The sequence below is a fragment of the Melozone crissalis genome, unplaced genomic scaffold (assembly GCF_028551555.1).
Source record: "Melozone crissalis strain CALT ecotype California unplaced genomic scaffold, PUWL_Pcris_2 ptg000019l_1, whole genome shotgun sequence".
NCBI lineage: Eukaryota > Metazoa > Chordata > Aves > Passeriformes > Passerellidae > Melozone > Melozone crissalis.
This window is the reverse complement of record NW_026535797.1, coordinates 17,108,318-17,180,406: the sequence shown is the minus strand read 5'-3', so window position 1 is coordinate 17,180,406 and position 72,089 is coordinate 17,108,318. Positions and strand designations below refer to the sequence as shown.

The following is a 72,089-nucleotide window of genomic DNA, read 5'->3' as shown; positions in this document are numbered from 1 at the left end:
ATTTTAAATTGTCCACTGCTGAAACTTTCAAAGCTGAGAGACAGAAACCTTAAACTGCTGAAGAGATGGTGGTGACATGTTTATTTAAGCTAATCAAAATACGGCAACCTGGAAAAGACATGCACTCTTTCACTCTGTGGGATCTTGTTAAATTGTTCAACTACCCTGCAGCAGAAAGCTGTAGTATAGCACAGCTGTAATATAGCTTTAATATAGCATATTCACATTATTTACCAGTATAATTGAATAGGGAAATCTGTATCAATAACACAATTAAAAACCTGCACATATTTTTTGCAAGGCAGCTTGTTCAGATGCAAACTTACATGTTCTGCAAGTAAGGGAAGTATAAACCAGGAGATCAGTTTCCTTTATGCAGTTCTGCTGTGCCTAGGACAGGCCATTTCAAAGGGTCTGTGGCCAAATGGTTCCAGACTATGAAATTTTTCTACCCCATTGCCAACTTTGTGCAAGCAAATTTGCTTTGAAGTTTTGCAGACAGAACATTTCATTTATTCCCCAGCCTCATTTTTTTCTGCACATATGCAAGTCATTTTCAACACAATATTAAAGCTGCAATCATTGGGAAAAACTTATCAGAAGTCATGCTTCAGGGCATAAATTGATTCTGTCAACCTAAAAGTGAGCTTTACCATAACCCTAATCTAATACATACAAGCTCCACAAAAGAATCTCATTTTCAACTATTTATTTAGTTCTTATTTGAGGATTTGATTCATCAGGCTTGCTGTAAGAGCCATGTCTCCCAAAGGCAATTTAGGTGCCTAGATTATTTAGCAGAGTGACTGCATTAGGTTTTTTTCCCCAAGAGCAAGCTATCTGAAGATTAGCTTACTTGAAATGATACTGCATGTTTTTATTTTTAATAGTATGTAAAGCAACTAAATGAAGCTTTCATTCTCTAAAACTACAAAATCATTTACTTCAGGTGTTGGAGAAATTCTGCTTTGACACTGTGAAATGAAGAATATTTAACACACCAATTCACACTCCTCCACCAAATTCTATGGATCACACCAGTTTTTTAGAGGCCTGCCCCCAGAACAAAGATGGTAGGAACTTTTCCCAGTGACTCAGAAGCATTAGTTTCATTAGCAGCCTGTCTCCTCCTGTGTGGCTCCCTGCTGTAACTCTCCATGCTTTGATAGCCCTGTACAATGCTGCTTGAACTCCATGCCACAAGGCAACACTGTAAAGAAGCTGAAAGCAAAGAGAACACTCAAAGAGAATCACCCTGACTGAAAGAGTCAAATTGTCAAGAAAGAAAAAGCAAGCCTGTAGCCACTATTCAGAATGAAGGAAGGTTACCAGTGGCATTTGATAGGGGCATACACTGCAACTTGTGCTGATCAGGACCTCCAGAGAGGAATATGAGCAAAAAACATAACAACGGCATACAAAATCAAAAGAAAATTAAAAATGAACAGCATAGCAGTGCTGAATAGACTTATATCCCATGATTGAGGGAAAAATAGCAGATGAAGTTTAAATTTAAAGAGTGAAATGACACAACTGAAAGGGGGAAAGATGCTTGATTATGCAGACACAATGATAGGGGCTCCTAATTAGCCACTTTTAAGATGACACCATGGAGGGATTGTTGATTTCTTAGAAATGAGTTCCATGCTCACAAAAATGAAGTATTATGAACTGTTAGCAAAAGAACTCTGAACACAAAATTTATCCATATGCCATCACATAAATTCATTGAGCAACGACACTCTGAATATCATATAAAGATCTGATAATTCAACCTTAAAATTACAACCATAAAAAGATTTAAAAGACAAAATGAAGCAATGCATAAAAGAGTGTCTTCTCTTTTATTAGGTAAGGAGACTAAGCATTAGGACCTTTTGTCTTGGAAAGACCAAGAGGGAGAAGAAACAAAGGTTGATTAAAAATCAAATCAAAACCCACACCCACAAAAAGCACTAGTGATTAATTATTTACTATTTCTGATAAAGCCATAAGCTAGATGGGACCCAATAAAGTGATTAGATGGCAGTTTGTTGAGTTCCTTGGGTTTGTTTTGATCAATTTTTCTGGCTCTGTGTGTTGTTGATTAAAAATATAAAAGTGGCAGCAAATTTTTCTAACAATAGAATGCTGTGCAGCTAAAACATCTACATATTTTTAAAAATTCTATAAATTCATTATCTACTCAGAGCAGATGAAAGGTATTAGTTACCACATAATGGTAAAGGATGAAATCTGCAAATAAAAGCAAGGGCCTGAATGTTTGGGTTTGTATTTGGTTTTTTTTATCTGCTGGAAGCTGTAGTGCGTGGATGGAACAATCCATCCCTATTTATCATGCCTGATGAAAAGAATGTAATAAGCATCTGATAGGAGTCTTGGAAGGAAAATGAACTGCATTTTTCCTTTTTCTGACACAATGCAATGGAACTTGCATCTATCCAAACATTTAACACAATACACAATTTCAACCCATCCTGCTATGGAAACAATCCAAGCAAAATAGTATTCAAAATAAATTCTATCTTGCTATAGTAAAACCTGTAAATAACTACAAAGTAACAGAGTAATAATTAGTATTAAAAACACGGTAATATCTAGGTATTACAGCTTGAGAACAAGTGAACACTCCAGGCTGAAACTCAATGCCTTGAAGAGGCATTTACAGACAATTTTTCTCCCCTCTTCTGTAGCTTTGAAGCTTGAACAGCCTTACACTTTACATCAAAGCATGCACATAACGAGCCGCAAGAGTTATAACATGACATTAAATACATGCATATTTACCAAGGCCAGTGACACACCTACTATGTCAGCAATTTGCATTTTTGCATGCTGATAATCTCACTATGTTGTCTCCAAAGATTTTAAGCTCATAGTAAACAACTTACCTCGTTCAGTGCACACATGCGAGCGATGGAACCGATGTTGTTGGTGATGGTGACCAAAGTAGCTCTGGCCAAGTCCTCTTTACTGATGGAATCTCTCTTTTCTTTACTCATCATATGACCAAAGCTGTGTGAGGAAGATTATGCCTTTTAACATGAGATATTCAGGAGTGATAAAAGCCCTTAAAATTTTATCATTTAGCAAGCTTTGCTTGGATTTGATAACCATTCATTTGTGACAGATTTGAAATGTGAAAAGGGATCTCATTAGAAAGGCAGAACAATGAGTAAGGACACTTCTAAAATAACTGTAATTTAAATGGAAGCAAACTGTATGAGGCATTACTTACAGCTGTTTAAAAAAAAAGAGCAAGAAGTAGGTGAGAGATCAAAGGACAAATCCCATGACCCGTGGAGTGACATTCCCACATGGACAGGTGCATAGTCCAGGGATGATGCACTCAGTGTAGCATGCACAGGAAGTTTCCAAGGGCCTGCTTACAAATAGCCCAGTTAACACACACCTGGAGGCTACAGCAGAGCCCTGAAGGCCAAAGCGCTCGTAGTCCCCTCCGTAGATGTCCTTCACCAGCTTGTCCACGTTGGTGCTGTCGCCTTTTGCAGCCATTTCCAGCGCTTCTTCAAACGTCTCGCAGCCAGTGAGCAAACAGCACAGCCCCAGGAACGTTCCTCCTCCAAGGCTGCAAAAGCACAGTCCCTTCAGCCCAGCTTTCACCACAACCCTTCAGAGTGCCACTGACAACATGCTGCACACAGGTGCCAGCTGCACCTCAGAACCCCTCCCTCGAGGAGGGAACACGGACACTCTGCAATGAGTTCCTATTTAACACAAGTGTGGTCTCAACTGAACTAGCCTTGAGTTTTTAATCCTTGAATAAGAGAATTGTACTAAAGGGTTAGCTAAGAATAAGGTCCAATCCAACACCTCAGATACCACTTTGCTATTTGTAGCACTCTAACAAGTTTTCTGCACAAGAATAATTAACCAGCAGAGCACTCAAATGACTGAGGAAAGAATGAACAGTGAACAAAGGTAAATCTATGAGGGCTGGCAGCCAAGACAGACCTTGTTCCCCTAGCCAATGGCAGAAAGCATTCTGGTTGGCTCCTTTTCAAAGCAAGCCCAGCATCAGCCCTGAATGTTCTTTCCCTGAAAGAACTCTGAGCAAGGAGCACTCACTTGAATATTTTGTAAAGGCTCAGTACAATATTTACTGACTACATAAAATTAGCAGGGATTATTTAACTGCATAACATGCTGCTAACCCATTAAAGCTCTACTTTGAACTTTTCAGTCTTACAGACATGAACTTCAACTTAGTAATCTCTACATCCTTCCTCATTCTTTCTTGGCCACTGACAAAGCTTATTTGCAGTGCCTGCAGTCACAGAGACTGGAGGGGACTGAAAACTGAAAACAAGGGGATCAGTGAGACACCACACTTGCACTTCATGAAAAAAGCACAGGAGGTCACAGAGGTCACTGTTTAGTCCGTGCTCTTGGATTATTGGGTTTTTCAGAACACAACTCACAGAGCTGTAGTATACTCAGTATTTGAACAGTAGAAAGCTCTTCACACCAGCCACAAGACAGCATTGATTTCATCACCTATAGCAAGTCAACAACACCCTGCAGTCATGTTTTTCCTTCCACAGCGGAAAGGATTAGAAGCATGTCTACCAAAGATACAAAATCTCTGTGCTTGAAAAAGACCCAGAACTGCAAGAAATCCAATGCCTCCCACTGAACTTGTATCCGTCCATACTGCAGATAGAGAATGGTTCATGGCTACCATTGTGGCAAGTAAGGCAACAGAAGATATGTAATTACATCATGTGCATTTTACAGGAAAAACTTTGTATCATGCACCAAAAAACAGAATGCAGGGGAGAGAAGACTCATTTGCTGGGACAGTTTTATTTTGGTAATTCACAGCAAGAGATAGGAAATGGGTAAGAACACCAACAAGAGGCTAAGGCAGGTGTTAAGCTGAACAGATCAATGATTTCCCTGACACAGATTCTCTCTCTGAAGGTATCCTAGGATATTTTCAGCCTTGCTACTGGTAGGCTTTTAAAAGAAATGGGAATACAGGCACAATTTGGAGCTGTAGCTCCCGATCACATTCTCTAATTCTACCTGTTCAGTTGTGAAGGAAAAAAAAAACAATTAAAAAAAACAAAAGTAAATTTACCTGGATCCTGTAACTCTTTTATAATTGTCCTTAGAATACACAGCTAGGATGCTGACCCCTGAGCCTATGTTAACCAGCAGCATAGGATATGGATTATCAAGGCAGTAAGGCTTTTTCTGGCACTGTTCAGGATCTGTAGGATTTTCAAAATAATAGCACTCTGGTTGGCCATTGAAACCAACAGAATCAACATAAAGGAGGCCCTGGATCAAACAGTCCAATTCATCCAGTTTATAGAGCTGTAGATCAGCCATCTGTAAAAGAATAACAAGAAAGTAAGAAACACACATTTCCTAGCATAACACAACACTGAGAAGGACAAAAGGTTCCACTGGAGCACTTTGATCACTTTAATAGTAACACATTATGCTATTTAAGCAGTACAAAGATCTAAGCATGAAGTCTGAAATAAAAATTCACTATCTGGCTGACAACAGGTACCTCCCAAAACCATGATGTGCTACACAGTAATGCCATCTACTTCCTTTGCCTTTGAGACATTCTGGGCTCTGCAAGCAGGAAATATTTCTCCTCCTTCATATTCTGATGCAATAAAAGTCTTCCCCCTCATTCCCAGCCCAAGAGGAGCTGTGCTCTGCAGCTTTTGAGCAGTATCTGACATATGCCTACACAGCAGCATTCCTCAGAATGCAAAGTGCTTTAGCTCATCATCCAATCACATTTCCCAGCAGTTTAATGAAATTTTCAATAGAATTAAGACACTCATATTATGTAAATATGCATTAAATATACAGTGGGGGGGGTTTTGTACATATCACAAGTTATTCTGATTAATTTTTAAATTACAATGAGCACTTTAAAATGCCACATGAAAAAGAGAGGCATAACCCCTATGTTTGATGAAAAAACATATTAAAAATCCAAACAAAAAGATTGTCAGGCCCATGCCCCCAGCAGACTATAACTTACAGAGAAGGCAGATAACCAGTAACAAAAGCTGACAAAAGACATTCCCTCTGAGATCTCACAGGTCACCATGACTGTACTTCAACAGACATGTCCACTTGCCACAGCACCATATTTACTAGAATTATAAATAACATCCCTTTCTCAAAATAGGATACACTGACCAACTGTAGAAACACTCCTTTTCGTTGTTAGGCAGAGGAGAGGGCAAAAAAAACCTGCAAAGATGCCCATCCAAATCCTGAGGTCATTTTCATCCTCATGCATGCAAAGCAGGTCATGACTAACTCTACTTTCTAGCAAAAAAAAAAAAAAAAGCAGCAGAGTATAATGGAGTTATACAGTACACAGCTGGTTCTACAGTATTTGCATACTGCAGGATGTTTTCATAACAGCTAATGGAGAAGATTTACATGGGTAACTATGTGCTATTTTTAATTCTGGAAGCTATATTAAGTCACTATAAAGAGGGAAGATATTTCTGTGGAACAGGCATGGTCAATAGGTTACATTCTTTCAAGCTATTTAAATCTCCCCTGTCAAGACTTTGCTCTTCTTGTACCCAGCTCTAGCTTGCCTTAAGTGAAAGCCATCCCACTCTTTGGGTCTGTCCTTTTGTTTTACTTGCCACTCCTCAGATCCTGTAACCAGGGAAAAGAAATAAGACCAAAAAGACCCCAAACCAGCAGTCTCAAAGACCTCAATATAGATCCAGTTATTCATAAGACAAGTGAGAGAGGTGGAAATAATTTCCTCTTGTTTCTGTCTTTCCCCCTGCAACTCCTGCAATCCCCCTTTTTTTTTTTGGTTACCACATTGCTACATGAATTAAAATTATAGACATGCAGCATAAAAGACTTGAACCATTTAGCTAGCAAATAGAATAAGCATAATTCATGAGAAAAAGTTTTTCAAGAAACGTTACAAAATTCTTAGGGGTACTTTGCAGATATTTTGGATTTAATCAATTTCTATTAGACCACAAGCTGCTTTTCTCTGATCCAGGCTACACTTTTACACACAGGTAAGCGCTACCCAGAGACCTTGCAAGACACAAACAAGTAATACAAATCAGAGGAGAACACTTCTGACACCAGTACAAAACCACAGGCAAACCCCTCGATTCTACAAACTCTCCAGCCACCTCACCAACTCTGTAAGAACAGAAAAAGAGAAACTAATCAGCTTCTTTCTCAAGCACTACACATAAAGCTTCTATTAGGTCCAGCCCTCCATGTATAAAAGACACACTAAAATGTGTTCTGCTTTTTATAGCTCTGTGCTATATTTAACAGTTGATATACTGTAAGCAGAGAAGTCCTATTACTGCTTTCTTTTATGTATGATATTCATAGCAGACTGAAAAACTATTTTCCTGTGTCATTGAACAGTCTGGTTTTGATTTTTGGAATAATCAACACAGGCATCAGTATTCTATGTCAATCCACCTTTCTTCAGAGAACCAAAAGCTCTGCAGCCACCAGACACCCAAGCCTCCAAACAGCTTACTGAGCCAACACTGTTCTTATTTCTAAACAGAAATTAGGGCAAAGTTTCAAGAAATGTAGTAACCCAGTCTTGTACCAGAAGCCACAACAGAGCCATGGTCACAATTTCCCTGCATTCACAACTGTGCATTTGCTCCCAATGTCTCAAAGCACCAAAAGTGCACTCAGAATAGAGGCACCTGTAACCATTGTAAATAATTTACAAGCAGGCAAATATTTCTTCCTGCTGCCATAACCTGACCTACCACACACTACTCATCCTCAACTTTCAGCTATTCAAACCTCTTCTTAGAGGAACCAAAGTTTATGTGCAAATATGCATAACTAAAATGGAAGATGTGTCTAGAAGCACATTTTAATTGGATGCTTTTCCTACAATGTTTACAAAATGCATTTGCAGGTATTTTCCAGCCCTTTACAATTCCTACCATGAAGGCAGACAGCAAAATGGTCAACTTACCCTACTCTGCACTCCTGTAACTATATTTAGCACAGTGCCTCTCTAGAGGCTATGTCAGAAAGTTGTGCTATGAGAAGAACAACTGCAGAACAAAGTAGTGTACAGAACCCTGGAGGGAAAATTTATGATGATTACAGAGGAACCACACGGACATTTTTTAAAATAATAATTTTTCTGCATTATAGCCAGACTGTAGATATCTCTCTTATTTTTAAGACTGCTTTTTAAATACTGGGCTAGGGAACAAAACACTTTAGACCTCAAGAAACTCTTCGGGACCATCAAAAGGAGTGACTTAGGACTTCAACCATGCTTGCAAGCAGGTGCCACACACCAAGAGAAAATAGCCAACATTTCCCCCATGACCTTAGCATCACACTCCTGAAACACAGTTGATTTAGGATACAAAAGGTCTGCTGCTACTGTGTACAGATGCTATTCCAAGAAAAATCAAAGACCATCTCTTGTACTCTTGCAAGAAGTGCTGGGAAATTGTGTTACCTGATGAAATTTAGACTTGGATTTCTTTGTTGTTTGCCTTGTTTGTTTTTTAAATAGTGTAAGCATAACAATAAAAAATACATCTCTATTCAAGTATCAAGCAGTATAAAAAGAAAAAACATGGTACCAGTTTGTCTGTGCTTTCAAATATGGAAGCACATGTGTCAAAGACTTGGGTCCCATTTGTTTCTTATTATGGGTGAGGAAATACATCCACTTCAGCAAGGTGAACATGAAACAGCCCAGTCCTCTAGAAGTGAGCTGAGGGCAGCCACGACATACTTGCTCTGGGGTTGAAGTCTAATGTATCACCATTGGTGTGCAGACATATTTTCAATGAAGCTCCAGCTCATGAAACATTTCACCCTCTTTTACTGTATTCTGGTGAACACAGCAAAATCTGAAACCAGACGCAGTTGCAAGTTCATTTTTTGCTTAGACTTTCAATGAGAAATATGATTTTTTTTCTGTAAAAAACCTGTTAGGAACATAGCATATTACAACAGCCTTGTTTACTATGTCACTGTGGCTTTTATGTCTGCTGGGCATTGCTCCAGTTTTTATTTCTTAGAATAGCTTACAATCTAGCTTTTCCTTCCATCTCTTCTACTTTCATAAAGACTTTGCTTTTTTATATTTGGATTATCTTCACTTCAAACCCCAACCATGCTACTTTATGGAGCTGAAAATACTCACATTCATACAAGACAAAGCCTAATGCAAACAAACTGCAATTCCAACATTCACTGAGGCAGAAGATTCACTTTATATCAGCTTTGGGCAAAAAAGGCACTCATCAGGAATCCTGTGCAGAGCTCTGCCCCCTGGCACAGGAGCCCTAAGGATCTCTCCTCTCTCTTGGCAGAAAGAGATGCACATTGTTTCTGCCATTCCCTCTGAAGAGGATACTTTACCCATTCTCTGGATGCCTCTTCAACTCCAGCCCAGCCCCTACAGCCTGAGCAGCTGCCTCCAGCCTCCTCAGCAAGAAGATTTTTGAGTCTCATACTAACTGTGAGAGAGTTACACAGCTTACTCATCCTACAACACAGGACAGTGAGTTTATGTACTTGTTTTGAGATTAACACAGTCTATAAGTCATCTTCAGACATTCAGCTCATAGCACAAAGTCAAGCCTTTGAATTAGCTAATAACACTGGCACAAGAAAATCACTATCCAACAGCCAAACTCACTTTTAAATCATTTTCCTTTATGGGAAGGTCAAGGCCTGAGTTTGAGTCTGTGTTGGCAAAGAGATTTCCTTCCCCTGTCCCAAATGTTCTTGATTAAGTGACTGGGTGTTTTTAGCACAGGTGCTGCTCCCACTGAAGACAGCAGTAAAATTTCTATTAAGACAAGTCAGGTTCTACAGGTGTCTGTTAAGGAACGGAATACAGAGATCCCACCTTTAGCTACTGCAATCAACAGAAATTTTATAACAGCAGGTTTTAATCAAAAGTCCGAGAAGTCCTTCCTCCCCTCATCCTGCCCATCCTTTACATTGAGTTGCTTTACAAAACTGAGTGGCAGCCTAGAAATTTATTCCTCATTACATTAACAGCAAACTCCTGTGCAAGTCATGTGTCTGTGCTATCATGGAGGAGTCACAGAGCAAAGAGAGATTCACCTCACACGAGTAAGTCTAAGTACTCCTTACTTTCACAGAAGCAGTTATTGAGCATTTACAGAATATGTGAAGTGACATAGCTGGGGAAAGGAGGAAGGATTATCAGAATCAGGCTGCAGATTCATCCATGCCTTAACACCACTGTTAGCTGAAAATAAAGACTGCCAGCTATAAAGACCATTCAGAGTCATTCAGAGAGGAGGTAAAAAAAGAACAAAAATGCAAGAAAAAACCCTCTAGGCTGGAAATAGTCCTTTTGGTGAATTACTTACTGATGCTCCCTTCAATGAACATTAAGTATAACCATATGGTTGGTAAAATTATTTCTGTGGTCTAGTTTAATGAATAGAGTCAATTTTCCTACTTCTAGGGTAAGCACTCAGATGTTTAGGATGAGTCTCATGATTTGCCAAGCTACTGACTGACAAGAGGTCCCACATACTTCCAGCAATCAGCAAGCAGACCATGGAGACTTCCTCAGATATCCACCTCTCCAACACTGCAGATCACATGAGGGAGGTGAGATAGCTGAACCTAGGTAACTTTGTAGATTTAGTTGCCTTTTTAAAGAAAAATAAACAGTCTTAAGGTGAACAGAATATGTCTCACCATTTTATGTTATTTTTTAATACACAAAAGCAACAGAGATGTCTAGATCAAACCTATTTAACTCATTTAGGGATTCAAAACCAGACAAATGAACAGAGACAAGTAACAACAGGGTATTTGCCTCTCTATTTTTAAGGAGAAAAAGCTTCTATGATCTTAGAAGGCTTCCTTCCTTGGGATTTGAACATTGTTTTGCAACGTATTGGATCTTTTGTCCTAAATCTATGCAATCTTACAGTCACATTGAGAAATACTGCGAAAAGACAAGTAACTTAAAAGCCTATAAAAAGGAAAATAAAGGGCCAGAACAAAACCATGTTAGCTAGATAAATGAATTTACTAACATTTAGCCAGATTTTTAAATTAAAATAACAACATTCACAAACATACCTTAGTTTTTCCACACTGCTTCTAAGTAGTAAATAGCGTATAAGGCATTTTACAATACTGAAATCTGCAGTAGCAAGATTTAGACTTGGCACATATTCTCTACTTCTAGAGGTGAATTAGTGGTCAAATACTTGAAACAGGTATTTCAGAACTTTGACAAGCAGTCCTGAAGCTGTTGTCCAGTGTCAATTTATACACAGCAGAACACACTGATAGCCAGCTGCTGTTACCATGGCTAATGAAGTGTGACAATTTAAGTGCCAGTACCCAGAACATGCTGCCCTTTGAGAGAGATTAAGCAAGCAAACGTCCATGTAATGGATAATATTCTGCTTCTGTAATTCTCCAAGGATATTACAGTTTGAGCCAAGAAACACTTGCTATAAAGGAAGCTGGAATAGGAACTGGATAGCTGTAAGAGGTGTCCAAAGCACTCACTTTAGTCTAAGTGCACTTCAATGATAGCTTTATGCCAGAAAACTCCCCAGCCAGCCTTTATAGGGTTTGTCCTTAACTACCTACAGGTGTTGTAGCACACAAGATGTTAACAACACTGAAAAGATGTGGAATTTCATGCCTAAGTCAACCAGATATTTGCTATGTGGCCTCGTATTTGTGTTCAATAGTCGGCAAAACAGCCCCAACTCCTCCAGCCATGGCTTCCCCTGCTGGATTGACTATACTGCAGCTGAGATGAGACTGATGCCTCACTGTGGATTGCATATTTACAGCCTGTAAGGCCAAAGCTACAGAGAGAAATGTTCAGCTCTGAGAGCCATGAGGTAACTTCCAGTTCAGTTCCACAGCTGTGGGAGCAAGGAACATGAACTTCCTTACTAAGCAACTGTAGCTGTTATTACATGATGCAGGAAGAATGAATTTGGAGAGACTGACCATTCCAAGGGGATAGTCAGCCTCTTCAGAAAGTCCTCAAGTGACCTCCCATTGTCACTAAAGAATGTGGCCTGAACCATTCCCAGGACATAAGATACTCAAACACACCTCAACTGAGGCCACACTGACTAGAACTAAGACTCGCCTCCTACTTGGTGCCAACATCCCTAAACAACACAAGGCAAATATGTTTTTGAGGACTTAATCATCAGTGGACTCTAACTTGTAAGGGACTTGCAGTCAGCCTAAACAAGAAATCTTGCACTAGTAGTGGACTACTACACCAATTCAGAAACTTGATAATCCTTCTTTGGACATGGAAACAGTCTAATATTCACTCAAAGTGACTGCAAAACAGCCTAACAGTTGGAATTCATGTCGAGGTCTTACAGCATTCTTTATCCCACTTAGAATCCTGGTCATATGGTATGTGAGGATATTGATGATGAGAGGGTATTTACAGAGAAAAAGCCCTGCAGGTTACAGCAGGAATGAAGCCTGGGAGGTAAAAATGAAGCACACAGAGCCAAGGACTGCAGTAAAGAGCAGCTGGTGATTCAGTATGAGAGCTCCCTGGACAGAAGCAGAGACAGAAAAGCAGCTGTCACCTGCCATACCCAGTGGCCATCCCTCTCCCTCAAGATCAGGTCAAAAGTTAGGGACACAAGTGCCACCAGTCAAGTAAATCATTCACATTAGTCTTAGTGACACTGTTCTGGAACAATCAGATTAGTCTCTTTCACAGAAAATAAATGGAGATATGTCCCAATACAGACAGATGCACAACAGACAACTGCCTGAATGCTCTTTCTCTTCAACGTGGTTTGTACAACAGCTCTTTGATGCTTCTGCACCACAACCAATTTTTGAAGAGTACTCTAGTGCAAAACTTCACATTTACATCAGCTTCTGGAGTTCCCTGCAAAGGCTATTTTAAAATCTTTGGGGATCTGAGACCTACTCATCTCATGAATTGCCTTTCTTTAAATGGCATACTCACAGAATTGAAATCAAAACCTTGCTGGTATTATTATGCTCCCACACACTGTCACTCCCCCATGCTCCAAGAGTCTTCCAGACTCTTGACTTCAGTTTGTTTGAAGGTTAATACAAAGGGAAGGGAACCAGAATGAAATCTCCAGCCTGTATGGTTTCATATCTGGTTTCCAATAGATAACCAGTTTGCAAGTACCTGTAGTGTCAGGCTTCTAGGTTGTCATGACATACCCTCAGTTGATTATGAAGCATCTAATCATCACAGCCATAGTCTAAAAAAACTCCTCCTTTACTAAAAACATCCTGCACAGCAACACTTCAGTAGAACAGCCAGCAAGTAGAATACCCTTCCCTCCCCACTCCATGTTCTCAGCAATGTCACCAATTAACAAATGTGAATTGATTCTGTTGCTCCTAATCAGTTAGGATAGACCAAAACCAAGTTATTTATTTTCCCAGCAAGTTTTAATAGATGGGCTCTCGCAATGTTTTTCCAAAGTACCTCCCACTGAACCCATGTGCACTGCTCACGTACCGTTCTAAAGTCTTCCTCAAACTTGTAAGCGCCACCTCCCGTGGCACAGAGCGTAGTGTGCAAACTGGAGAAGTTCTTTTCACTGCCCATCTGTATGAACCTGTGCATGGCACAGCTGGGGAAGCGGATGAAGTGCAGGTTTCCTTTGCGTCCACACATAGTCAAATTTTTCAGTTCCAGGTGCACATCGCGAATGCCAGTTTTACCATAGGCTGTGTTGGAGGTCAAGTATTTCCTAATGCTTTTCAGGTTTTCCACCTCCTCCTGCTCCTCCTCTGCAGTAATGTCCTTAGGTTCAAAGTAGACCAGTTTAACCAACGTTCCACCGATATCCATTCCAAACCATGGGAATGCTAAGAACAAGGGGTTAGGGAGGAAAAAAGAGAACGTCACTAAAAATAGACAGAGTAGACAAATCACTTAAATCATTTGCTGAATGACAACTCAGTGCAGTCACAGTAGCAGTATCTATTCCTGAGAACTGGAAGTCATGCCCAACTCATATGCTTTAAACACATCTCTAGGTTTAGCCTTCATAAAGCCTCAGTTAGGAAAAAGAATAAGGAAAACCTCAAAATATTCTTGTTTGAAGAAGCAAGCTTCAATAAATGGAAAACATTTTTCCTCAGGAAATCATTTTACTCTTCAGTCACCACCTCTTGACAGAGCACATTTACTGCATTTCACCCAATGGGTAAGAAATGAAATGAAATTGTATTTCACCCAATTGGCTCCAATTCTGCTAAGAATTAAGGAGACAAGGAGGAAGAAGAATCAACAAAACAAACAGGAGAAGGAGATTTCTCAAGTCATATTCCCACTGTGTAACATCTACAATTGCCTTTCCAAGCTCAGTCAGAATTTCCACCGTCACAAGGCTGTGTCTGGAGAGGAGCAATACAGAGCTCCCATTATGCTGGAGGCCTCCAGACCCCAACCCACCAGAACCAGCAGCTCTGTTGGACTGCAACACTTGTATATAGCAGCCAAAAGTGAGCTGGCTTATGTTCAGTGTTTACCACTGACAGACCTGTCCTTTGATTGCAGACTCCCTTTGCTGGTATATGTGTTAGTCTATCACATAATTATATAAGAAATGCCACTATTTGCTTCTCAGCTTGCCACAGCTGGCCTTGGTCCTCCAAAATCTTCATTTTGGTAATAGCAGAAGAAAATTACTATAGAGAACAGCCAGCAGAAGACAGTAACTGAATCAAGCTGGTCAACCTGTTCCACTTATATAAGCATACATTTTAAATAGTAAGCCAGGTAACTTTATGAGACAATAAGAAATGAGAATACAAAAATCTATACACAGGCACTGCAGATGGAGGGAGCTAGCAATGTTTCTTAGAAAAATTAAATTTAAAGTACTGAGTATATGATTAACATCTAAGACACACTTCTAAAATAGCAGTCACACAGTCACCTTCCTGCTTCTCAGGGAGAACCAGGCGGACTTGCTAGAAAAATGATTCTACCAACTAGGGCATCCCAACTTAGTGTTGTTACAAACTTGAAACCATAAATACCATATGCATAGCTAATTTTTCTGCCAGTGAACCTAAAAATAAACAACTTGGGGCAAACACTTTAATAAGCATAGGAAGTACTTCTCACACTGTCCTTCCACATGTGATCACAGATCACAATTAAGTTACTCATCTTCAGGCTGAAAGAGGCTTAGTCTTTTTTTCTTACCCTAAGTATCTCAGCATCAGCTGGATGAATAATTTGAAAGTCTAAATTCTCCAATTTTTAATATGCTCTCCCTGTCCAAACCAATCCTTAAATGTCAGACATTTAAAACAGTTATTTCACTTCATTGCTGTATGCCAAGAAATTGAATCATCAGTTTCTCCTCCCAGTTCCCCATGGACAAGGCAGGCATAATGCATAAATTCTAATGAAGTAGCTGTTATCTGTTGTAAGGTCTAATTTTTTTCCATGCTATGCAAGCTGCACAAAGACAGTGAAATTAAGTCTAATTTGAGGTTTATCATGCTATGCAGATACATGAGAGTTCCCTGAAATGGGAAGAATTCAAAACAAGTGTGTTTAAAACAGGCTTTATTTAAAGAAGAAAAATATGTTATGGACTAACCTGCAACTCTAACACTTGGGAAAGTACAAGGTAAACATTTATGGGAAAGCTGTCTCATCCTCACTTCACAACATTGCAATGCAGTGGAGCTCAGGCTGCCATCCCATTAGTGATTTACACAAATCTTTAATAAAGATACTGAGAACTTTAATTACCTGTCCCACTGGAACAGTAAGTCTCCTCCTCAGATGTATCTTAACTATGCAAGCAGGAAGTTTCATTTTAAAAGCAGCATGGCTGGACTACGCAATACAGAACCAGCCTGTAGCTAAGTATAAGCCATTTTCCACTATTTTGCACTAAGGTCATAAAACCTGCTCCACTCTACCTGCACCAACATTTGTTTGAAAGCAAACAATAGTAGATTTCATCTTAAAAAGAGGCAAGAAGTGTTCCATCCTCCTATCAAACACAAGCCTAGCAATAAAAGTGTTAAAGTAAGCACTAACAGCTGAGAGTTATTCATAAATGACTGCCAAGACATTTCACTTTTCATCTTAACATTTTAAAGAGTTATAACCAAGTAATTCACAAAGAATAAGTACTGTAGAAAACAGCTATGAAATTTCTTCAACTCTGCATAATTCTTGGGATAGCTACACATAATGCTTGCATTTATAAAGCGAACAGAAATACCAGGACACTTTTTTTTTTAGTTGATTCTCTCTGTGAATCTAAGTTCCTTTCATTTTGTTGTGAGCCAAATGGACTGCTGCAGAAAGAAAGGAACTTTTGCTTTTAGAACACCAGCAGTTTTCTTCAGCACAAATAAAGAGCCCAAGATCAGACAACAAAACCAGATATTTCAGTTATGCAGAAAAACAGCTTGGTTTTCTTCTCAACTTCTAATACCAGTTCTCTGTTGGAATTACTTGCAAAAATTCAACAACTATCTTGACTGGTTGACCAATCAGAAATTAAAGTCTCAAAGTTTCTAACAAGTCACACTGAAATTCATATAACTTTTGCACAACTGGAGTGAGAGTAGAAACACCTCAGTATTCCAGGGATTATTTTAAAATGTATCCATTGTATCTGTTGTTACTATCAGTATGTTCCAAATCAAAATGCACCACTGACCCACCATCAGTTCTTCTCCATATCTATATGAAATTCATATCTCAACAGGTACCTATACACTTCAACCTTCCTGGTTCCACTGAGCATGGTGATAATGGAAGTGTGCGCACAGACTGCAGGCGCTCCTGGGGTTTGCTGCCTCTGTGAATACAGAGTAAGAGGATTCAGAGGCCACCAAAATTAACAGAGCCTACCCAGAACTACAACCAGGGGCCATGAAAGAAAAGTGTTGGGGTAGGTAAGTTTTCCATACACTTGAGGGAAAATGGGGAGAAAATTGTGGAGGTTGGGGGTTTTTTTTTTGTTTTTTTGCTTGGTATGTTTGGGTTGTTTTTTTTTTTGTTTGTTTGTGGGGTTTTTTTGTGGTTTTTGTTGGGATTTTTTGGGAGGAGGGGTGGAGGGAAGCAGTGTTTGAGGTTTTCTGTTGATTTGTTTTAAACTGGAAGTCCAGCACTTCATTGATGACCTGAATTATGAAAATACAGGAAAGCAAGGAGGGGAAAGTAAAATCCATCCCACCCACACCTCAGGCAGTTAGTCAAAACTGTGTAATTTACTATGAGGAGTAAAGACACCAGATATGTTGCAGAAATGCTCTCATAATGCAAAAAAATGCACTTCTAAATCAAAATTGTCTGATATAGCCAGTGAGCTGATTTCTCTCTTTTCATTAGGTATGCAACATACTTATTGGATCAGTTGAATCTATAACTGTGGCAAAACTAGAACTATTCTACTGCATTGCTACACAGCAGTAAGTCAAAAATAACACTGTAAAATCTAGTTTTAGGTCCCACAGAACCAATACAGAAAGCATCAAGATGCATCACATGTTCTTAAACATCTAGCATAAATCAAAGGCTCTACTTACATATTTTAAAAAATTAATTCTCTTTATGTTAATAAACTGTGCCAACTACTTAGTGGTTTGTTATAGTGAGATAAAAATCTGTACTAGTCCAAAATTTAGCTGCAGAAGCATGTGACAATGCAAACAGAAGGTATCTACAGCATTGCATAAGTAGGTAATCTGATGCACACCAACAGCTGTGTATCTGGGGCAAAGGTTCACTCACGAGAAATTCCATAATGCATTTTACCTAGTTTCTGCATTAGCTCTGCACTATCAGGCCATTCCTACAAAGCATTATTGTATTCAGATTTCAACACCTTGTATTTTTAAAAGTCTTATGCTTAACACACAATATAATGAGGGCATGTGGAAAGTAAATATCAAATCACAACATTCTCCTCACAGACAAGAGCCAGGAGAAGCAAGAATGAGGGGGAACTCCTGGGTCATCAAGTAACATTTACCCCCATTACAGAAGATAACCAAGAGTAATCCTTTTCATACATTTGACCAACCACCACATAAGGTCAGCTGAATCTTTTTGCTCCTCAACATTCAGACAGAGGTTGTGCTTGAATCCTGCTGGTTAGAACATTCTTCTACCTGAGCCCCGGATTTATTCATGACCAGTTTGCAGCAGTTCCTTCTTTTGCCAAAACTGTTTCAACTTATACATCTCCCTTACAATACCTGTATTTCCTCAAAGACAGACACCGTATTTCAATTTTTTAATCAATAATTTGAATGGTGGTATCAATACTCTGATATCTTAGTCATAAGTATCTCAGATGAAATATCTTAGTTTCAGCTGCTTTTCTTTCTGAACACACATATGTTGAAATCCTATTACTTCATTTACATTTCATTTGCATTGTTTGACACTTTGATGATCTAGGAAGTTCCTGTGTTAATTTGGTCCAGAAGAGGTGAGAGCCAAAAAAGGTAACAGGTGAAAAAAATCAAAACAACACACATGACATGACATAGTATTCTTACAGCTTCTGAAAGCTGATTTTTATTAAAAAAATAAAGCTATAATAGCTTACACAAATTTTTCAATTACTTCTTCCTGTTTTACACAGCTGTAAAAAATAAAATGGAAGCATCTTTTCTTCTTTGAATGAAACTAGAATATGTAGCTCAAAAAATGTATTATATCTGCTTACTAATTAAAGTTTCCTCAAACCTTAAAAAGCTAGAGGTAAATCATGCACACATATCAGGTGAAGCCTTCCAGTTCATCTTCAGTAGCAGGAGCATATTGAATGTCTTCCTCCTCACCAGAAGAGCAAACAGACAAACCCCAAAAGTTACAACAACCCCACAAAGAGCTCAAACCCAAAAGCAGAGAGCTTTTTGTTAAAAAGGTGTGACCATCCACACAAATGGTTTATACTACCACAAACTGGTTTGAAAAAGAAAAGTGACACAAGCCTAATATCCCTGACAACCCATCTAGTTAAATGAAGGAAAAAAGAAAGCCAAGGCAGGATTCCCAGCAGAGGCTGCACCAGGAGTCCTCTCTCACTGCAGGCTTATCAGCAAAGCACACTGGAATCATGGGGAATCTTCCCTTCTGAGAGGAGAAAAAGACTGTGAACATAGAATTCTACCTCACTTTGTCAGAAAGTAAAAACAATTAATGAAATAAGGGTTTAAAGGAATAACTACTGCAGAAAGATAGGTTTCATTTGTTGAAATATTGGGAAATGCCAATTATCTCATTAACTTCACCACCACACAAAGCAAACCCTGCAATCAATACTGTTCTCACATGCCATGTGGCAACTGCACTTCATTTTGCAATCTGTCCTTAAGAAAAGAACAAACATCTGTAAAGGTCAGGATTAAAAGCACCAAACAAACCAGTAAAAATGGTACTGTGTAGTATTCACTAGAGGAGGATGCAGTGGAAAGGCATGCAGGACAAGGACAATTTGAATAATAATGTAATGAATTTTTTAAGATGGTGACAATGTGCTATCATTATTGCCTGTATGACTAATACTAAATTTCAAACCTTTTCTTGTACAAAATAAACCATACATATTAAAAAGCTTATCAGCAAGCATTAATATATTTTAATCAGCAAATAAATTGCCCTCAAAATAGTTCTACAAAGCACTTCCATCAGCTGCTGTTCTCCTTAAAGCCTCATTTCACTAAAACTGCACACCTAAAGATTCAGTTGTCATATATCTTGGGCAATATAGTCAGTCACCTATGCTTTTTACTTTGATGGGATCTTTTTCCCCTCAAGATGGGATAGAAATTCCAAAGCCCTCATTCTTTCTTAATCAAGTGATGACATGAATCCCTAAAAGCTTGACTCTTTGCTTCAAAATAGTTTTTACTATTATGGAGAGTTTGATATGCAAGTGCTGACTCTCCTTAGTTACACCAATCAAAATGTAAGCCAGTCCAAGTTCTGCAGGTTTTGTTCATGAAGAGAACGTGAAGCAGGACAAAGACTACAAAAACAGTTTGTGACAGAGAATGACTTGGTCATTGATAGGTTAAATTTGATAAGAGGACTAAATTAACTATCAACAGGTATTGCAACAAGCTATCTTTTGTACTATCAACAAGCACTACACAATTAATCAATCAGAGAACATTCTAAGGGAAAGTGGCACGAGTAGCTCACCAAAAGCATTGTAAAAGTCAGAAAAGGCACTGGCTAAGACGCAGTCCTGTGAAAGGTGCAGCTCTTTAAGGCTGTTTCTGAATATTTTGTTCTGCTTAACCAGAAAAGTTTTTTTTTTTTAATACTCACTTCAAAACAAAGGAAAAATCCAAAGCCCAGAGCAGCTGAATGGACACTACTTCCTACTGAGTAGAAACATCTTTAAGTTTTGGCAGCAGGCAGCTGTGATCTTGACTATCCCTATTATCCTTTTGGAACATGCTGAACTTGCAACAAAGAACCAAACATTTGTGGGTTTATGGGAAGGGCTAGCAAAGTGAGAGTGAAAAGAAACTTCTTCCCTTAGACTGTTTTACTTGCGGGGTTTACCATGGAATTATTCAATACCTCCAAGTAAGCGAGACTACTAATCAATAAACCATAGAGAATTAAGGAAATACAGAATTAACAAATAGGACGTTTGAGTCTCAGCCTTGAAACCAAATCTGAAATAGACAAGCAGTTCACGAACACTTCCTAAATGAGAAGCACATAACAAATTTCAGCTGTTTACAAGCATTTTTCCTCGCCAGTCAGAATAACTTGAGCCGGGTTCTCAGATTCACTTTTTCCTTCATTCTAACAGCGTTCGGGAAAGGAGCACACACCAAGCCCGCGGAGCCTTCCCCCGCTCCCGAGCGCCCCGGCGTTACTCACAGTGTTTCTTGGGCACTATGAGCTTCATGCGTGCGGCGGGAGGCGGCGAGCGGGGCAGGACCCTGGGCACCGCCCGACGCGCTGCTCGGCACGGAGCGGCTGCTCGGTGAGGAGCGACCGCCGCCGCCCGCCCGCGTTTGTGCCGGGCCGCCGCTCCCCGCCCGCCGCCGCCCCATTGGCGCAGGGCGGGCCCGGCCCACGCGAGAGCGGGGCCGTGCCCGGGCGGCGCCGCCGCATTGGCCGGCATGGGGCCCTCGCTCCGCCCGCCCGGCAGCCGGCGCTGGGGGGCGGAACGCCCGCGGCGCGGAGCCGGGCGGCCGTCAGCCCCGGCCGGGCGGCGCTCCGCAGCGAGGGAGGCGGCGCGGGACCGGCGGCCGCCTGACACCGGGCCGGGCTGCGGCAGCGCCGCGCGGCGGGGGCCGGGCTGGCGCCGCTCCCCGGAGCCGCCGCGGTCATCATCACTTACGTGGCCTGTGCCGCCGGCCCGAGTCCACCCTCCGGCGCAGCCTGCATTTCTTGGCCGGGGAGCCGTGGCTGAGCGGCGGCAGCTCCGGGCGCAGCAGCAGCGGGTGCGGCGGCTCCCCGCAGCCGCCGTTGCTGAGCGGCGGGCCCGAGGGGTGGAAGCCGTTCTGCAGCAGCCCGCCGAGCAGCGAGCAGGAGGCGGCGGCGGGCGGCGGCGGCCCCGCCGAGGCGGCGGGCTGGGCGCGGAGCTGCTCGCCCATGGCGGCAGCTTCTCCCCTTTGTCTCCCGGCTCAGGTCGGGCTGGGCGCGGCGAAGCCTCGGCTCATGCCGGCGCCCGCAGCTCCGAGCGCTGGGATGCGGCGCCCGCCCCCCCGCACGGCGCAGGCGTCCTGCCCGCAGCGCGCTGCAGAGGGGCGGCCACCGCCCTCGCCGGGGACGCGGCGACCCCCCCGCCCGGGCAACGTGCGCGCTCCCGGCGCCGCGCCGCGCACCTGCGGGCTCCGCCGGCGGCCCCGGGAGCGCGCCCGAGCGGGCGGCGGGGCACGGGCACCGCCAGCTGCCCCCGGGGCCACTGCGGCGGGGCCCCGCTCCCGCGACCCCGCGCGCTGGGGAACACCGAGCAGGCTGCCCCCGGCACCGGCTGCCGGGTCAGTTTGGCCTCGGCGTACCATGGCGCACACTCAGTGACTCAGGTGTCTGTGTCTCGGAGGCCTCGGTGCGTGCGCTCCCAGGTACGCCTTGCACCTCACACAAAGTTACTTATGCATCGGGAGGAACGTTCAGGTTTTTGTCTACGAACGCTCAACTTTTTGTCCTCATTGTCACATGTCACTCAACAGCTTATAGGGACTAGCGTGACCTTGAATGTGTTTGACCTCCTGCTTTTTTAGTATCTTGGCTTTCCCTGCACAGCACTGATAATCTTGTGACTGTGATTTATTCTCTGACCGCTGAGATATCCAAGTGCAAAAGTGCATTTTCTAAATGGAATATATCAACTATCTGGTTGGAATGGAAACTGGGTGAGCTGTGCTCTGGTGTCATGTGTAGGCTTGAAAAGAAACACTAATTGAATTTTGCTCTGCACGTGAAGGTCATTTCTTTATACAAACTGCCAGTCATGATATGCATAGCTGTCCTTAAAGCAAAAACACGTTTCATAGTGACTCCTCCTTACACCCTAGTACAGGACATGGGGCCTCCATGGTAAAACACGTACCAAGAATTCAGAACTATTATAACTGCCTCCAGGAGCACTGCATTTAGAAACTGCTGCATGAGAGGTAATCTGTCATTCTCTCCACTTCTTGGCTGGGACCAGAACATTTTATTTAGGTAACTGGAAGCAAGCAACAGAAAAACAAGCACACCAAGTTGGGAAAATGAAGAAAGAGTGTTTGAGAACAAAGTAAAATTTTCTTCCTAAAAACCTGCAAGTAATATTCTGAAGATTATTTAAATACTTTGGGTTTTCTTAATATTCTTATGCATAAGCGCTGGTAATTACCAGCCCAAAAGTGATTGCCCTGAAGAGGGTAAGAAGGAAGACAGGCTACAAACATTTACTGCTACATGGGGACTTAGTGCTTCCAAAACTGTGGAATTCCTTGACAAGTCCCTAACTTACCTGATTATGTTTAAACTACAAAGCAGAAGGCTGCTGCCTGGACTGGCAGAGACCTTCATGCCATTTGACAGCAGATCTAGGCAGCTGGCTGGGTACACTTTATGAAATTGTCAAGTCTAACCTCTTAGGGCATGAGGAATCCTTGCTGCTACTGTCCCCAGCTGGTAACAGTTGTCCCTTCTCACAGAAACTGACTGCACATACAGCCAGCCCCATATGGAACAGGAGATCAAACCTGTTGATTGTCTCTGCATTTGCTGGGAGCAGACACACCAGCAGTTACTGTATCTCAGCTGAAAGGTGGCAACTTTTTACCTTACTCCAACAAAAGCAAGAGCACCTTCAATTGCGCACGTAAATTTCCTTCTGCTAGCAGAATAGTCTTTCCATTGACTCACTGGAATACTGTACTCAAGTACTGTGTCCAGTTTTAGGCTTCTAAAAATCTTTTGGAATAACAAACAGAATGAAATGAAAACATCAAGTTTTAGTCTGTGAAATGAAAGATTTGAAGGGGTATACATTCTGGAACAGGTAGCAGCAAAGGAAATCATCACAGTTGTCGAGAAATAAGAAAAGTCGTAAGTCCAACTGCAGGAAGGGAAATTTACTTTCCACTGGAGGCAGACATTTCCTAGCCTGAACTTAGACAAGGATCAGACTGAACTGGAGGACTTGACTGTTCATTGCTGGTCTTAGGAGAAACTAAATATTTGTGGACAAATGGTTTATGTAGAACTGATCCAGACTTGAAGCAAGGAGAAGGCACCTTTCTGAAGTTCCTTCCAATCCTTTATTTCCAGCTAAGTATTTGCCTAACATTTTGCTGATAATTTTGCACAATTATGCCACAGACAGAAGTGCACTGGAACGTATAAAATCTGTCAATGAAGTCATGGCATGCATTACAAGTGAAATTTCTAAAACCTTGGTGCAACTAAAGTAAATTTTTCCTCTTCCTTTTACCCTAGCTTTCTAAACAAACCCTGTTTGCCAGTTCAGTTTTCAGTTAAACTTGTAAGACAATCTAAATAGAATCTAGGTGCAATATTGACAAACGAAGTCAAGGATGACTTCAGTTCTTGCACAATTAACATTTACTCCAGATTTCAGTCTTTCTTCTTCAACTGAAGCAGGTGGAAGGTCCTAGTTTATATTTTAAAATATTTTCTATATATCTCACTGTAAGTCAGCAATCTGGTAGGAAAAGGACTACAAACACATTGTATGCTGAACAATCCAAGATACAAATGACCTTAGATCACTGAACAAGTCTGCTGTACTGACTCACTGCATATTATACATTTGCACATTGAACACTTCATGGAATATTCCATACCTGCCTGTGCTTTGGACACTCAGCTTTCTCTCACCTCTTTTTATTTGTTTATAAACACAGAGGGCAAGTGTGTAATTCTCTAACTCTGTCAGTTTCAGCAACTACTGACTCCCTTGCAGTTAGGATACTGTGTGCTGTGCTCCAGGTGTGACAGTTTCAAAACCAATGGAACTGGAAAAAACAAACAAACAAACAAACAAAACACATCACACCACCCTTTCAGGCATATTATCATCAGGCAACCTGGCTCGAAATTTTTTAGGAACCTCTGAGGGTTATATCTCCCTCCTTCATTCCATGGGACTCCTATATCCAAGGCCTAAGGCTAAGCTAAAATAAGTATCAAACGGGTGCAGTCCACATGTAAATCTGTTATCCAAAAACAACAACAAAAAAATCTTACAGAGCACCAGTGGTGTTATTCTAATTCAAAGCTAACCAGCTATAAAGGTTTGGCTATATTTTGGAGAGAAGTGGTAATGAGACACATGAACATAACTTCTCAAACTGCACAGACTGTTTTATGCAATGCAAAGAATGTAAGGAAAGAGACTTCTGCTATAGCTGCCTGAGGATTTATATTCAAGCACTAGCTGGCACTCTGCCATTCCTGTTTATATTTCTATTCAAATTATTTCCATGTTTATCCTGTTTCTATACTGCAGGCCAGTTATACTAGTTCTTACTCAATTTTTCCTCTTTGAAATAAGCAAATGCAGTAAAGCAGAATAAATTAACTATTTAGGATATTCCTCACAAAAAAAAAAGATACTGTTGATTTGTTTTAGGTATATTCACATATTGTCCATATCAAATAGAAAGTGCCAAGTCTAAGAGTCTGGTATTTCTTCTCAATTTCTCTTCAGAACTGGAAAACACCCATACTGTTTTGGTGTATGCAGGACCTTTGGTAGACACATGTTTTTTTCAATTTCTTTTTCTCATAAATTGCAGGGCTAGAAGACCAACAATCAAACATAACTACGTAATGAAAAGTCATAGATGTGTAAATCAAATGGGACAGAACAGCTCTAAAACTGTGTAAAATTCTTATCTGGAAAGTGCAATGTCAGAGTATTTAAAATGAACATAAGGACCTCTGGAATTATTGGTGTGACTCAGGAAAGCTAAAGTCTTCTTATCACAACAGCTAGCTCACATGAGAATTCTGCTTCCCCAAACACTAGTGCATCTGAGAGGGGAAACTGCAGATGACAGAGGAAATGAATAGCATAAATTTAGTCCTATGCCTAAATCTTTGTCAGATTGAGGCCAAGAAAGATGCTATTGAGACCATCAGTTCCTTCCCTTGTCACCCACATTTTAGTACAGGCTTCTTTCAATTATGCCTTCTGTGGCACTTAAAGAAAACCTTTTGGTGTCATGAAGAAAAGCCCTAGATAGAGGGGAAGCTCATCTCCCCCTCACTTTCATCAGGGGAGAGAAACATGGAAAAAGGCTCCCTGCCTAAGCTGGAATGTTGCTTTGGCAGCCTGAACAGCCCTGAGGAGTAATGTTCTCTTTGTTGATGACAAATACGGCATAGATAGATCTCCTAGCCCAAGTGTCAAGCTCAGTGGCCAGGCAAGGCAGCATGGATGCTACCTGGAATGCTGTCTGGACTAGGACATAGAATTGTTCGGGGTGGAAGGGACCTTAAGTACCATTTAGTTCCAAACCCCTGCCATGTGGAGGGATTCCACCCACCAGATCAGGTTGCTCAGGGCCCCATCCAATCTGGCTTGAACGCTCCCAAGAATGGGGCACCCACAACTTGTTTGGACAACCTTTTCCAGTGCCCCACTATCCTCTGAGTAGAGAATTTCTTCCTAACAACATCTAATGTAACTCTCTCCTCTGTCCCCCCTTTTCCAATCACTGTGTGCCTGTGTAATAGATGACTTACACATCTATTAAACAAGCCAAACTAGGGAATAAGGGTCAGAAGGGGACATAGGTGTAGGCTGGTCTTACCATCTCGCCAATCCCTGCAGCCAGATTTTGCAGCAGTCCAAGTGGTTTTTACAGTTCTCCTCTGGCAGTTCTGAGATGAGGTTAGGGATTGTGGTTGCTGTCTTTCATCCCAGCTGAAAAAAAGCATGCTGCAGTCACAAAGCAGTGATAACCTTCTCTCTAAAGGCCTCCCTGCCAATACCTCTGTTCCTATGTCCAACTGGACAATTATGACTTAGTTCACACTTACCCTCTCCAACTTTAACTGATCCCTGGCAGTTAAAGAGCTGTTGGTGCTCTTCTTTTACAGGAAACAGAAAATGTAAGTGCATTAGTTCAGACATTTCAAATAAAATCCCTCACATAAGTAGCATTTAGGGTCCTTGGTTGCTTCTTACTAGCACCAGACAGTGAAGATAAAGCAGCTGTTGGAGGTGAATAATCTTTTTTTTTTCCATGCCACAGTTTCTATTCTGCAGAGAACTTTTTAAAAAAGAAAACAAACAGGTAATGGATCCAAACTCTTAGGTATGTAAAATGCTAAAAAACTCACTTCCAGTGCACTCTCCTTTGCCCCATAAAGTCTACCTTGTACACAAGAATTTGGCTCAGTGTACTGCTGCTTATCTTAAACTATCAAACTTAAATATACAAAATGTGATTGGAAAACATGAAAGTACACAACCCACTGATTGAGAAATAATGTTCATCATCATAAAAAAATAAATTATTGCAACAAGTGGCAGACCACTTAGTAGAGAAACCAATGGCCTTTGCTCCTGATTGCTCCCCCACAGATAATTACCCTCATGTATGTATACATACTAGTTTTGTTCAGCTCAATGACTTCACTTTCTTTTCAACTCAGCATTTTCATGTGGTCCTTCACAATGCAACCAGGAGGTAAGTGATAGTTTCAAAACAAGCACTTTGAAAGAAGAATGGCTGTCAAGTACAAAAGATACCTCATCCTTATTCAGCACTGCCACATCTAAAGAGGAAGAGAAACTGGTTCTCCTATCAACAGTCAGCTGCACAAGGGACTTTACTTGCATTGGTCTCTACTCCCGAAGCTTAAATGCTGAAAATCCATGAAATTTCCATGGATATTCATATCCATGGATATGAATGAAAATGAATCAGGTAACAACAGGGAATCTGACTTCCTATGCCTGTGTTTGGAAGAGATAAAAAAGGCATCTCTTTAAACTATTCTAGCTGCACACACATACCTCCAATGGAGACAAAACTGGCTTACTCCTCTAACTCAGGAGGGAACACACAGTGTCCATCAGAGCCTAGAAAGGACACAGAGGTTTAATTTTCCTTCTTCTAAACTAGCCCAGGGATGGGAATTAGTGTAAAATGGAAACACACCACACCATCAGTATTTCTCCAGTAGCAAGGAAGCATTATTTCTGAAAGAACATTTAAGCACACGGTTTAAGTCCAAATACCACAACTCACCTGGAGCTAAAAATTTAGTAGAATATGTGCTTTCAGACAGATAAACCAAAGATCTGTTTAGGCTAAAAAAAACATTTAGTATGTCCTTGTGAGTATAAGCTGCAATCACAGACAATAATACACAAAATGCTATTATTTTTTAAAATAGCTTTGTAATCTCTGTTTACAAAGAATGAGTCTTGTGTAGGAAGGAGCTATGCTACAAATGACAAATTTGTCCTTAAATGCACCAACTACCTGGTAACAAAAAAGGGAAAGAACCTTATGCTAGCCTTGAATAGGTCTGCTATAGTTACATCTTCTGAATATTTCTGGAACTACTGACTTGACCTTAAAGTAAGTATGTTCTGTGCTGTGCATTTTATTATGTTTAAGAAGCCAGTTTAGAGCTTTCAGGCTTTCACAAGGTCAATACAAACTATGTATACACTAAAAAAATTACACTGTAATTATAGAACTTATGTTTTTTCCATTAGATATATTGTGAAAAAAACCCCTACCATTCAAAGCAACTTCAGGGTCTCTCCTGCATAGGAGGCAATTTGTATTTCATTGCAGGGATCTTAGTGTCACCAAAATATTTGTTTTCTTGTAATAAAACATATCTAATACAAACACATGCTTGGTCTAATGGGAGTTTAAGACTCAAAGGTACCATATGGGTGATCAAACCAAGTTCTTTGGATCAATTATTAACATGGAAATGTCTAAGAAACATATGCCAAGTACCATGGAGCACAAAAGATTTTATATCTTGTAACATACAGCATAATACCCAGGGACGTTACTTTCACACTCACTCACATTTAAAGCTCTGATTATACACATTTATTGTTCTTTTCAACCCAAAAGAGTAAATCAGACTCCTTGATTTCATGAACACTGCTAACCAAATTTATTGCATTTATCCTTCATTTTGACATGGATGTCAGATAAAGAAGCTCATTTGGTGCCAGTGATCTCACACGTGGAATGAGAAAACAAAAGCCTTGTGTATCTCCTGTAAGACAGGAGACAAAGATACTTTTTCTTCAGTTTACTAAACCTTTGTATATCCACTGAAAAGAGAACTGATACAGCAAAGACATCTGTCTCTCATCCTTGTTTCCTGACTGCTCTGAAAGTAGTAAGCACCAACTAATTTGCTTTTTCTTCATTTATAAAATTTAATTAATATATCAGAGGGCACATGTATCATATCTTCATTCCATTTCCTCTTAGAAGGAAAGGGGGAACCAAATCAAAAACCAAAACCAATCAAACAAAAATCAACCAAACAAAAACCCAAAACACACACACAAAAAAAACCCCAGATTGAGAACAAGCAGACCAAGCAGATCAGGAAGGAAGGTACACATACCACAACAGATAAAGGTATAAGAAAAATACTGATGCAGTGGTTATGAGGCATCAGTGGTCATGGACTGCACATAACATAATGCCCACAAATATGGCATTAGTCTTCATTCACAGGCACAGCTGCACCCTGGTACAAGCTGAAATCAATATGTGTGACCTAAAATCCTAAACAAAAAATAAAGTTGTCGGATTTATAACCTCCTAATCATCATCAATTTTCAGACCTTAGATACTTCCAGAACATTTACAGACATACATAGACAAAGTAATTTTTAGAACAGATTCATTCCCATATTTTAAAGCAAATGCAAAAAGCACCAGTGATGGACTCATCATGATTACTTTTCATAGGAACAGCAAAGACAAACAATTAATGAAAACACTAAGAAAAAAGCACTTATCTTTCCCTTATCTGCAGAGAGAAATCAGGTTGGAACCCTAATTTCAGTGAACTAGAAAGTCTGTGATTAAAACAAAAATCCCCAAAGTCACCACCCCTAATCACCAACCAAGTTTAGATTTGATTATAAGCAGATTGACTTCAGTCACAGCATAGACTGACACAAGGAAAAAAGGAAGAAGACAAAACATAGTTCTGAATTTAAATAATTTTCACCTACATAGTGCTCTGTGCACACAGATCTTCAAACCCTTTACAAACTGTGCATAACTGCTCTTCTCACCTTCCATCTAAAGAAATAAAAAAAAGCCATAGTGCTAAAATAAAAAGTAGCAAGAGAGCTGAGAAAGAACTTGCAGAAAGGTCTCACTTCCAAAATGAAAGCTATATTTGGATTAGTTTGACCCAAACTAGAAATTTCAATGTCCATGCCCCTCAACTGAAAAATTTAGTAGCAGAATTCCAGAGTCATTCTCAGATTTTTAACTCATTTGCCTTGGCAGGGTCAGTGCTGAAATGGAAATCTGAAAGACTTCTATTTGAAAAACATCAGAATATCTTAATTTTCTTTAAAAACAAAAACACAGCTTCAGTTCCCCAGAAGCTGAATTCTCAGGAAAATGGGCTATTAATCTAGCAGTGCATTAGGCAGGCTGATTAGCAGTCAAACTTACATTTCATCAGGCAGAGAACACGCTGTCTTCCATTTGGCATGGCAGTGCCCTGGAAATACACCCCCTTCATGCTGCTTATTGGAAACAGGATCCATTTAAGTTTAAATACCAAACAAACAAATCCCCTTGCTTGCAGTTTCAACAAATTAATTCATCAGTATTAGCTTCCTTTGTTGAAGTTCCTTGAGCATATTAGAAACACACGTTTTCACTTCACTGACATTTCTTGTTCTGCTTGAAAATTCAATGAAAAGCTGCCTATTTATCTTTGCATGTACATCCACCCAAGTTATGTCATCTGGCCATTCACCAGTGTGATCAAAGTTCCAGGCACACAGGTAATTGACCCCAAAGCACGGTGTTTGAAGTCCATTTGACATGATTTGTGTTATTCTCTGCGTCAATAATTATTTCATCTGTTGTCCGCTACACTTACAACCAAACAAGAGAAAGAGAACACAAACTACTATTCAGTGCAGCTTGCTTAAGACATTCTCCTGTCTCACTACAGGAATAATTTCAGGTATTCTAAAAAATAGCCTACTTTCTTGAGAATAAGGCTGTATAGGTATCTGCAATAATTATGATTAATTTCTAATGTTACTATAAACTTAAATTCTCAATTCAAAAATCATTGTTGAGAACCATGAACTTTTAACTAGAATATATATGCCTGACTTTCCTTTTCATTGCTTCAGCTGAAAATCATTCAGAACTAGTAAAACAAATTTGTTTTCTATTTTTGTTGCAGGATGAACTCCCACCATGGAGATAACACGTGACTTCTTTAGATTGTATGTACACCCAAATGAAACTGGGTTCCCAGGAAACAGTAACACTGAACTTCAATGGGAGTTAATAACACAGAGGAAGAACAGAAACAAAGGGAACGACAAGCAACAGACTTGACTATTCAGAGGCCAGAAATCCTAAATTTATAGTCTGGGTTCCCTTCCCATCAGAGGCAGGCCAGTGGCATTAGTTGTGGTTTCATCAGATCAGACCTGCACTGTGCTAGTAATTTACAGACTGCAGCCAAGGAGGAGCAGGGAGGGCATGGAAAGAAAAAGAAACAAAACAGAGAGAGGATTACAGCTAACAGCCTGGTACTATATTCATCCTAAGCAAATATGAATCTTCCCATCATCTCCAGATCAATAATATTCATCAAACAATTTATTAAGAATCTGAAGTGAATAGTTTAATCAGAGAAATGCCCCTGTGATGAGGCTTTACCCATTCCTGGATGGAAAGAAATACATACCAGATTAGATTTTCCTTGTCCAAATATACTCCTGAGATTCCTGGTGTCCATGGCTGCTTCAGACACCCAGAAGCTAGCTACACATCCTACCTCAAAAGGAAAAAAACATGTCAGATTGAAGAAATCTGCATGCATAATACGCCCTCAACCAGCACTGTGGCATAGCTTGCAGGATATAGCTACATTTTATATACCCAAAATCACACCTCATGTTTAGTTGTAACAGCAATAGCCATAAAACTATAGCATCTATTCCTGAGTCACTTGTCTTGGATAATTAGTTTGCCAAGAGCATGAGTCACCAAGTTAGAAATTAGTTAGAGTATGACTCATTTCTAATTTCATACTAATATTACCCTTAAAAATAAAAAGGACTCCTCTCTTCCCCCCAAATCTTTAAATGTTTGGGTTCTTTTTATAATGCCAAAATGTGCTTTACATAGAATATCTGGATCAAATGTTGAAATAATTATCTCATTTTTATAATGCCTTTCACCCAGAAGGATCTCACAGTAATTTTTAAATGCATGTGTGTTCTTCAGTGGTCCACACAGACAATGTACTGGGGCAGTGAGACAGTACTTGGCAACACTGTACAAAGCACTTGACTGAAACTGAAGTCAGATCATATAATTTGTTTAAACAAGACAGGAAAATTCAGATGCACAAAACTGAATTAGCAACAATGGGATTTCACCATTCACCTCTCCATTTTTGCAAGACAGGGTTTATTCTGACTATTGATGGTCAGATCAGCCAATACTTAGTAGCCCTCAACCTTTCAGTTTCTTCAGATTTCAGTTTCACCTTATTGAATAAAGTTTCAGTAAGGAAGCCTGATACATTTCAAAACTCTGCTTATCATTGGCTGCAGCATATTGTGACAACATCAAGCAGGGCAGCATCAAATTGAGAACAAGATGTTAAACTACCTTTGGGAATACTCTCTAACTCTGCAAGTCTGGATATGCTCAAAGGCTGCAATCCAGGCAGGCACCTACATATTCGAGTCCTTGCTGAAGAATTGCCAAACATGCAACTTTACAAACAGTTTAGCCTTGCCAAGACTGCCTAAACAAGAGAAGCAGCCCTGCCCTCCTGTCCCACCAGCATTTCTGCCTGCTCCTCTGCTGCCCCACCATCTGTTTGGCCACACAGATGTACTGGCTGATTTGGCTAAAAATAATGGCATAAGAATGTGCCAAAAAACAAGTTAACTGCTCATTAATCCACCCTTTGAGAAGAACTGAGACTTCTTGAGTTTTCATAGCCTTTCATCTGCTGGTCCACTTTGAGTGAAGACTGTGTTTCTCTGCAAGGAGCACTGTAGTCCAGTTGCATGGTACAAACGCAGGCTGTTCTATTCAGGATTGTGGTTTTGTTCTGTGCAGGGCAGATGTCTGGCATGTATTATTCTCTGCCTTCTGTTTGTTTTTCCTCCAGGATGGCCAATGGCCAGCTGGTAATTCAGTCAAATGTAAGTCCTGGTCATTTGCTATTGTCAAAGAATCATTATTTTCCAGTCCTTTCAAGGTATGTCACTGGTTAAGAAATTGGTTTTTCTCAATGTTCATTCCTTGCCCTTTTATCATGCTGTAGGATAACCATGTTCCCCAAAATGAGACATTAATTTTGATATCTAAGCTAAGAGGCTAGTGAAGAAAGCAAGGCTCCTCCAAAGGGTAATTTGGGTTACAATTACATAGCTTAGCTGTACCATGTAGGTCAAGAATTTAATCTAGGCCTGAGTCCATTCTGAGTGTCTCTCAGCACAGCCTGCACAGGAAGCCCAAGTTAAAAAAGGTCAGCGGTGTGACTTTCCCACTCCAATCACATCTTCACGTGAGTTAGAGCAGAAGCCCTGAGTGCCCAAAGCCAGGGTGACATTCCAAGGAAAGGTACATAATGTCAGGGAATGGCACTAATTCCTGAGATCAAGACAGATGGTTGACATTTGGCAAGAAGAAAAGAAACTGTCTTGGGTGTCAGAGCCAGCAAGATGAGTAATACTACACTATAACATAGCCTGCTCCTTGGATTTAGCCCATGTTATTTGAGCAGTACACTTCTTGCTCTTGATCCACTTCTTTTAGAGGAACCTTATATTTCTGAGACACAGAATTGTCCAGTCCTCTGGCTTCTACAGAACTTACAGATGTTTGTATGCATTCCTTTCCTGGAATTCTTTCAGCTTCTTCACCCAAAAGCTATATATCTGATATATATTTAGTGGTATCTTGGCCAGTTTTCCTATTTCAGAATTGCATTACTCTACATAAGTACTGAATTCATGTTCCAATTTATTTATCTTGTTAAGCTATAGTAAGACGACAGAGTAAGAACATTTAACAGAATGTCTTTGGGAAAGTTTTCTGGGGCTGTTCTGAAGGTTCTGGGACCATTAGACAGCTATTTAGAGCCTGCATCTTACATAGCACTACAAAAAAAACCCCTTAGCAATATTCTTCAAAAAGTAATACTAGGGATTAAAACTTGAGGAATGCCATGAAGAATTTCCATAAGCAGCTTGGAATTGAAGTAAAATTTCTGAAACCTCAACTGAAATAAAACTCAAACATATGTTTCATTTTAGGGAAAGCCAACCCTGAGATTTTACCTTAAATTATAGTTACTCTTGTTGGTATTTATACAGCTCAGCAGATGATTGAAAAAGAATCAATAACACATGGGGAGAAATAAAGTTTTATTAATAAGATTTGGAATGCACCTCCAGCCCTTAACCTGGAGCTAGCATGCTGTCTGCAAATAAAATAGTTAACATCATGTATACAAAAAAGTGGCAACATACCTGGGCTCAGACTTGGACCTGGAAGGTAAAAATACATTATGCAAATCTTTGCAGAACTGAGGCATAGCTTTAGAAGAAGAAATAATAATAATAATAATAATAATAATAGCAGGAGGCATTTAGGCATTTCAAGAAACCAAAGACGAGTTGGATGCACATTTCAAATACCCTTCATGAAATATAAGCAACATGCATAAAAATAAATTTCCTGAAGTAGTCAGTGTTTCTGGACTGTATCTTCTGTATCAACAATACAACTCAATTTTTATGACAAAAGGTTATAAGAAATTGAAATCCACAGGAAAACTAAGATGCAAGATCCAGACTATGGGAAAACAGTACCAAAGCACATCCTGATTTACTCTAAGTGCAATATTCAATTTATTATTCCACCTGTAGAGCCATTTCTAAGACTATGTCCTGAGGTATCAGTATAATGCTGACTAAGAGAAAAGAATATTAACCAACTATTCAATACCAGCCATCAGTCTTCTTGCTCACAGATTCTCTGGCAAGATTTCCAATGATGTGATTACCAGTAACTCAAAAATGCCTTTTAACAGGATTCAGCATGATCGCAACCCAGCTAGCTGGGCTGGTGCTCATTTATTGGGGCACAACAAATGCCCCACAGACTGCATTTAGCTATGGAAAAGCAATCTATGCACACTTGCTCCTAAAAATCACACAGCACACAATTTAAGAGTAGTCATCTTTTCTCATAAAAATACACAGCATTTCACAGAATAAAATTTTTGACTGTATATTTTATTAATTATATTCTTATTTATCATTCTATTACATGTTATTATATTAAAAATAGTTTTATTATTTATTATATTAAAAATAGTTTTATTATTGAATGCACATATCTTAAACCCCTAAAAACTAACTACACTATTTCACCATATGACTATTAGTCAGAAAAAACAGCTGATACATTTACAGGACAAATACCTGTGTCACAATGTGAAAACAGTTCTTACCATTTATGACAGGTAGAAGGTTCTGATTTCAAAATACAAGATCTGACCTTCAAAACAATGATTATTTGAATTAAAGCATTACACAGAATTACTGAAAGTTTTTGGCTTAATTACAATTTAAAGGCTGGTTACAGCTGAAATGATCTCTTTGGTTCATCAGAGAATTATGCAATAATTCAAAGAGGGATGGAAGGAATTCCAGAGGGTGGGGGGAGAAACAGGAAGACACAGAAACAGCTTTTTTTATTTCAACTGCACTCTTTCCAAAGACAAAGTCTTGAATTATGCAAAGTGAAAGAACTACATCTCAGAAAATATATTTCAAATCTCCTCCTATCTAAGACAACCCAGCTCTTGCTGAAGGAGCAATACTCTGTTTACCATGCACAGATTTTCATGTGAAGCTTTGAAGATTTAAAAATGGTATGTTGAGCACATGTGGCACATTTTCATTACATAAAACACCAGCATGGGACCAGGTGGCCTCTCTGCATCTGTGAGAAGCACAAGCATAGCAGTGTCCAGAGGACAAGCATTTAGGACTAAGCAGCAGGTTAAGGTGCCTCCAGCTGCCCATCAGTGACCTTTCCTTCTTTCCTTTCCAGGCCCTTGACTGGCTCTCTCATGTTTGAATACACCCCTGAAGGCCCATTTTTGCAGTGAGCCTATGATTCATTTTCCAGATAGTATTTTATATTCCTAGAGCACCTCCAAGGAATAGCCTCATGACCATCTGTGAGTTCTTTGCAGAAGATTTCCTCCTACCCCCCCTGACACCCCACAAGTACTCAGCTGTAACACTGGCTATAAAACAGCAGCAGCATTTGCAGACTGAGGACAGAAAGCTCCTGCCTCCCCCAGAGAGGGGGGCCTGATGCCTCAGCCAACTGCTCCTCTTAGTCCAGCACAGAGATCTCTGTCCCAGTGCCACCTGTCCCTGGGGCAAAGCCTTCCATGAGACTGAAGAAGTAGCTCATTGCTTAAAACAGATAATAAAAGGAAACATACCTACATTGCTAAAGAAAAAAATGTGAATCAACAGCCTGCAATGTTATGAGTCCGTAAAATCAGCTGTGTGTGCATTAGAAGCCTGAAGGCAACTGATGAGAGTGGGGCAATGAGGGTGCAGGATCAAATGAAAGTGTGCAATGCATGCACCAGACTGTGCCAGGAACAGGATAAATGACATGCACTGCTCTGAAAGACAGCAATTCAAAAGGGCTGGCAGGCTCCCAGGAGGATTGCACAGTGCACCACTCTCCTCCAAGGTATCTCAGTGACAAGGAACAGCAGTGCTCTTGCAGTCATCTCCAAATGACCCCTGCAGAAGGACCTGGCCTGCACCCAGGATGGGAGGCAGCACTGTCAGGGCAGGGGAAGCACAGCAGAACCAAGGGTGATGAGAGAAAACTCAAGAACTTGGCAATTCCCTGGGGAAGGTGAGGTGAGCACAAAGAAACTGAAGCCACCTCTGGTTTGGCTGCCACTCAGATGTGCTGAAGGATGCTGGGGAGTGTTGCTGTGTCTCTAATTACTTCTGACAGCAATGCAAAAGCAAGCTGAGATGTGCTGTCTCATAGGGCAACATCTCACTGTCATGAGTAGACTATCCACAACTTCTGAATCCTGTCTCAAATACAAGGAACATAAGTTTCTAACATGTCCTTTACCAAAATCTTTTCCTCTTGTGAGTGCCAAACATGCTACACAACTTGTAAAGAATTTGAAAAGAAACATAATCAAATTTCAGGGGTGAATGAGTTACTGAATGCTGTTTTAGCAGCAGATATTTTTGTTGCAACTGGTGTTCTTGCACAAACCAGTTAAGGAGAATATTTTGGTAGAAAGCCATAAAGCTTATTTACATAGATGGAGTTTCACCATCTCCCACTCCAAAGCAGGCTGGATTGGTTATGCTGACCTAATGTTTTCTTCACCATGGCTTGCGTGAGGCTGGGAACACATGTCAGGTTGTGGTTTAGTCTGCCGTTTCAGTATCCTGATGGGCGTCCTTTGAGATTCCAGTTTAACTTATGCAGTGCATGCAGTATCATAAAAACAGTTTCAGAAATCAAAAATTCAAACAAAATCAAAATATTGCCTGTACAAGGAGCCTTGTGATGCCCCAACTTAGCAAAAACAATGTTCTGCAGGTCATAGACCCAATGTTTTTAGGAAATATTCCCAGACCTTTGGTTTTCCTTTCCAACAAGCAGAATACAGCAACTTTCATATTTTCTCCCAGAAGCTAATTTTTTACCTTATTTTCAGAGGCATTCTTAGTCCTCTCCTGGTATGAAAAAGGTGTTTTGTCATTAGGTAAGTTCAGTAGTTTGTATTCTATTTAAGACAGAAACCAACATTATTTTTAAAACCTTACTTGGAATTTTACAGTATGATTTCAAGAGCTTTTCAGTTTTGCTAGCAAACACTTTCAAATTCAACATTGCATCATTTTCTGCTGTTAAAGCAAACCAACTGTTACAATGTGGCCTACAACCGAACTGAAATCCTTTAGTATATCTTTTACTGATATGATGCAGACTCTATTTAAAGAAAGGTAGGATTTAATGTTAAAGACAACCTCATAAAAGCAGCTGATACAAAATCTGTGTAGAATTATTCCTTTACAGAATTGCTTGCTTCTGCTGGCTGTCTTTTCTTCAAATGAAAAACAAACATTTAATTTTGGCAGATACTGACTACTTTCAAGTTACTTGTCCTTTTATTTCAATTCAAAACTGGCAGACATTTCTTATTAAAGTTCAAAGAATTTCTTTCTGATTCTAAAGAGAAACTCATGTTGATTTTTGTTACCAAATTCTGTACATTTCCATACCCTGACATTGCAGAAACCGATGATCTCATTTGCATTACAACATTGTTTCGAAAATAAAGCCAAAGAATTCCTCTCATTGCTGATCAAGAAATGAAATGCCCATCACGCAAACCTGGCACCCAACAACAATTTCTGCCTGGGGAAGTTTTTTAAACAAAGGTACCACACTAAGCGTCTTCCACAGCTGTCATTTGCCAGGACTGGGACCCAGGGCACGGCTCCATCACATCCTGACCTTACACTGGGAGTTTCCCAATCCGGCTGATCCCTGCTCTGGTACAAGGCATCGAGCAGGTCACTGGCCTCGTCCCTCTCACCACCTGCAAACAATGATTATCCTGTTTACAAACAAACAGCAGAAGGGCTGGAATCACCCGGAGCCCCGGCAAGCTCCAACTTACACTCGTCCTTCTGCCGCGCCTGACACAGGCCAGGGCGCCGCAGGCAGGTGAGGCAGGCCCGGCGGGGCCAGGGCGCCTTCCCGCGGCAGCCGAGGGCCCGCTGGCGCTGGGGGCCGGGCGCTGGCGGCCCCGTGTGGCCGCAGCCTCGGCACAGCGGCCCCGGGCGCTCCGACCCAGCGGGGCGCAGCCGCCGCCCGAGGGCAAACGGGGATAGGCAGCCCCCCTCCGGGACTACACTTCCCGTCGAGCCCTGCGCCGCGGCAGCGCCGTACGCCCAGGAGGCCGCGCGGCGCCGTGCGCTGCCATTGGTCGGATTCGAAAAGAAGCCGCGGCCGGAGCGGAGTGCGAGCCCAGCGGCGGCCGGGGCCAGGCAGGTGAGCGGGGCCGGGGCCGTGGGGCCCTCACTGGCAGAGGGGTCGCGGTGCTTGTGATTTGGGGGTCGTGGGGACCGTGAAGCGGTGTGGGTGGTCTCTGTGGCGGAGGACCCACTGCCATCCCGGTTATGCGGGAGGGACTGTGGCGTGTGGGCAGTTTTCAGTAGGGCCTGGGTAACTCCCGCTGTGCTGCTGCAAAAACCGCCCTGGCTGTGTCCCGTTAGAGCAGGCAAATAGCGCAGAGCCTGCAAGTGAAAGGTTGAAACGGTTGATACCTAAAGAGAAGAAAGTTGGGGTTTTCTTTTTTTTTTTTTTAGGTGTTAGGGCTGTTGCTTTAGCTTTTATGCAAGCTGCCGGCCTCACTGTGTGGTTTGGAGCTCGTTCTGCCTTTTGTCTTGCTGCCTGGCAGCACCACGGGCTGTATGTGAGCTGTGGCTTTGCTGTGTGGGCCCTGGGGATCCCCTTCTTTGAGGGGGTCTTTTACAGCTCTAAAATTCTATTGCCACGGTTAGCAGGCTTGCAATAACACATCCCGGGACACGAGTACCTTCTGGTGCCTGCAGCTGGGCAGTACAGTTGTTCGCATGTAAATGCCTGCAGTATTTACAGGACTGTGTGACTCAACGTGGAATTCTGTGCCTTGGGCTGGGCACCCTGTAAGGGCTTGAACCTCGCTGTTCTGGCCGCTGGGCTCTGTGAACACTTAGAGTTCTGGCCTTGTGTACACAGCTTAATGTTTGTCTTGGACTTCTTAAGGGAAAAGATTCAGAATGAGAGCACAGTCTTGACAAATCACACTTTAAGCTTAGATTTAAAGCAATTAAAATGCCAGTCATCTACTAAATATGTTTCCTGGAAAGGACTGATAAGAGTTGTGCAGTGTGCCTTTGTGTAGCTGATGAATGAGACTTCCAGATGGTGACAGCACAGGTGTGTTTCTTTCCAGCTTATTCTCAGGTCAGTCTCAGGTAGCTTATTCTCAGGTCAGTCTTTGTTCAAGCCATGATGATATTTCAGGCCAAGTTTTTGCTGGTTTTGATACAGATGCTAGGCCAAAAATAAATTAGGTTAGAAGAAACGTTAGATTAGAAAGTAAACATTGGTGCTTAGTTTATGTATAGTTTTATCTCATTTGCAGCCTGGTGGCATTTGTCTAACTGCTTAAAGTTGTGTCTGGCTTTTACATAGGAAAACTGAGCCCTTAAGTGTTTTGACACTGAAATGCAGATACATCTCAGGTTTTATGCTGGGGGAAATGGGACTGCATTATAGGCAGGAAACCAACACTTTTCCTGAGAAAAAGGGTTTTGAACCAATCCTACTCTGCCCATTCCTTTAATAAGCTGCATGTTCTCCATTAGTATTTAGTAAAAAAAATTGATATGCTTTGCTGTAGCCTGGGCATGGCAATGTGTATTATATTTTATATATATATACACACTATATTATTTATATATTTTATATATATATATATATATATATACATACATATATACACTATATTTATATATATATATACTATATTATATGTTATATTATCAGGGAGCACAACATAGTTTTATTTTATCTTGCAGAATGGACCCAGTTTTGGATAATGGGAAGTTCTACAGACCATCCTATATTGCCAGCATTGAGCCATCACCAAGAGCAGGACCAATAAGTATGGATGATATTAAAACAGATCTCTCCTCAGAATTTTCTTTGGTTTCTTCAGACTCAGACACAAGCCAGGTAAGAAAACTTAACTGTTTGGATATTTATTTTTTAAAACATAAGTTTAATCCTTTCATAGATAGGAATAGTCAGAATTTTACTTATAAGATTAAAAGCTTCTTTGTTATTTTTTAGTTTGAAACAGATGCTTAGGGTTTAGACTAAGTTGTGTGGCAGTGCATTGATGCCCTATTGGGCACATCAGTTTTCTGTGAATGAGGCTGATTGCCAGTTTATAGAATGTTTTTGTTGGTCTGAATGCAGTTTTTACATAAATGTGCTGCAAGATTAACTTACAACAGCAAGCTTCTGCAGGGGCTGAAGCACTTGTCAAAGCTGATATAGTGAAGTAGTTTTGATTCCCATGTTATCAAATAAGTCTGTTAAAAACATCTGGATTTAATAAAACTTGTTTCATGTGCTAATTATCAAGAAAATAACCAAATTTCTAACTGTTGTTTTCTGGTGTTTTCTTTTAAGAGGAGCAGTTTGGATTCTAAGGGACACATACAAGTTTGCCTGCGTATCAGGCCATTTACATCATTGGAAAGAGAAAATGGATCACAGGTGTGACATTTATTTAGTTTAAAAATACTTAAAATTTGTTTTGTGGGGTTTTTTGTTTGTTTTTCCTGTAAGCTGAGTGCTTTATGGTCTCTTCATGCCTGTATTGCTTGTTTCCTTTTAATAGGACTGTGTTTCACTTGAAGACTCAACAAATATTGTACTGAAGCCCCCCCAACATTATTTGAGTCGACTAAGTGAAAAAACTTCAGGACCAACGTTACAGAAGTTCACTTTTTCACAAGTAAATAAGTTGCCTTTAAATGCTTGTAAATTCTTTCTAGTACAGATTGTTTTAACTTACAGTATTGAATACCAAGCAAACTGTATTTTTTAACTTTATAGTCTTCAAGATTATAAACTAACAGAATTTAAAAGATTCTTTAAAAGTCTCTGATAATTGCTCAAAATATAACTATTTCTTGGTAATACTCAGGTGTTTGGACCTGAAACAACCCAAGAAGAATTCTTTGAAGGTACCATGAAGCAACCAGTGCAAGATTTCCTAGATGGATATAATCGTCTAGTTTTTACATATGGTGTAACAAATGCTGGGAAAACTTACACTTTCCAAGGTAAAAGTAGATAATGCAAAAAAATATCAAGTCTTTATCAAATGTCTGTTGGTCATGGGTGTGTTTTTTTTGTTTTGTTTTCCCTTAAGGCTAAGCTTGTGTAAAATACTCCAGTAGTTTTTCTTTTATGTTATACCCATTACTGATATAGAGCATGAACTGTTCCTGAAAGCCAAATACTTTTCAAAACTCTCTAATGATATTTCTGTTACCTTGAGAATAAAAAGTAAACTCCACTGCTTCATGCTGTAAGTTGTCTTCAAACTCTTTGTGTATGCCTTGAGATTTATCTTTCTGTCCTCATTTATCTGTATACCTTGTAATAACTGGATTTTTCTTTTGTATGTTCTTTCAGGGACAGAAGATGATGGTGGTATTCTGCCAAGGACTATGGAAATGTTGTTTAAAAGTATTCAAGGAAAGCTGTACACAGCAATGGATCTCAAACCTTATCGGTGTAGAGATTATATCAAGCTGACTGAAAACCAAGTGAGAGAAGAAACTGCCATTAAAAATTCATTACTTCGTCTAATAAAAGAGGTAGAGGAGCCCTTCTTTCTATATTGATGAGTACATGCATCTTTAGACAGCTCCATGTTCTTCATTTGCAGTGTAAAGAGAATGCTGGCTGTATTTAACCATGGATGTGTCTGTTTTCTGGCAGCCAACCATTCAGACTAACAGTGAAGTGAGCAGAGGAGCTGATGGCCCCTGTTCCTGGGGAGTTTTGTCTTGTGGCTCAGTACTCCTGTACTGTTTTTCCTGTACCTTGGGCACTTGATAATGTATCCTCTGGGATTACTGATCCTTAATAAATAAGGGACTATTTTCATTCAGTTATATCTGTGGGAATGCTAGTAGGTCTGATCCTTTAAAGAACATAGGGTCTTTCAGAATACTTGGAAGAAATTAATAATTTTGTGGTTGTTGCCCATTCAGTTGGACAAATATCCTTAAAGGAAGCATAAATCTGTTTGAAGCAGCAGAGCTATATAAACTGTGGACTTAACAGTTTGAATGAAAGATGGGTTTCTGCTGGGTTTTTTCTTACAGTTCACTGTTGAGCAGTCCAGAAATACACTTCAGTTTTAGAAGCTGACTGCAATTCTAAAGCTGTTAAGTCCAGTTACAGTTATGGGGAATTTTTACTTTGTATAACCATACCTTTTTCTTGATGTCCTCTAATCCTGAAGTGAGTGGAATAATGTAAAATAAAACTCAGCATATATGGGGGTTTAGAACTAGAGAAGTACTTTTTTTTTTTTTTTTTTTTACAAAAAAGAATTAAGCATTTCCCTTGTGTTATGCTAAGTTATAATAGCTAGTGTTGGAAGAAAAAAATAATTTGTGTATCTGTTGCCTTGGTTTTTATCCATTGGGCTCCAGTGTGGAAGGTAGGTGGCAGCAAAATTCTGTAACTTCACTTCAGAAGAACAGGAGTAAGTTACATCTAGCTCTGTCAGCCTTCAGAAGGGACTTGAGAAAAACCTGTTGTGTGTGTTTGAATGCACCTTCTAGTTTCTGAAACTGTTCATAAGAGCGGCACTTAAACCTACAAATTTGCTGGCAAAGTTTGCATCTGCTGCAACAGAGGTTTGTGTGGGCGTTTTATATGTGTAAAACCTAATACCTAAAATTTTTATTTGAAAAAATTTATTATGAAATATACTCTTGACAGAACACTAAAGAAACCTGAACCAAACCCTACCTGTTTTTTATTTCATGTCAATTCTCTTAAGCATACTTATTTCAGTAGGTGAAGTGCCTAAAGAAGTGAAATCCAATTTGCAGTTCTGTGTCTAAAAAAAACCTAGCTAACCAAAACCAAGACTGGGAAAGGAGTGTATGTATGAAACTCCAAAGCTCTAGCTATAATTATTTGGTTTACTTTTTTAATAGCAAAAGAAAATTGTCTTTCTCTTAGTAAAACCTGGGCTTTATTTCAACTCTGTCATTTATTTTGAACATATATCTTGAAGCAGTGAGTTGCTCATTTCAGATTTTAAGTGAATGAGTATTCTACATTTACCTCTTACTTCCAAAGGTTAGCCAAGTAAGCTGCAAACATATGAAACCAATTATTGCACTAGACCTGGTGTGTAACCAGTGCCTTGCATTGGCATACTGCACCCAAGCTGTATTCCCATCTAGTCATAATATAGAGCTGTTAGAAATAACTTTACTGGCCAAGTTAGTGTATTTCCAAGTTTGTTTTCTTTTGCAGGTAGACCACCAGATTAACATTAGGGACAAAGCACCTGTGGATTCTATGGGTATGTTTTATATAAAGTTTTGTAGTTAAATCTGGCATATAAGTCTTCTTAGGGTCAATAACTGACTTGTGGTGTATGCTAATAAAATGACTTCTTGTCAATTTTATATGCCTGTGAATTGGATAGTGAGCAAATAATCTGGGCAGAAAACAAGGATAAAACGGTTAGAAGAGTATCTAAACAGGCATTAAATGAGCTGGAGTTCTAGCAAAGAAAAGTAGTACCACTTATGCTGTGGGTCCTAGTGGTATCCTGACTGGCTTTTAGAGTACCTCTATGTAATTATGTAAACTTAATTCTAGCAATGAAAAAACTACCTAAATACTAGGTTCACTCTAAAAAGTCAAAATGAAGTCTTGTCAGTTTATTTTAAACATGTTGAAGAGATTTGACTAATTCTAACCAAGCTTTATGTGGTTGATAGAAGTTGAAAGTGGAAAAGGAAGCAGCAGAGTAGGTGTCTCTTGAAAATATATAAGTTAAGCATATGAGTTCCAGATATTTAAGAAATGGGGTGGGAACTTAAATGGATTTTTTAAATGAATTTTAGATTTTGAGTGGTTTTTAGAAGGTTTGTTATATCAGTTTTTACTTAGTAATTTTTTATTGAAGCTCACTAGGTTTATATTGGTTTGTAATATTTTGTACTTGGCAGATTTGGAAGATATCTCACAGGACTTGGAACAATCTATCACAACTGCAAGAAACTACATCAAATTTTCTGTCTGGGTTTCATTTTTTGAGATTTACAACGAATGTTTTTATGATCTACTGATTCCTATGTCAAATGACAAGAAAAGAAAAACGCTCCGCCTTGCTCAAGACATCAAGGGATGTTCTTTTGTGAAAGGTGAATAGAATACCTTGCAAATTGCCAAACGTAATTTGAAAAGTTGGTCTAAGTGTCATGATGTTTAGATAAGAAAACTCAATCACAGAATTATTACAATCTACATACTTAGAAGTATCCCTGTTTTCAGTACTGTTTTATCTTTTCTCTTGACTAAAACTGTTAAAAGCCTCTGCACTTCACTGCCCTGATATTTCTTTGAAGTAGGAGAAATATTGGAAACAAATGACAAGTTTTTAGGGGTTTGATTATTTTTCCATTTTCTTAAAAAGAGAGGTCGTTAGTTCTTAACGATATTCGTAATTGGCTCAAACATTTTTTAGGTTTTTGTTTCTGGGATTTTTTTCGGTATTTTCTGGTAGAGAAGCAGACTTTAGACATATGGTCATCATATTGCAGGCAAAGTGCTTCTGTGTTGGATTTCTGAGCTGTTTAGATGGTCTGGGGAAAAGCCCAAAGATGGCCTTGGGCCCCCGGGTTCGAAAGGACGAGAGGAAGCTTCAGATTTGTTCTTGGTCTTGGTGTTTATTAATTGATTATCTAAAAGATTTTCTCTTGGCCTGACAGAGTTCTGCTCAGCAGTCAGCCATGGGCACACACTGAAAGCCCCTGGGGCGGTCACCTATCTTTATACCCGGAGTTACGTATACAATATTTATCATTTTTCTCCAATACCCTCTACCCTTATTAACCAGTGTTCCCCTAGTAAGGTCCAATCCCAGAGTGCCAACATCACCACAGAAGATGGAGGCTTAGAGGAAGAAGAAGAAGGAGAAGGGCACGCCCCAATACCTCCATCTTGCCTCTCTAGACCCCCCTGTACAGGGATCTTAAACCCTGTATCTCACACTCCAATTAACTTGTTCCTTCACCATTCACCCCAGTGAAATCCTCCCGTCCTCATACTGATGTCATCTCCCATGTGGGATCAAAGTCCAGCCACCAGACATTTCTGGCAGCATTCCAGGACTCCCGAGCCCCCCAGTTCTGAGAGACTGAGATCCCACACTTCTGATTTTTTTCAGTTTAGTTGATGGTTCTGAAAGATATCCATATGATTTCCCCTTCCTCCCTTTCCTCCCCTCAACTGTGGTATAAATTGAAGAAGCTGTTCTTTATTGTAGAATTTAGAAGGTAGAATTCTGACTTGCTGAATATGACTATAGGGCTTTCTACTCATATTAGACTCTACTTTTTGACTTGTCTGGACTCAGGCTAAGGTTGCTCACTTAATTTGAATGGAACATATTTAACATGCTAATAGAATGATGAAATGATGTGATGTACTTGCCCTTCCTTTCTATGAGAGGAGACATTTTGATCTGATTTGTCATCACGTAACTTCTGTCTGAAGCAGATGCAGTAAAATGTTTCTATGCCTCAAGTCAATGTAGTGTCCTTGCTGTGCATACATTATCCCCATAATACTTATTTTGGTAATGTTATCTAAAAAATTATCATATTTCTTCTTCCTAAAGACCTGCAGTGGGTTCAGATTTCTGACTCTAAAGAAGCTTTCAGACTTCTAAAACTGGGGTTGAAACACCAGAGTATTGCAAGCACGAAACTAAATAATTCCTCCAGCAGAAGGTAAGAGACATTTTGAATAGCACTGGGCATAGGACTATGGGTGGGAGGAAGGAAGAACTAGAACATGGCTTATGGTTTCTAGGAAAGGAAGAGGCTTTAACAAGGTCTAGATGTCTAGATTCAAGTTTGGTGTCCTTCAGTAGTGTGTGGCACAATGGCTTAAGCCAAAGGGATTCAATTCTTCAGTAGGGTGAACCTGTACGAAAGCTCACACCATTTTATCAAATACTATACAAAAGCACTTACCTACATATCTGAGGAAAAATCAAAATACATGCTGCATAAACATCTCTTTAAAAGTTTGTATCTGATTGTGTATGCTTAGATGTGTTCATAGATCAAACAACATTTTGAACAGATGTTGTGGAGGCTAAAAATACTTTGAAAGTATTGATCTACTTTGTTACTTCTCTGCTGATTTCAATTTCTCCTTTCAGTCACAGCATATTCACAGTTAAACTACTGAAAATTGAAGATTCAGGAATACCAAGGGTGACCCGAGTCAATGAGTAAGTTCAGTCTGTCTCTCGTGATGCAGTTGTCAGCTACTCCAGGTTGGTGTGTTGGTGCTGCACCCAGTGCTCACTGGCAGAGCCTCCTGCATGGAGGGCTCCCCACTTCCACCCTCATGCAGTACTTGGCCCTCTCCTCAAGCCATCAGGTGTCAGTGCTGTTGTCACCTCTGCTCAGCACAAGGTTCTGCCAGACTTCTTTATTCCTGAACTCATGCAAATCCCCAGAAGGAAGAGGATGTAGGGTGAAATAGGAAGCATGTTGGGCAAATATTTAGCAGAAAACAGTGGGAAATTTTTTTAGGGAAGCAAACTTGAGAGGGGTGAGGAAAAGTGATCATTTTTAAAAGTGAATAATTAGTGCATCTTTAAGGTAAATACAGTGATTGTTTTTTCCTTGTCTCTTTTCAGATTGTCATTGTGTGATCTTGCTGGTTCTGAAAGATATACCAAGACCCGCAATGAGGGTGACAGATTGAAGGAGAGTGGAAATATAAATACCTCTCTCCTGGCTCTGGGCAAGTGTATTAATGCTCTCAAGAACTGTCAACAGTCGAAGTAAGTCCTTTCATGAATTGCCAACTGGTTGTGGTTTTTAGGTGTTGCATGCATTGTTTAAAAGCTATTGTTTAAAATATACAATAGTAACACTTAAATTTTTGGTAGAAAAAATGTATAGATTTCTGACATCTATACTGGAGTCTTGTTGATATACAAAAGTTATCTTTAAACTTGTCTTGTTTTGCTTTTTAATTAAATAACTTAAATTGTAACATCCTTTAAACATGCTATCATAGAGGTTAGTGATTTTACTTACTTGTTCTGAGCTTGGCTTATCAAACAAACTTTGGAATAAATATAAATTTAAAACTTATATTTAAAACACCTTTGTTACTAGTGCCATAGTAAGAGTGAAACTTTGAAGTCTTCAGGCTGGATAGTTCTTACACTGACTGGAATTTACACAGTTTCTGATCATCTGTTCTTTTGTCTTTGAAAGGTTGCAGCAGCACATACCCTTTCGGGAAAGTAAGTTAACTCATTTCCTTCAAGGATTTTTCAGTGGAAAGGGGAAGGTGTACATGATAGTAAACATCAGCAAATGTGCATCAGCCTATGAGGAAACACTCAATGTGCTGAAGTTCTCTGCCATTGCGCAAAAAGTAAGTGTGTTGTAGTCTATCTTGATGAGCAGTAACTTTGATTTGCTTTAAAGAGCAGGTTTTCTCACTTTAGGAATATGAATTTAGTTACTAGTGTTGTCTGGTACTGCAGTCATACACTGGGTTGAGCTTTATCTCCTGTAGATTTTAAAAAGACTTTATTGGGATTTTTTATTCCTTTGGAGCATGGGGGTGGAAGCATCTATTGAACATTTGTAACTCCCATGAAACATGGGAGCCTAATAAGAAACTTGTTGTATTTGGAAGAATTTTCCTGAGATCTGGGTAAATTTCTCCTGCAGATACAACATGCTATTACTTCTAGGTGTCCTATGTACTATTGCTATCTTAACTTGGAATATTGCTCATCTGAAGTACTGATAAAATAGATTGAGCACCAAAGAATGTGAAAGGTCATCTTTATGTTCATAGAGGCTTCAGTGGGAAGGTGAAATCAGAGTCAGTAAGGAGCAAGTGCAGTGATGTAACTTTGGCAAAGTTGGAGGATATAAGTGTGGAGGATCAGTGCTGTAGCTTTAATGAAAGCCATGGAAAGGTTTTGTTAACACTTAAGTCCATGTCTTTGGAATTTGGGCAGGTTAAGTACAATACCAGAAGGAGCAGACTGTAGTGGTTATAGAGCTGTGAAAGAAATAGATTTTTGTGGGATGGTGTTCATGTAATGCAACTGGAAACTCAAAGTACAGGAAATGGACAGTCTGTTGCTGCCTCTTGTAGGTTATCCAGTGAGTGAGACTTGGTGTTTCTGGGACGCAGAGAAGGGTTAGACTACAATGTGACAACTTTGTGCTCTAACTGGAAACTGGTCTAAGAGTGACTCTGAACAGAGGATAGAAAAACTAGGGGAGTGCAGCAGGTCTTCACAGTACCAATGAAGCTTTAAAAAATACCAATAACTTTGTTCTTGATTTTTCTGGGTAGGTTTTAGTCATGGACACATCTATTCTCCCCCAAGATCAGTCATTTGGCCAGAAATTGGCAGGAGAATCATCACTGCTTAATGTCACTAGAATGCCAATCCCAAGGAAAAGAGCTACAATCCTATGGGACAGAACCTTGGAAGATGTGTTTGAAGATGATGATGATGAGATGGAGGAACAGCCCAGTGTGTCAAGAGAAGAAGCAGTGCAGGAAAATGAAGGAAATCAGATTGTTATTGCCAAAGAAAAATACACAGTATGTGCCGGGGCTGCTTTAAGAATAATTATAGCATGGAGCCTTGAAGCAATGTATCCTTCTGATTTCCTCCATCTCACCCCTTTTTTTTTTTTTTCTTCCCCCCTCATTACCTAATTCTACCTAAATCCAGTGTTTCGAACTACAGATGGGAATACTTGGTGCTTATTGTGGGGAAAATATGAAATTTGTTGAAGTGCAAACTGAGCAGTAAAAGTTGCAGATTTGACTTTCTCTTCTTTTGGTATCCTGTGGGCAATACACAGAAGATATTACCTGTTTTTGAGCAACACAAGATTGTTCCTTTGTTACTTTATACACAAGAAAACTCTGGACACTCTTCTTCAAGAAACAGCAATTTTAGTTATTTCTGGGCAAGACAAGGAGCAGGGGAACAGAGGACTAGAGACCATTTTGAGACCTTTTTGGGTTCATTAATACCCAAAAAGGGGCATCTGGAAAAATGAAGGCCAAGTTCTGTGGATCTTAAGTCTATCTTTAGAGATAACTTGAAGAATTTTTGTTATAAACTTGGTGTTCTTTGGAAATACCCCCTCTGTGCTAACCTAAATTGCTGTGTTAGTACCAAACAGGTAGCGCAATCTATTCACAAATCCTTCTGTTTATGAGTAAGCTAATAAAAGAACCAGAAAAACTATTCCCAGCTGCAGAGTAAAGTGTTGTGGTGTTTGAGGAATGGGGAAAATCTCACTTGTGATAAAGGGTTTCTTTATGAAAAGCATAATGCTACTTGTAATTCTAGATGCTGGTGAATCTGGTAGAAGAGCTGAGGAACAGACTTATTACTGAAAAGAAAGATAAGGTACTGCTGGAAATAAAAATCCGTGAAGAAGTGGCACAAGAATTTTCGGATTATTTTGCTCAACGGGAATTAAATTTCAAGTAAGCTGGCTTTAAGGGGTTTTCAAGTTACTTGTTAACAAAGTGAAAGTAAACTTATTTCATAAATCTCTTTGTTGTAAGAGACCACAATCTTCTGCTAGATCTGATTTTCTACTGCATCGGTCAATGTGTTGGTTTCTGTTTGGATTATGAGCTCAGGAAAAATGCTCTTTAGAAAAGGCTTTGATTTTTCTGTGGGATGGGTAGGAATGTGTTTGTGTATAATTTTTAAATAGTGTTTTTTTTCCTGTAGAACTCTTTCTAAGGAAAGAGCTGCTTTGACAAGTTTTAGTAAGAGGGGCACTTACAAATTCTTTGGTTCCTTTTTGTTTTAGTGGTACTCCAAACATTGCTGTCTCATGCAGCTTAGAAAAATGCTTTTTCTTAAGTGCTGTCCCTAATCTGTGTATTTGTATCCCTCTTAGTCTTCTGGTGTATGTGAAAAATACTTCTGGTTTAGGGCAGCATTGTTTTGTGTATTGTTTTGTTGTGCCAAAATAAAGAATGCATCTTTGTTAGTAGGCAACTGTGCTAATAACTTTTTAGCCTCTCTCATTGCCAGCTTTTATCTGACTTGTTTTTTTGTCTACTCTAGTAAGTGCCTTGCTAATGAACGAGAGCAGCTTGAAGAAAATGCTGAAAAACGCCTGGAAATCTTCAAAGAACTTGTAAATAGTTGTAGTAAAAATGCAGATGAAAAATGTGAATTACAAGATCGGCCTTGCAGGGAGCAAGCTGGACCTCTGGTATTTTTATCTGTCTGCCCCAAATGTCCCTTCTACTAACTACCTGTTATGGTCATGGTATTTCTCAAGAAATACCAGGGATGGTTTCAAGATATTGCACACAATATGACTATGTCCTCAGCAAGATATGTTTATCTTACTTAATAGATGAGAGTGCTGAGCCTTGGAATTCAGGAATTTTAGGGGTTTTCTGCATTTCTCCAGCACAAAAGTGACAATTATTCTGTACAAAGAAATTGGGAGAAAAGCTGCAAAATTTTTATGCTATAAAATCCATTGCATTTAGTGCCTATTTAAAATCTGAGTCTGACTTTATGTCCCACATATGGACTGTGCTGGAGTAGCCACAGAGGCTTCTCTCTTAGGGAAGAAGAAGCTACAACTGGAGCAATGAGACTTGTTCATCCACTTAAGCCATATCTAGACTCTTAGCTTGAGTCTGTCTCTTGAGAGTTTGAAACCCTTTTAAAAAAACAGAGAGGCAAGATGCAAAGTCAGTCTTTTGAGTGTCATTTACTGTGATAAGTTACTGTGATAAGTTACTGTTACTTGACCTCACAAACTTTTCCTGTCATATGAAAATCTCAGATGTGTTCTTTCTAAAAGAGTTTGCCTGCTCTGTTCATTCAATATTCTCATTGGTTTAAAATACACTAACTTTTGTAGTAAATTTGGAGGGGATGTTTATGTGGAAATACAAGGGGAAATGTAATGGTAGGTAATGTTATGAAAATAAAGTAGCTCTAGCTTGGTACTGGAAACTGGTGTGTGAAGGTAGACAAACTGACAGTGCACATGAACCCACAAGATGGTTTTGAAGTCAGAATTATAACTGTGCTTATATATTAGAATTCCTAACAACGTTCCATATTTTCTGTAGAAATAATGGCTTTTGTATAATTATTTGCCATTTCTAAATGAATCTAAATTCTTTCAGAATGAAGAAACCTGCACAGACACAGCTGCCTGCATTGATTTTGGGGGTGTTATTGATTCTCTTCAAAATGATATCACAGATATCAAAAATCAGGCAGAAGCAGCACACCAGTACATTGTGTCCTTAGAGGACCCACAGGAAACAATAGGTTGTCTTGAAAAACAGCTGGCAAAAATAACTGCTGAACTGGTTGAGACCAAGGAGGAGCTGGAAAAGAAAACCAAAGGTAGGCTGGGTCTAAGTGTGATATGAAAGACACAAAAAAAGAAATTAAGTGCAGTAAAATAGAAATATTAATCTCATTGTATGGGATTGTGTAAACAAATCATATATATATATATATATATATATATATATATATATAATGGTGCAAATCCATTGTTTTGTGTAAGTTCAGGTTAAACAATTCTATAGACCTTGCTTATTTCATTTTTAAGATGAAACTTAAAGTTGTCAACTCCAGACTTAAGAATTGTGGGGTAAAACATTAAGGGTATTGATTTCCTTGTTGTATTGTAATCCCTGTACTTCATGTTTTGCTGATGCAGTTTATTCAGGCATCATGTGCAACTTTGGAGGAAAAACTAGCAGCACCTCATAATGATCTCTGCAGAGATCTTGGGACGTGATCTGTATTTTGAATGGGTTGCAAGTCTCAGTTGTCCAGTTCAGAAAATGTAAAGAATTTTTGAAATGTCCTAGCAGAAGTCAACTTGAAAATAAATGTATTCTAAAACTTCTGAAGTACCACAAGGACATGGATTACTGAGTAAACTGTGATGGCTGATTATGTTAAGCAGGCTTTTTTCCTGTTACAGGTTTTGAAGCACAGAGGGTTAAATTGGATGAGTCTGCTGCACAACTTAAAGAAGCAACTGAGGTAACTTTCTCAAAAAAAACTTGTGCAGAATTGTTTGCTTTAATACAAAATTCAAATGACTTAAAATGCTATTAGACTATGCTTCTAGCCCCTTTTTAAATATCAAGCATAGTTTAAGTGATCTTGCTTCTAAAAACCATGATAGAGTTCAATTTAATGCTGGACTATTTTTTCTTTTTCAAGAAAATGAATATACAAAACGAAAGGATTCAAGAGCTGATTGACATTGTGAAGCAAAAAGATGAAATGATTATGAAACTACAAGGTCAGATAGCTCGTTCAGAAGAAACCATCAAAGACTATGTAAGTCTTAGACATCTTAATTGATAGAAAAAAATCTTAACATGTGTTTGCAATTGACTTGACTTTGGAAAATTGGCATTTCTTTAAATAATTGCTATTTACTTCAAATGATAGCAGGTCAGTTGGCATTAAAACTAAAGCCACAGTGAAATGTTAGCAGGAGTGTGTGTGAATAATGAGACTTGCAGAAGTACTGATCTGGATTTATTATTGGAGGACTCTAGATGAGATTCTGCAGAGCCATTAAAAAAACATAAAAAGACCTGAAACTGTGAGGACTTAAAACAGTGGGAGTAGAGGAAGTGCATCACTGTCTGAATAAAAGAGGAAGAAAATGAAATTTTGGTACAACAAAAGGTCAATTTTAGTTTAAGTTAGAATTTAATAATGTAACAAAAGACAATTATGTAAATTAGGGTGGGGGGAAAATCAGTGCATTCCACCCACCCCCAAGGTGCTTGCACACTTTCAGGGGAAGGGTGTTAATGTGAATATTTTAAGCAGAGTTTGAATTAAGAAGGTATGACATGGATATCTCTGGTTTTGATGTGATTAATAAAACTTGAAATTGTATAGTCTAATGATATCTGCTGAATGCTGGAAGCTAGCTTGGCTAAATGTGTACAGGTAAAAAAAAAAACACACACAGTAAGAGGTTTTTTGGGGATTTTTTTATTTGAGCCTGATGTCCAGCAACCTGAAGTAGTTTTGAGAACACTTTTAAGTGAAACTTAGTCAGCACTCTGATCCATTTCTCTTACACTGTAAACTCAAAGCTTTGGCCATAGTTTATCTTGTGTTGTCTGTGCCTCACAGCTGCTTAACTTGTCAATAGTATGGAATGCTGCAGGAGTGAGTGGAGTGTGATGGCTTACCATTACTGCTCCTTCCAAGAACAAGGCTTTAACTATCCAGTGGTTCCAGGAGATTGTGTGGCATGAAATTTTAACATGACCACAAACCTCAACTCTATAGTCTGTTGTGTCTACTTATAGATGACTAATTGGTCCTTGACAACCACATGGCTTGTCACTTGTCATCTTGAAAGTAACCAACTTTTTTCTTAGTCAAATAAACATCTGAAGTATGTATAGCAAAACTGCCTAGGCTTTCAAGTTGCATCAAACATGTCATGACAAAAATGATTTTTGCTTTGCTGAAGGCTATTAAAGCTCTCAACTCTACCAACTGATCAGAATGTGATAAATTTATTTGAATTGACTGTATACCCTTTTAACAAATTGGAAATTTCATCAACTCTTTTGACACTGGAAATAGTTTTTGGATGGTAAATTAAGTCCTTTTAATGAAAGTTGTGCATTTTGTAGTTGTCTAGTCACTTGCTCTGATTCCTATACAATGCAAAGTGTTGTGTTTCTTAGTATCTGAAGCTGCAGGAGCTCTTGGTCTAACTAACTGATCTGTCAGTGACTTTTCCTCTGATAACCCCTGTGCACCTTACCCATAAAGGTTCTGTAAAAATATTTGTATAGAAAAAGCTACTAAGCCTTTTAAGTGTTCAATTTGTACAACTTTTAAGCAATTGATCATATTTTAACACAGGAGAACACTTTGACTACCAGTAAGAGAAAATTAGCAGAAAAGAACTCTAACCAAGTGATTGAAAGCAGCCACTTCAAGGATTGTGAGCAAACTGTGTTGGAAGTGGGAAGAAAACGTTGCTTGGAAAATAAGCCTACTGCAGAAGAAGAACCACCTACAAAGAAAGGTACAATTTCTTCCATCACTCAACCGGGGGTCTTCAAAAAAAGCTTGGTTACTATTCCAGAACAGAAGAAAAAAGCTGGGAAGTGTAAACATTATGCTTTGAGGAGGAGATCTGCTCTGTTACGCTGTAAAAGGAAGTAACTGTTCTCTAAATGTAATCCCTTTTGCAGAGGGCTGACCCTATATCATTTACTCCTAAATGATTGATTGAAATAAAATTTTAGCTTTTAGACTTTCCTTTCTGCTGCTTTTTCTTATCTGTGTATGTACCTGCATACCCAGCTGTGGTTCTTGGGCAATTGCTTAACAGTTGTAGTACTAAATTTTCTGTTGCTGGACTTCAGAGAAAGTAACATCTCCTGCTCAAGTGTTTGAAAATTTCCTAAGCAACCATCCAAGGTGTCAATGACTTACTGATTGTTCAGTCATACAGTATGTGCTGCGAGCCTTGACATTTTGTTCTGTGTGTGTGCTGTGAACAGACCAGCTCTGCTCAAGGTGATGGTGCTGGCAAAGGAGAAAAATTAATTTTGCTCCCATTCAAGTGGAAAGCTGAAGTCCACAAATGGTGTATTTTGTACAGCTCTCGTGCTTGCACTTTCAGTCTTTTTGCTGTTCTTGCTTTATCTGTGAGCTTATCAGGAGAATAAAATATTAATAAGTGAGACTGAGCTATGTGGGACTTGTGCAAAATGGTATTTGCAAGAGCTCTCTGCCTCTGACTTGACTTCAGGACCCAGCTTAGCTTTAATTTCTTGTAGAACTATGGAAAGCATATGCAAAAGGAAGGTGAGAGGCCTTTCCTTTCTGTTAAAGGAGAATTATCAAATTCACATGATCACAGAAAAATGAGGATACAGTGAATAAACTGAATATTAAACTATCATTCATTGCATTGTGCAGTTAAAGAACAAGGCAGCATTCACTGGGGTAGATCAGTTTTAAGTTATGGTGCAAAGAGTTCTAGTAAAGGGGGTAACATTAGGCTGGCATTCAGGCCCTGCTATGGGGCTCCCCAGAGCTCCATAATGGGCCCAGTTCTCTTCAACATTTTCATAAATAAATTTGATGCAGGACACAAAACTCTTTAAGTTTGCCAATGATAGCTGTTGACTCCCTCAAAGGGCGGGAAGCCCTGCAGGGAGATCTAGACAAATTACAGAGCTGGGCAATCACCAACCCCATGAAGTTAACAAAGACAAGTGCCTGACTGCATGCACCTGTGGCAGGAAGCCCTGGTTCTAAATACAGATTGAGGAGTGAGAGGCTGGAGAGCAACCTTGCTCTAGATGATCCTTGAGGGTCCCTTTGAACTAAGGATCTACTATGATTCCATTAACAAAGCACTTCATGAAGAGAATATTGAACTTCTGATGTTTGCTGCCCCAGAAGATGGGAGAGGCATAGGTATTCAAAGTCTCAGATGGCAGACAGAGGTAGATAAGCTAACAGCCAACAGGTGCATGTATGGGTACTGAAAGACTTCAGCAGGGCTGTACTATCTCAATTCTTCAGTGTCAAGAAAGGCCTGTAGGAAGTGGCTGGGCCTGCCAGTAGTAGCAAAAGGAGGTGAAAGTATTAGGCTAGCTCAGCTGAGGCTGTGACATCCAGTAGGGCATTTCTGGTTTTGTAAAACTTCAAGTGTCATTTGAAAGCAAGACTAGGGACTTTAACAAACCCTGTGTTAAGATACCTCAGTACCTCTTTCTTTTAGTAAAGCTTGCAAAACTGTCCAGGGAGAGGAATGTGTTGTATTTTGTCTGATAAGTTTTCTTAGGACTACACAACTGGACTTTCAGCAAAAACCATTTCCAAATACAAAATTTTTAATCTTGTAGGATTTAAAGGTATGACCTTATATGCTACAGTAAGGCTGCTGTTGTGGTTGAGGTAGCAGAAGCTCTTGATGTATCTTATAATAGAAAAACTATGGACAAGCAGGAGATGAATGTCCTGTTGACTTTCAAAAACCACAACACTGTTGCCAATGCTTCAGAATGGCCATGTGTTAGTGACTCAAATTGACTGTACCATTTGTTGGTTCTGTTCAGAGGATGTTCCCATGCAGTACCCCTGTGCTTAGTGGTCCAGTGTGAGACTGCCTAACTTTACCTTACTGTAGGTGCAGTACTCATCAGAATCCATAGTATCTCCCTGCAGTACATAGTTGAGATAATCTAATCCTTAGAGATAGTCAGGCTTAATTTAATAGTGAAATATAGCATGCATGTTACTACAGAAACACAATTGGGTTGTAAAACAATTGTGTGAAATACAGCTGGAGTTGGTTTTGAAGGTGATGACATATGTGTTATTTTAGTTAAAATGGCTCATTAATTCAGGAAAAGTGTCTTAAGTTAATAAAACATGGAAATTTTGGGTTGGAATGACATGTTGTAAATCTTTCTTGGAGAACTTTACATGTAACATATTAGGTGTGGGCATTAATATATCCTTTTATCTAGTTTAGAAATGTGTTGAATACAGAAGAGAGGAAGGTTCCAGACACAAAGCCAAAAACAAAAACTCAAAAAAAACAAACCAAAAACTTGTGCTGGTCTTTTAGCTTTTTTTAAAAGTAAGGTGATATAGAGCATGCATGAAACTTCTCAGAAAGGTCCCCTAAATGGAGGATGGCTAATTGCTGGCTGTATTTAAAGGGATTGCTGAATCAGTGGAGATAGAAACTGGTTATCTCTGTGAATGTTACCTAGCTTATAGGTGTTGCAAATACTAGTGAAATTAGCTAGATTTTTCTGCTAGTGGGGCAGAATAGAAGGCTGAAATAGAATTGTAGCAAACTTTTTTTTAAGTCTTCTGAACACCTCTTTCTGCAAATTATGCCTAGAAGGCCAAGAGGCATTTAGTGCACGTAAAATGTCTCAGAAAGTTCTAACAACTTGAAGACTCTAAAATGCTATGAAAGTGAGGCTTTTAGGTGGTGCTAATTTTCCACACAGCAATTACAGTTTGGTGTTGCTAGTGACTTGTGTATTTTAATTACCTGAGCTGTGTAGGGATTTATTTGTTCTTAATGTTGTTTTGGTTTTGTTTTTAGGAGATAAGAGAGAGAGGTGGGAAAACTACTGTCTTGATCAAAAGAGAACTGATAATTCTGAGACCTATGTGGAGATACTAGCACTAAAGCAAAGAATTGAAACCTTGGAAGGTCAGATAGCTGTGCATGAAGAACAGTGCCAAAGAGAAAAAACTGAAAAAGAAGAGTTAAATCAGCAGATAGCAAACTTGCGCCTGAAACTCTCTGCTTCTGAAGAAAAGGCTTCTGGCTTAAGTGGAGAACTTCAACAACGTCAAGCTGAATATCAGGAGACTGTTTCTGAATTGGACAAACAGAAAACTATAAATAAGGAACAAGAAGAAAAGATTATTCAGCTGAATAATGAAGTAGCAGATGCTAAGCAAAATATAATTGACAAGGTGTCACAAATTAAAGCAATGCAGTCCCAGGTAGATGAATTGTATAAATGTCACTCAGAATCTTATGTTGTGGATATTGATTTAGTTAATGTGAAGGATTCCTTAGACCCAAAAAAAGATGAACCAGAGACAGTTCAAATGAGTCCTCCATCAATGCAGTTCCACACTGCTTCTACAGCAGATCTGAGACATGAGAGCTCCTTTCACTGCAGCATTGAAAGCATTTGGGAGCAATGCAAAATTTTGATTAAGGCTTCCTCACAAAAAAGTCATCAGATCCAACAACTACGTCAGCAAGTCGAAGACTTGGAGAAGAGACTTCATGATAGTGACAATAACAATAATCAACTAAAAATAAAATTAAATGAAATTACAAATCAAGAGCATCAATCTGTAAAGGAAAAAGATCTTCTGAATCAGTTACAAGAGCAAATCCAGAAGAAAACCCAGGATTTTGAAAAACAGGCTGCAGAAAATCAGAGAGTAATTTCACAGTTTCAGGAGAAAGTTGCCAGCTATGAGGGAGAAATAAGAGATCTTAAATCCCTATTGGAGGCTTCTAGGACTAAAGATGACAGGATGAAAGAGTTAGAAGAAGAACTGAAAGAAAAAGAATCTACTATTTTAAATCTAGAAAGTAATACAGTAGCTCTGCAAGAGAAATGTGCCAGTGTAGACAAAAAACTGAAGGAACTCAGTGATCGAGAAGCAAATTTGAAGGATGAAGTTGTGCAGTTGAAGAGCAGTCTGGAGACCATGAAACATGTTCTTCAGGAAAAGGAGAAAAATGAGTGTGAGCAAATGCAGTCTATAGAACTGTAAGTAAATAATGAGATTATTCCTAACCTTGTAAGAATAAAATTAAGTTAAAACTGCCTTATATGAACATCACTTTGACATACCACATTTGCGTGTTTATAAACTTGTTAACCAAACTGCTTCTTTGTGAAATTTCTATACACTGCTTGAATTTTACATTTGCATAGTCTGCAGTCTAAGTTTTCCTCACCTGTTTGTATGTTCTTTCAATAATATACATCTAAATTGTGTGGAACTATTGCACAGGAAAATAGGAGCATACAATAAAATTAATTATTTGGGGATTTCGAATAAATTTGTTGCAGACACTTTCTGAAAGAAATTACACAGTGCAATATTATCCTGTAATTTTATAAAAACCTTCCTTTAGTTAGTTTAAAATTCTGAAATGTGCTACTGGAAACTCCTTGAAAAAATGTGATCACTTTAAATTACCCCATCAAACTTATTTACTTTGCAGAACTTGTGATGGCAGGATTTATGGCAGTGTTATTGGGTTTCTTTCCACTTTTTATTCATCTTTATACTTACAAGCACTGGAATGTAATTATCAACTTTAAACTTACTTGCTTTTAACCTGGGGCTTTTCTAATTTATAAGGTCACCTAATGATAAAAGTGATGGCTCTACTGTGCTTAAAAAGATAATATTTTTAAAAATTGAGTGTTCAGAAGTGAATCTGAGCAGTTTGTTACTTCAGGCTCATACAGTAAGACATTGAAATGTAAATGTAAAATTCTAAAGCTTATTATTGATCTGATAGAGCTGAGATTCTATTTGCTAATAAAACCAGCAAAGAGCCTGAGCTAACATGTAAGACTAATGTTATTTATGTCTCTTAATTTCTAACCCAAGGCTACGTAAAGATCTTTCTGAAAGCTCTGCCCTTGTACAAAGTTTGAAAAAAGATTTGCAGAGGAAAGAGGAAGAATACACAGATTTGAAAGAGAAGTTTTCTGATGCCAAGAAACAAATTCAGCAAGTAGAAAAAGAGGTTAGTAAACACAGGCAAAATGTTTCTTCTGCAAGTTTGGGCTTCTGTTATTAAAACCTGTTTTCACAAACCTCAATCTATGGATGTTAAAAGCAATTCATAATAAGGCTGTTTTGAGTGATACATTTCAAGTATCTTCCCTTGTGCACTACCAGCCCCTGAAATATAATGAAGATGCTTGCAAAAATTTAATTTAAGTAGTTGATTATCTAGATAACTTACAGAGTTTGTAAAGGGCTTATAACTAAATGTAAGATTCGCTTTCTCTCTTGTTGCAGGTGTGTGCAATGCAAACTCAGGAGAAATCTCTGAGGAAACAAGTTGATGAACTTGAGAAAATTAAAAAGCAGTTTAGTGACGAATTAGAGTTCAAACAGCGCACAATCTTACAGCTTAAAAAGGTATTTTTAAAATAAAATTTTACTTGCTCTTAATTTTTTTTAACTCATCTACTAATGGGACAAGTTTTCAAAGCAGCTGGAGAAAGCTTGCAAAAGCTGGGGTAAAAGTAGGAGTAGCCAGCTGAAATAAGTTTTAACAGGTGAATGAAAAATGTTTAAAGAAATTTTCATGCAGGACTTATTTAAAACAATTTGACAATTGGTCTAGTAAATAAATAGTTAATACCTACAGAGTTTCTGATTAGTGACACTTAGATATGTTAGTACTGATGTCTATTTTTAAACAGCTGGAGTGCTACTTTATACTATATGAAGAACTTATTCATTGGGACTATTTGTCTTAAATGCCTTATTTATTATTTATTAAATTTAAAATGAAAAGCTATTCATTTCTAGCATATGTATTTGTTTCTTTCAGCATGTTATGATTTTTTTAATTTGCTTTCAATGTGATATTCAGGAGCGGTTGGACAAAGAAAAGCTGGAAGAAATCTCCAAACAGTATGAGAAAACACATAAAGGTCAGAACTATAATTGTTCCAATTTTTTGTGTGTGTGTCCAATGACAACATAATGAGTGATCATGTCATAACAAATTTGAAAAGTCTTATATCGTTGTATTTTAGAGTAAAGGCACTCCAACTTAGATGTTAAAGTCTCAGAGTCAGAAAATAATTTTCTTTGAATTGTTACTAGATATATTTGTAAGGAAATAAGCAGTCTCAGATTAAGAAACGTAAGCAGAGAAAATCTTAGTGTTCATTTAGTCAATACTGGGGTTTATTTGGTTTTATTCTAGTTGTCCATTTTAGCAAAAGCATGAACTGGCACACTATTGTGTATGGCAGCACAAAGTTTCTGCAGATTTGATAAACATTTAGGGGTTGAACACTAGTTAGTTTCTCATAGCCATACAAGCCATGTTTTGGTGTTTTAACACCAAAACACACATCTAAGTTAAACTGGTGAGAATAGAATCACTTAAGAATTTGGGATCTGGAAAGTTCTGTATAGATATTCTATTTCCTTGTAATAGAGCTTTTGATCTCAGGGAGTGGAGAAATGACTTGTAACTGAGGCAGTTTGGGAGAATGGTGGGAACAAGGAGAAGGCTCATCTGAATTAATTTTGTAATTTTCAGATCTGTGTGCAAAGGAAAAAATAATTGAAGATATGCGGATGACATTAGAAGAACAAGAACAGACTCAGACTGAACAAGATAAAGTGCTTGAAGCCAAATTAGAAGAGACCAACAGATTGGTTTTGGGTAATCTCTCCATGGAAGGGAACAGAGAAGGAAAATTGTTTTGAATGCGTATTGTGATAGCTGCTTTACATTTCTGGTTTTACTTAGCAATTGCTATTTAGGTGTTACTTTTTCATAACAAACAGTAATTTCCTAAAAGGCTTCTGTTGTCTGTAATCATAGCTGATAAATCCAAGCAACTTTAGTAAAAGGATGGAAACATGTTCAAATACATGTTTAAAGTAATACATTATGTAAACTCATGTTGTGTTCTTCCTAGAACTGGAAGCCTGGAAGCAGAAATATAGAGAGCTGAATAACCAGTGCAATAGTGACTGGCAGCAAAAGATGAGCAAAAATGAGGAGAAAACCGTAAATGAAGATGAGGAATTCATAAAGCTCCAAAAAGAACTGGAGGTAAAACATAATGATATAATTCATACTTAAATCTAAGGCCATAACACCCATTTAAGGAGTCTTAAGTTTTTTTTGTGTCACTGTCTTCAAGAGCCTAGGGCATGATATGGCAAGTGATCACACTGGTAAAGGAAACCTCCTTGGAAGCATCTTTTCCATACAGCATCGTTGATGCCCCACAGAGTGCACCCTGCCCTGTGTTATGCTGCTGCTGTGCACAGGGCTTCTGTAGCTGCTTTCCCCTTACAGCTGTCTTAATCCAACTCCTGATATCAGTTCCAGGGATCTCTCTGTCAGTTGCTAAATCAAACTCTCTCAAGATTTTGTGCTGGCTGATGGCCTGTAAGCCCTTCCTGTAAGGCTGAGGCCTTTCCTCTAACTCTCCTTGGATTAGAAAGGAGACTTATTTTCTAAGCAACTTTTCAGGCGCTTCCTGTCTTATGTGGTAAAATGTCTGACAAGAGGTTTGATTGAGATAGAAAAGGAGACGAAGTTGCTGTGGATTGAGGTGACATTCTTAGGTACATGCAGCCTCTGCCTACCATTCAAACTGTCCTGCATTGTTTCCCTTTCAGTCTTGAAGCAGAGATTAGTTTTCTAGCATGTCCTTTCAGGCAGCATAAAAGCTTGGGGATTTGTAAGGTAGAAGTGTCTGTTTACCATTACTTTTGACATATGTGTCTGTGATTGACCCAAAATGCTTTGAGGAAAAACATTCTATTCCATGAAGGTGTGTCAGTCTGAATAAGAAATGCTGAAAATTGATAATTTTTTGCAATACAGAAGAGCAAGTATTATACACTGAGTATACTACTTGTACCTGGGAGTATGCTAGAGTAAATCTGTGCTACTGTATCTCTTATGTTTTTGAAATTAATCCATTCAATGAAATTCTGAATTTTAAGTCTTTTTTTTTTTTCTGTCTACTTATGGTTTTATTTCTGGTTTTATCAAATTAGGAAAATGAGGCAAAGTATCAAACTGATCGGAAGAAGTGGCTTGAGGAAAAAATGGGACTCATAAATCAAGTAAAAGAAGCTGAGAACCATCGCAACAGGGAAATGAGAAAGTTTGTGGAGGATAGAGAGCATCATGTGAAACAACAAGCAGAAATTGTAAGTGACTTTGTCTCAGCAGTGTCCTGTAGTGTCTTTTGTGCAGAGTAAATAACTTGGCAAGTGTTGAACAGTGGGGGCACTTGAGAGTAGCTGGCCTTTGTCTGTTCCCTTACTTTCTCACATGACAAAACCTGGATGAGATGTTCTAAATATGAAAAAGAAAGACTAGGAGGCTCATAAAATGAAAAGTCTTAACACATAATGGAAATTAACATGCCTGTTCCTTCCCATTCCATCACGTTATGAAGTCTTCAAAGTTCGTACTATGTGTAAAACACCAATAAATAACCCACAGTTAAATGAATGGCTCCTTAAAAGCTTAGAAAGCTTACTTTAGAAAACACTTAGTCAGTATGCTGTGGTAGTATGTGCTAGCACTGGTGAGACTGATAGTTACTGACTAAGGCACCTTGTTCACTGGACTGCAGCAAGTTTGTAATTTTTTAATCAGATGAAATTATTATATGAACTTCTGCAATCTAAAACTATATTTGCATCTAGAAGTAGTTAGCAATGCCTTTGTGGACCTGCAATCAGTACAGGAGGATCTTAGGAGTTTACAAGTAATTTTACTTTATCTGTCACTTTTCTTGTCTGATAATTGTAATTTATAAAATCTTCAAGTGAGCAAACAGGAGCTGTGGTTTTCAAAAAGAAAATCCTCTCACAAGGAGTATAAATACAGATTTTCTAGTTAAAACATGGCTTACTTTTCCATATTTGTACTGAAACTAGTTCTGTGTGAGCTTTAGAAGATCTGTGTAGTCTCTTAAATTTACTAAAGCTATAGAATAGTAGTAACTGTGCAAAACAAAACTAGCAGAAGAGTTCAGATACTGTGTAGAAGTGGTGTTCTATTCTAAGCTACCTTTTTTAATGTTTAGGAAAGACTTGCTGCACAGCTTGTAGAGAAGGACAGCAATCTTCAAAAGTGGCGAGAGGAAAGAGATGAGCTAGTAAAAGCTTTGGAAGTACAGCTCAAGACTTTGGCTTCTAGCACCATAGAAAAAGATAAAGAAATAGAAAGGCTGAAACAGGCTGCACTAACGGCTTCACAAAAGGTCAGTTTTCTCTTTTTACTGCATGAATTTTGGAGAGTTTTTTGTTACCCATTGATTCTGCAAAATATTATAGTTGCTCTTTGTGTTTTGGCTCTGTTTTTTGTTCTTAAACACTATCATATTGAAACCATTTGCAGCTAATTTAAAAAGAAAAGCTTTACGTTTGTTTTCAACTGAATTTGTAATGGTAATTGGAGTTTGAAAGTATTTAGTAGTTCAAGTAAACGCTCTTGTGAATTTGGACTGGATATCTGGAATTCTCCCATTTGTTGTCTTTTTCACAGCACCAAGAGCTTCATGAGCAAATGGGTGGTGAACTTAGAATTCTAAAAAAGCATAGTAAAATTGCAAGTTTTGTTATGTTTCCTCAGACTCTAACAAGGCTTTTCTTCACTTTACATAAAGGCATTAAATTATTGGCTGTGTGTTGGATATCTGACTGGTTTAGCCTGCAGTTATAGAACTGTCATGACCAAGTAATCATTAGATGCTCGTGATGTATTACTTTCTCTTGATAGTCCTGAAATTTGTGGCAATTTTTGCTATGTTTATTAGGATAAGGAAACTGACATAGAAGATCTAAAAAAACAGCTGGCAGAGAAAGATGACTTTATAAAGGAAATGAAACAGCAGATTAACCATGAAAATCCTCAGTCTTTGGCAGAAGTACCTTTACCTGAAGAAGGACAAGATAAAATTGATCAGTCTGTAAACAAAGAGGTATGTTTGTTTATGTATTAATGATATGTTAATAACTCTGGGGTTTTTTTAGTGTATATTTCTGTATATAGTTCTGAAAATTCCTGGGAATGCAGTGCTGCTGGGATTCTGGGTGGGATTCCCTCTCAGAATCCCAGCAGAGCCTGTTTGGAGAACTACCTTCTGGCTTTCCATGAGCTTTGATCATTTTCTTTAAGGGGAAGGAGGTTTCACCTTCAGGGTGAACCAATGTAAGAAGGAACAGCTGGAATTCTCTAGAAGGGAAAGAAAGCTCCTTAAAGATCAGCTACAGAAATATTATACTTTTCTCACAAAAGCTGCTGTTTTATTACTGCCTAGTTCCTGAGGAGCAGCGGAGTTGAGATGGAGACAATCACTAAGGGCTTCTGCCCTTGAGGAAAAAATATTTGGAAGCAAAGTATCAGGCTGAGGAAAATTCTGTGATCATAGATACAAAAAAGTTCAAAATTTAACAAAAAAGGTTTTAGATAATAAGGCTTCAACTCTGCTGTAGTTGGTTTCTTCACTTCTGTTGTAAGTGTTCTGAAAGCTAACAACTGGAAAGTAGAACACCTACTGGGAGGTGGAGGGGGTGATATGTGATATGTATTATATAGTATTTAACTCATAATATGTTAAAATCTTGTTTTCATCCATTTTCCACATACCTGCAGGACCATTCTGAAATTGTCCTTGATTCTACTGAAGTGTCCACAGAGGATGGAAAATCGAGTCGGTTCCCAGAACCAGAGATGGAAATCCAGTTCACACCTCTGCAACCCCATAAGATGGAGGTGAAGCACCAGGGCAGCTCCTCACCAGTTACAGTGAAAATGCTCAAGCCAAGAAGGAAAAGGAAGAGTGTAGAGATGAATGAGGTGTGAACTCAACCAACTGACAAAATCTGTTGTGCAGCTGTTCAGTTTAGTACTGTGATCATTTATTAAAACTCTAACTTCTTATTTTCTGCTGAGATCCCAGGGATATACATAGGGTGTTATTTAAACCCCATGTCTCCCAAGTGCTGAATCTCTGGCCTGTGTTGAATAAGGTCACAGACTTCAGCTGATCCAGACTCTGTCTCCTTGTGCCTGATTTGCACTTTCTCTTTACCTTTTTGCATTTCTCTCTCCTGGATAGTGCCATTTCTTGCTGTCTCCAGCTCTGATCTGTGGGATTACAGATCAGTTCTGTAAATAGTTTATTTTGGTTTAGGTGGTCATTGGTACCAATTATAATTTCTTCTAATTTTCTTTAGGATTTTGTGAAGAGTGAGAACAAGAGAAATGCAAAACCTGCTATGGCTGACTCACCTTCTACAAGCAACAAAAAAATGGTATGATTTTGTTCCATTTTTAAAATCAGTTTAGCCTTTTTTGTAAGGGTAGGCTTGTAAAGTGCAAATATTCTTTTGCCAAAGTTTCTTATTCTTGTCCATGCATTTCAGCAGGATTCTTCAACATTTATGGTATCTTTCTACTAAGCTCTATAAGCCAAAGGGTCTGTATTTGCCAAGAATGTGTAGTGTCCCACCTGCAGTGTGCAGTGATTCAAAGGGGAAGGATGTTGTATATTGAATAGTTGAAAAGAACAGTTTGAGCATGTTGGAGTGTGATGTTATAGGCAATGCCTTTGAAGTAAAAAATTTGAAGTAAAACTAAAGTTTTTCCACATATATGGCAACTATAAAAAGATTCTTTTAGGCCGTTGTAGTAACCTGGGCAGGTTCAGAAGGTGAGACATTTATTTGCCCCATCAGATTCTTTTATTTCTAATTAATGCAATAGAATTATAATTAGCTGTCAAGTAAAATACAAGTTTTAATCTGCCTTTGAAAAAAGAAAACTCCTCTGTTTACTGTATGACTCATGTTCTTAAGTGTATTCTGTGAAACTTGGGTGATTTTCTTTCTTCTGGATATAAAATGAGGTTGTCTACATTACTTGCTGTAGTGATATCATTACTAAATTGAACAAAGGTGTCAGTAGCAAAGCTCAATATGTCAGCTTGAAAATGACATTGAAGTAAAATGAAATAAAACTTGAGGATTAAGGCAATTTTCAACTTAAACAATGATCTTGTATTTCTGTACAGATGTCTACTGCACAATCTCTTAGAAAAGAATACTCCTTAAGAAGGCAAGAATCCACTGTAAATAAAAAGTCATCTAGGAAGAAAGATGGGACACTACAGAAAATTGGTGATTTTCTCCAAAGTTCTCCTACTATTATTCACTCTAAAGGTTTGTACAGTATAAATAAGGCTTATTTCCTATTCTCTGGCTGCTGTAGAATGGCAGAGAAGAAAAGATTGTCTTGGTTGTGAGGACCACATAATTCTAAAACTTAGGTTAAGTGTGAAATATGAACCAGGTGGAATGAAAGATGCAGTGTGAAATATGTGCATATTTGTAATCAAATCCATGATAACTTTTGGGCCCAAAACGTTGGAGTTACTCTTGCCCAGCTGCTGTGAAAAAATCAAGGATTGAATCTAAACTCAAAATCTTACCTCTTTCTATAAGCAGTCTCTTGTTGCTGTGAGAACTTTATTAATGTTTTTTGATGTATATTTAAATTTTATGAAATTTGAAAGCCAGTTACTCATGAAAATATTTGGAAGGTTTCATTAAGCTGAATATAGAGCAATTAATGGATTTTGTTAAGTTTAGGTATAGCCTTGGGAAGATTAATTGCTTGGACTTTCCCTTGAAGGATATTTTTACTTTTTCCTACAGTAAGAATGATCTCTGGATCACTGTGCTTTTAAAAAAAAATTAAAATCAGCAGGCACCACAAGGAATCACCAGTGTTTAATTCTAAATTTCACTATTATTTATTTAAAACAAAGTTGGTAATTTTTTAATGTGGACAGTTCAAATAAACTCCTGTACCAACGTGAAAGCTTGTCCTGCTACAGAGTACATCTTAAATTATCTGACATGATACAGTCTAGGTAATAACTGTGTGAAATTTTTTTAAAACTTCTGTTTGTCACATTGGTTCCAGGAGCACAGTATGTATTATTAAAAATGGAAGCCAAACTCAGACTAATAAAAATTTCATCCTTAGTTTGAATACTCAGTTTGAGCAAATGAGTTCTGTTTTGTAACCTTTATTACTGTGTCCTGTATGGTTTCCCTCTTTTTATAACAGTATTGCATATTTCTTATTTTTCTCTTTTTTTCTAGTACATATACTCCTCTCTTTATAGAGCTAGTACTTGTTCAATTAAACTATAAAAAGATATAGAAGAAATTGACTGTAAAATGTGCTTGAGTCAGCACAAAAGTTAAGCCTGTTGTTCAATTTGGTAGTCTTTAAGTGAGATCTGAATCCTAATTGATTTGTAATGTGGTATTTAAATGTGTCCTTTAAACTTTTGCACCTGAAGCTACAGAAAATTGCTTCCAGCTACAGAAAACTGGTAGTCAAATACCAGTTCTGAATTTTTATACTTGAACTTTGGTCTACACTGATTTAATTTTTCAACTGTTTTAATAAAGCCTACTTTATTTATTAATTTTGAGGCTCACAAAACCATGACATGTATTTATGATAAAATTTGTCTTCTAGCAAAGAAGCTTATTGAGACAATAAGCTCTCCCAAGTCTGCAGAACAAGAAAATGTCAAAGAAAATGAGCTCAGGCCAAAACGAGCTAAGAGAAAGCTGTATACAACTGACATTTCTTGCCCTCTGGATATCCCTAGTTCTTCAGTAAGTGATTAAGATTCCTATTTTCCTCACTGTAGTGTTTTTCTGTAATCTTAAATTAAAAATAACTATTAGGAGAAAAAGACAAATTTGAAGGTCTAATCAAGTTGCAGAAGAGGTTTGAAAATACCAACTTATATATTTTTTTCTACCTAACTATTCCTTTTGGTCTTCTGTTTCTGCTGTTTTACTCATTTTCTTCTGTTTTCTCACCTGTCTTTCTTTGCTGACTGACTGTGTTGCTGATACACCAGTGATAGAGATACCTTCACATCTGATATCTTGTAGTGTGTACAGGATTACTTTTTCTCTGCTACAGCAGTGAAGTCTTAAATTGTTTTCCATTAGTTGCAGTTCATCTAAGTGTGTAATAAAATATATATATATATATGTATTATTATATTTGTGTGTGTGTATATATATTAAAAAATAAGTAGCATAGAGGGAGAATAGAAATAGGGACTAGGAAGGCATCCACAGATTTGGAATGACATGATTGAAACACAATAAAGGTCTGCATGTACAAATAACTTCGCAGGTGAGCACCAAAGATATTTTTCAATTCCATTTATGCCCAGGTGATATTTGGGCATAATAGCATGTGGATACATCCATGCTTTTCAAAGCACAGTCTAAATAGCCTTCTGGATGTGTTTTAATTTTGTGGCTCTAAACCAGTCTGAGTCTTGAAGGCCAGAGTTTGATGTGTTGTTTCAGAAATCCAACTTTATGGTTTATACAGTAACTGTAGTGCTGAGCATTCTTCTGCTCTGCTGGAAGTTCATCTCTTCATTCTGTTCCTTCCTTTCTTCCCTATGCTGTGGTAAGCAATTGCCCATATTGATTTTTCTGTAAATTGTATGAATGGATGCAGCAGAACCCACAATGCTGTCCATAGGAGGAAGAAGAAAATGTCAGAAGTGCTGAGCAAAATGAGTTAAGGAGCTTGGAAGTGAAAGAAAAAGTGCAAGACTGAATCCTGGGCAAGTCAGAGAAAGCTAGAGAAATTTAAGCTTAAAATTTTAGATTTTTGGACACTTCTTGTATCACAAAATGAATATTAACCCAGCACCACTGGGTTAACTCCACAAAACCATATTCCCAAGGTCTACATCCACGCAATTTTTGAACACTTCCAGGAATGTTGTTTACACCACTTCCCTGGCCAGCCTGTTCTACTGACTGACCACCCTCTCACTGAATGGGTAAATTTCACCAGAGTGACTCAGACAAAACTCCGGAAACAAATTCTGGGAAAAACTATTCTGTTGGGCACACAAGTCTAAAAGGTGAATATCATTTGTCTCTGAAGAATGCTGAATAACAATCCTTTAATCCATCTTTTTCAGATCCTTATAGAACAGAAAGAGAAGGAAAGTGATCATCTAATCATCAAGCGACGGCTGCGATCAAGAATAGCAAAATAACCTTGCAAAAGTGTGTTTATATTTCTTAGCTAGGGCCTGTTCCCATTGTATTCCAGCTTGTCCTGTGTAGGAAGCAATAGATATTTAGTCATGTTTCAAAATCTGTATATAGTTGTATAGAATTGTTCTGACTCCATTAAAATGATGAAGTTCAAAAAAGCTTGTGCGTGAAACTTTTTCTGTTTACTTGGAACAACATCTTTGGATGTGTTCATAACTTACTCATAATGCAGTAAGAGCTGTGCCTGTGTGGAATGGTGTATATTGCTTTTTTTAAGCCTGCCTATCTACCCTGACTTTGAGGGGAAACACATGAGTACACATTGATACTTGTATAGCCTTAAATTCTTCTAAAATATTGAAAAAATTGCTTGCCATAACTTCAGCTCCTTTTTGGTGAATTTGTTTTTTCATCCTTATGCTGTTCCAGTTACAGACAAAGTGAAGGCTTCTGGAAGGAAAATGTGAGGGCAATATTCATAGAGGTCAAGCCTTTATCTTTGGCTAAAGAAAACAAGGAGGACCAGTCGCACCATTTGTTCAGAGTGGGGTGACTTTCTTGAGTTAAAGTGTGAAAGAGGGAGCAGAATATTTTTGGGATGATCGCTCAGTGATGGGACAGCTTTGCGTAGATAATGCAGGTATTTGAACACGGCTGACACCCGATTGGTGCTGCGGGAGAGGAAACCCTGAAGCGCTTTAGGCAGCGGCGGCCGCGGGCTCGGTGCCCGGGAGGTGGCGCAGGGACACCGCGCACGGGCAGCGGGGCCCGCTTTGCCTTGTGCTCACGCCTCTGATCCCGTGCAGCCGCTGGCATGAGGGAGCTACTTGAGAGTGTCTGACGGGAGCCCTAAAAGCAGCAGCAAATAGAATACGGTTTTATTTTATGAAGAAAAGAAAATTACAGTTGCTATACAAATTAGTTTTTCTTTGCTTGTAGACTTGTGATATCCAGGTTTGTGTTCCAAGGGAAAAGGATTGGTGAAGGGAAAGAGAAGTTATAAATTTCCTATTTAAATACCTCATTAAGTTTAACTGCTTGGTGTTAATCAGACACTTCTGCATGCAGATGCCAATGTGGAAGTTAGTACTGATCTCAAGAGGGATCACAGAATCAATCATGTTCCTAGGAGAGACGGGCAGCTGCTACACAAATACCAAACCAAGGAATTTATAGAAGTAGATGCATTTGAAATTACCCTTTCTGGAGGGTTTTTTTAACCTATTCCATGTATAAGAGTTACAATATAACACTGTTTGAACTTTGTGAGAAACAGATTTCACAAGTCTGAATACTGTAAGAGGATGCATCAATGTTTTGTTCCACTGTGAAGTGTGTGCTGCATCTATCCTATATTACTTATTTTGATTTGGGTTTTAAGATAGATAGCGCTGAAAAGGGGGGAAAATACTATCATGGGAAGCAAAAGTACCTAGAAAAAAAGAATCTGATGAGATAAAAGCTGCTATCTCTTTCCAGAGTTAATGAGACCTGGACAAATGCTTCTAGGAGACAGCAGTGTGACTCAGGACCAGATTGCAAAATCAAACACTGCAACTTGAAGTGATCACAAGGCCATTGAAACTAACTCTGATTAACTGCACTCTGTGAATTACTTAAGCTGATTTTTCCATTTCAGAAATCTGAAAGTTACTGACTATGTGACATTGGAGGCAGGGGCATAGTACTGAAGATATGCTAGTTGGGTTTCACCTATATCTAATGTTTATATGTGATTATATCACAGAAGAGCTTTTTTTTTTTTTTTGCAACCCCATTTTCATCATGAGAACAGCCTAATTACTCTTTTCCACTCTAACACCTCTCCTTCCCCCCAGTAGTGTATTTATTTATGCTCTGCTGCTACAAAATTGACCTTTTATAAAGGTCAGTGTTTGGTGATTATCAGACT

General features: G+C 38.9%; 2 protein-coding genes across 3 annotated transcripts in view; one reads left to right on the top strand and one right to left on the bottom strand.

Annotated features, from left to right (window-relative positions):
• The window catches only part of PANK1 (pantothenate kinase 1), a 26,057-nt gene extending 4,403 nt beyond the window's left edge, over window positions 1-21,654 (bottom strand). Inside the window, exons 1-5 of one of the 2 annotated variants that reach the window (XM_054277166.1) lie at window positions 21,399-21,654; window positions 13,553-13,905; window positions 5,105-5,358; window positions 3,413-3,589; window positions 2,892-3,015 (exon numbers count right to left, since the gene is read on the bottom strand). In XM_054277166.1, the coding sequence (XP_054133141.1) occupies window positions 2,892-3,015; window positions 3,413-3,589; window positions 5,105-5,358; window positions 13,553-13,905; window positions 21,399-21,654 (1,164 nt within the window). Of the gene's footprint in view, window positions 1-2,891; window positions 3,016-3,412; window positions 3,590-5,104; window positions 5,359-13,552; window positions 13,906-20,932; window positions 21,012-21,398 lie in introns of those variants that run through there. The other variant, XM_054277167.1, reaches the window with a different exon arrangement.
• An 18,807-nt stretch (window positions 21,655-40,461) lies between these two features.
• Window positions 40,462-70,222, top strand: KIF20B (kinesin family member 20B). The gene is made up of 32 exons (XM_054277137.1): window positions 40,462-40,617; window positions 41,080-41,166; window positions 41,291-41,407; window positions 41,600-41,738; window positions 42,094-42,278; window positions 43,963-44,011; window positions 44,667-44,861; window positions 46,340-46,451; window positions 46,889-46,960; window positions 47,375-47,521; window positions 47,964-48,126; window positions 49,069-49,323; window positions 50,087-50,226; window positions 50,822-50,972; window positions 51,910-52,135; window positions 52,728-52,789; window positions 52,973-53,092; window positions 54,656-54,821; window positions 57,879-59,076; window positions 59,933-60,071; window positions 60,350-60,472; window positions 60,933-60,993; window positions 61,614-61,739; window positions 61,999-62,135; window positions 63,095-63,250; window positions 64,138-64,314; window positions 64,870-65,034; window positions 65,709-65,912; window positions 66,293-66,370; window positions 67,129-67,276; window positions 68,610-68,752; window positions 70,099-70,222. The coding sequence occupies exons 1-32, from the start codon at window positions 40,462-40,464 to the stop codon at window positions 70,174-70,176; spliced, it is 5,475 nt and encodes a 1,824-aa protein (XP_054133112.1). The 3' UTR covers window positions 70,177-70,222.
• The last annotated feature ends 1,867 nt before the right edge of the window (window positions 70,223-72,089 follow it).

Excerpts from the sequence above, each read along its gene's own strand:
- KIF20B (XM_054277137.1), top strand. The coding sequence starts at position 40,462 with ATGGACCCAGTTTTGGATAATGGGAAGTTCTACAGACCATCCTATATT. Across the intron at positions 44,012-44,666 it reads AGCACCTGTGGATTCTATGG|ATTTGGAAGATATCTCACAG; the intron begins GTATGTTTTATA and ends TGTACTTGGCAG. Across the intron at positions 63,251-64,137 it reads TGAAACAACAAGCAGAAATT|GAAAGACTTGCTGCACAGCT; the intron begins GTAAGTGACTTT and ends TTTAATGTTTAG.